The sequence below is a fragment of the Amia ocellicauda genome, chromosome 1 (genome assembly GCF_036373705.1).
Source record: "Amia ocellicauda isolate fAmiCal2 chromosome 1, fAmiCal2.hap1, whole genome shotgun sequence".
Taxonomy (NCBI): Eukaryota; Metazoa; Chordata; class Actinopteri; order Amiiformes; family Amiidae; genus Amia; species Amia ocellicauda.
In genome coordinates this window covers 53588281-53660369 of record NC_089850.1, presented here as the reverse complement: position 1 = coordinate 53660369, position 72089 = coordinate 53588281, and the positions used below count along the sequence as shown (strand labels likewise).

At 38.0% G+C, this 72089-nt stretch overlaps 2 protein-coding genes and 1 long non-coding RNA gene across 5 annotated transcripts; 2 read left to right on the top strand and 1 right to left on the bottom strand.

Moving 5' to 3' along the window:
- Window positions 1-12398: 12398 nt before the first annotated feature.
- Window positions 12399-56112, top strand: LOC136752947 (NF-kappa-B inhibitor delta). 2 transcript variants are annotated; one of them, XM_066708698.1, is made up of 12 exons: window positions 12399-12504; window positions 28694-28815; window positions 32499-32541; window positions 33009-33283; window positions 35420-35685; window positions 38719-38824; window positions 39495-39641; window positions 51366-51417; window positions 51740-51909; window positions 52242-52358; window positions 52964-53128; window positions 53798-56112. In XM_066708698.1, the coding sequence occupies exons 1-12, from the start codon at window positions 12489-12491 to the stop codon at window positions 53870-53872; spliced, it is 1554 nt and encodes a 517-aa protein (XP_066564795.1). In that variant the 5' UTR covers window positions 12399-12488; the 3' UTR covers window positions 53873-56112. The 2 variants fall into 2 exon arrangements, with proteins under 2 accessions (XP_066564795.1, XP_066564788.1); XM_066708691.1 differs by lacking the exon at window positions 12399-12504 and adding an exon at window positions 15349-15570.
- A 3837-nt stretch (window positions 56113-59949) lies between these two features.
- On the bottom strand, window positions 59950-66457 carry linc.pou2af1 (lnc RNA pou2af1). 2 transcript variants are annotated; one of them, XM_066708663.1, is made up of 5 exons: window positions 66267-66457; window positions 63978-64075; window positions 62464-62518; window positions 61295-61545; window positions 59950-60513 (listed from the first exon to the last, which is right to left on the bottom strand). In XM_066708663.1, exons 1-5 carry the CDS (start codon window positions 66271-66273, stop codon window positions 60193-60195), a joined length of 732 nt encoding a protein of 243 aa, XP_066564760.1. In that variant the 5' UTR covers window positions 66274-66457; the 3' UTR covers window positions 59950-60192. The 2 variants fall into 2 exon arrangements, with proteins under 2 accessions (XP_066564760.1, XP_066564769.1); XM_066708672.1 differs by lacking the exons at window positions 63978-64075; window positions 66267-66457 and adding an exon at window positions 62709-62947.
- Window positions 64641-69161, top strand: LOC136752941 (uncharacterized). The gene is made up of 2 exons (XR_010817357.1): window positions 64641-64951; window positions 66201-69161. It is a non-coding gene; the product is annotated as an uncharacterized LOC136752941 (long non-coding RNA).
- The last annotated feature ends 2928 nt before the right edge of the window (window positions 69162-72089 follow it).

The following is a 72089-nucleotide window of genomic DNA, read 5'->3' as shown; positions in this document are numbered from 1 at the left end:
TGCTGTGTACTTCTCGACATTAACTTAACTTAACTTAATATGGAATGTGGAATGAGCCAAGTAGCTGTTTCTGAGGCATTGTTTGGGGTGAAGGAGGGATGCAATGCCACAAATGCTGGGACACTGGATACTTATGCTTGGTCAGGCTGAAGTCAGGCGTGAGATTGGTTTTTGTCGTCTTCCTGAATTTCAGTTTGACACTACATTAAAAGTAGCTGTGGGAGTCAGCACTGTGGAGTAGTGGTTAGGGCTCTGTAACTGGAAGGTTGTGAATTCAAGTCCCAGGTGGGGCAGTGCTGTTGTACCCTTGAGCAAGATACTTCACTTAGATTGTTCCAGTAAAATGCCCAGCTGTATAAATGAGTACAAATGTAAGTCGCCCTGGATAAGAGTGTCTGCTAAATGACAAATAATGTAATGTATTGACTTGTGAAACCTGAACATTGGTGTACTTGCCACACATTCCATTGAAAACTATGCGTCTGAAAAACCAGGAAGACCTCAGAATCTTGAAATGATCGTGTTAATGAAGAAAGAAATCTACCTTTCATTGCCTTATGTATCCTTATGCAATCAATACATCCATCTATTTAAAATGTCAGATGACCACTAATTTCAATGTTATGATTGCCACCCCCCCAACATCTTCTTGAAGTAGAACTGCAGTATAATAAATAGGGAAGCCATCCAAACAATGTGGGGAAGGAATTGAAAAGGCAAACAAAATGTTAGAGTATACTGTCGAAAGTGTAGAATTGAGAACAAGGGCAGTAATGTTCAGACTGTACAATGTACTAGTTAGAGCTCATCTGGATACTGTGGACAGTTCTGGGCTCCACACTTCAAGAAAGATATCGCTGCTTTAGAGGCAGTTCAGAGGAGAGCAACCAGACTTATTCCAGGTCTGAAGGGAATGTCCTACTGAGAGACTGAGGAACTGAACCTTTTCACCCTGGAACAGAGGAGACTACGTGGTGACTTGATTCAAGTCTTCAAAATCATGAAAGGCATCGACCACATCAAACCAGAGGAGCTTTTGGAAATTGGGATTCAAGGCATTCAAGACGGAAAACAGGAGACACTTCTTCACACAGAGAGTTGTCACAATCTGGAACAAACTCCCCAGCGATGTGGTTGTAGCTGAAAATTTGGGAACCTTTAAAAATAGACTGGATAGGATCCTTGGATCACTTAGTTATTAATGGACACCAAACGAGCATGATGGGTTGAATGACCTCATCTCATTTGTAAACTTTCTTATGTTCTTATGATGTAAATCTGCCTTTTAAGAAAATTTGTCGTAAAAGTCCCTAACAGTACATACAGATCGCAAAGCACTTTTATTTTAGTTTTAATTATTTGCTTCAGAAAACATGCATATATCGTCATGCATGCCAGGAAACTGAAAACAGCTGCAACTAGTATTTTCTGATCTTTGTGACAAAAGGAGCTGTTTGCATTTGCTGTTGTTCATACAAGTAGCCCTGCAAGATTGTAGTCAGTTCCAGTGAACTGCACAAAGCCCAAGTCTTTTAAGTTCTATACTTTAATGTCTGCTCAGTGGCAGGTGGTAGAGAAAGCCCCCCCCCATACTCGCCCATTTATACCCCTCCTTTGGAAAACCTGTTTTCTTTTCTTATCATAAGTAATATACTTCATGTCAGGAACGTGACTTTACAGTCCATGCTATTAATGCATAATACTTAAGTACACATTAGATCTTAAATAAGTCAATGGAAAGAGGGCAGTAATAAAATTACAGTAAACCGCTTGTAAAATGGCATATGGGTCCCAGTCTATTTGGCATGGTAAGACAGTATTGAAAAGCACAGCTGTTCAAACTTTTGATTCAGTATTTACTATAGAGGAGGTGTTACTTTCTTCAGAACCTGTCCCTATTTCTTAAAATATAATCCATAGCAATGTCTAATCTAATGATGATGGAGTGTGTAGGTTATAGTTAAGTTATCTCTGAGTTAACTGTGATTAATAGCTAATTAGTACAGCTACATAATAAATTACACATGCATACATTTAGATGACGGGATCTGTGTTTTAACAATCCCCAGAGTTATAAGAGCAAGTCAATCTGGGACTGTGACATAGGAACAGCCACCATCAAACTTCTTGAATTTGACTTGGTTAATCGCATTGATCATATTTCCATGTCGGGGTTACCTCTTTCTTCAGCATGTCCTCTGTGAGTGCTTTTAAACATTGTGTAATACAAGTGGCATGTAGACACAGGCACTGGCGTTGACTGGCACTTGGTCTGATGCCCAGGTGGCAGCAGGAACAGTGGCAAAAGTATAGGACAGGCCCAGGCACAGAACATCTGCCCCCTCCATTCGCCTGTCCGGGACAAGGACATGAATTCATGGTTTAGAAACTACTTCTGTGCTGCACAGGAAAAAAAGAAAAGGAAAAGCTTCTTGTTGTTTTCATTACTTTATTCAGCATTTATTTATGTATCGATCTGTCTGTTTATCCCTCCATCCATCCATCGAGTCGTTCATGAATCCATTCATTCCATTATGTACCGATTCTTTTTTTCCCCCTCTTCGAGACAAATGTTTAATTTTGCATGTATTAAATCATTTACAGTTTTGTATTTATGTATTTGTATATTTATCTGTCTATCTATCCAGCTATCTATCTATCTGTTATACGTATTATAAATGACTGTATCAGTTGGATAGTGAAGGAGGGGCAGTTGTTTTTGCAGCTGGTTTGTATTGTTTTGTTGTTTTTAATAATTCATAATTAATCTATATCTATTTATCTGTCTGTCTCTCTACCTACCTACATACTTACAGATTTCTTTGACTGTACATTTGCATTCTGTAACACGTCTTTTCTGCCAGATGAGGGCGTTGTTTATTTGTGTTGGACGGACATAGTGCACATACAGTTCTGAGATATAAGATGGGATTGTCTTGAAGTTTGCTTTTTTTATATTTGTGTATTCCTTAACTGTGTGAATAAAGGTGAAGGAAATCACTTGTTTTTGGGGAGTAAACTGAAGGCATTGCAAATATTTTATGACATTTTACTAAGGTGAATCTCTACCCTTTCCTTCCACATGCCAGATGATTGAGCTAAAATCCCCCCCCCCCCAAAAAATCTAAAGAGTGCTCTCTGATTCATGGGGAAGTCCGATTCTGTTAATAATTATACAAATTTTCCGTCTTGTTCCATGTAAGTTTCCTGCATTCTGGGAGTTTTACTTTAGCCTTGTGTTCTTTTTAATATATACATATCGTATTATCACTTCTTATGCCCTGCTTGCTCCAACTTGCATACTGAATGGAATTCAAAAGAATGGGGAAAAGAAAAAAAATATCCCAGATCTTTTATGTTTTCCTAGGTCATTATGCCTACATTCAGCATGCATTGACTTGTTATTGCAGTTGAAAGAGCCAACAGCAAGGTGCTTTGACTTTTGCTAGAAAAGCAAATTCCATGGAAAGGTCTTTAGGAAGAAGCTTTACGTTAACTTCAGCCAGAAACCGTTCAACCAGAAAGAACACAAACACCTTTCCTTCAAATGGCATCCAAATCAATGTATACATATTTTTCAATGATGTGCATACTTATGCATATATGTACTTGAAATACATTCATATGGAATCTGTGATGTAGCTGCTCATGTGATGTCATAACTCGATGACAAATGATTAGCACAACAAGCCTGAAGGAATTAATCCATGCTTGGTGTACTCTTGTTTTCTCTGTAGCACACTGTATTATCCTGCACTTGGTGTAATTTGAGTGTACTGTGAATGGAGGGCCAAAGCTTTAGAGTAATTCCAAAAATGTGTTCAGTAGTATTATTTACATTTTCTATACAGTGCCTATAGACAGTCTACACCCCCTTGGACTTTTTTCACATTTAGATGTGTTAATGCCTCAGATTGTAATGCATTTACATGTATATTATATACATTAATATACAAATATATATTAAAAATACAAAACTGAAATATCATCATTGGATAAGTCTCCACCCCACTGAGTTAATACTTGGTGGTAGCAATTCAAGCTCTGTCAAGTTCCTTGGGGATGTTGATGGACAGCAGATCTTCTAGTCTTTCTGTAACAAATTTTCGATTGCATTTAGGTCTGGGATCTGACAGGGCCACTCAAAGACATTTACCTTTTTGTTCCTTAGCCACTCCAGTTTCTTGGGCAGCAGGCAGCAGGTTTTCAGCAGGTTTTCCTAAATTACTTTTCTGTACTTTGCTACATTCATTTTTCCTCCTATCTTGAAAAAAATAGTGTCGCTGCAAATGAGAAACATCCCCATAACATCATGCTTCTGCCACCATGCTTCACAGTAGAGATGGTGTTCTTTGGGCAATGTGCTGTGTTGGGTTTTGCACAAAACATAATGCTTTGCATTTAGGCCAAAAAGTTATATTTTAGTTGTGTCAGATCACAGACCTTTTTGCCTTCAGGAGCTTCTGAGGGTTTGTTTGGGCTTTCTTGAATAATGGCTTTGTTCTTGCCACCCTACCATTCAAGCCACATCTGTGTAGTGCTTGGAGTATTGCACACTGACCAGTCTTGGCCATAAAAGCCTGTAGCTCTTGCAAAATTGTCATTAACCTGTTGGTAGCCTCTCTGGTCAGTCTCCTTCTAGATTGGTCATTGAGTTTGGAGGGATGACCTGATCTAGGTGCTACCATACACCTTCCACTTCTTAATTCCACTAATATAGAATCTACTGAATTGATCCTGAAATCATGTTAATCATTACAATTTAACACAGGTGGTGGTCATTTAACTTGCTGTGTGAGTTTGAAGGTGACTGGTTACACCTGAGCTAATTTAGGATGCGCTGGACACTTATCCAACCAAGCTATTTCTGTTTTTTATTTTATGTTGTGCATTTTCTAGCATTTGTTTTGACTTGGAAGTTGTGGGGTAGGATGTAGGTTGATTACTTTTTCAATTATAAACACACATTTTCATTCCAGGTTATAAGGCAACAAAATACTTTCTATAGGCATTGTGTGTGTGTGTGTGTGTGTGTATATATATATATATATCTGAGAGCTGAGTAAATTAAAATGGGGATGGGGAATAGGGGACCGGGGGGGCATTTTAATCTTTGAAAAGTTTTGCTTGTTTAAAATCGTTATTTCAAAGTATGAACAAATGTGCTCTGAATTTCACAGCTGTGTTCTGAGTCACCCCTTCCTACTGTCTATGTACTGATCAACTGTTAAAACTATGAAAAAAATTTACATTTACATTTACATTAAATCTACATGGGTTAGCCATGCCCCTTACTGTTCTGTGTTCTGCTTATTTAAATATAGTCTTGGGGACTTCAAAGCTGCTGTCTTTGGCCCATTTACAATTGCAACATGAGTCATTTACAGCATGCTAACCACAGCATCTCTATGTATTACCATGCTGTGCTGTAATCTCTTCTGTCTTAACCCCCCTTAACCATTCATTACTGATTACTTCAGGCTTATTCAAATTTGTCATTTAATTGTCCTTGAAGCCATCATTTAATTTTCTAACATCTAATTTAACATTAATTTTTTGTTCGGTGTGGAATAAGTGCAAAAGTTTCTTTGGGAGGCACAGTGCTCAGTGAGAAGTTACAGGCGATATGCAGGCTGGGGAGGTCCCTGGCTTGTTTTGTGCTGTGAATCGAGGTTGGTGAAGGGGGTTTTAGAGAGCACCCTCTACACGAACATCCACAGGGTAACTCATATTCCAGTTGGTTTATCTGAGCTCAGACAGATGTTGCCTGGTCTCTTGTTTGCAGCTCCATATACATCTTGGCTTGTCAATTCAGTCAGCTGGAACATTTACACACACCTCCGTAGAACTTAAATATACATAATAAAATAAAATAAACAAATCAAGGTTCATAATAATACATTAATTAATAGGTATCATTGTTGCTAATGCAGGATGGCAATGCAATTGCGTGAAGAGAGAGAGGGAGATTTTTATTTCTCTCTTTTCTGTCAGTTTCCCACTATTTCCCTAAGATTTGCATTTTTTTTCTCATTAAACGTTTCTGTATTTTGTGTGTGTTCTTCAGACTGTGACATCAGTTTTGCTTTTGTCTTTATAGTATTAAATTGCAATCATGAAACATATATATTGTGCCTTGCAAAAGTATTCAGACCCCTGACCAATTCTCTAATTTTTCTGAACTACAAATAGTACATTTAAATTTTGATCTGTTTGATATTTTATTTTAAAACACTGAAACTCAAAATCAATTATTTTAAGGTGACATTGGTTTTAGTTGGGAAATATTTGTAAGAAACATAAAAAACTGAAATATGTATTTTACCCCTGTGCTATGGAAGCTCCCAGTTTACACAGATTAAATAAATTGCCCTAATGAGGACACAGTTACCTTACCAGTGGCCTCCACCTGTGAACTATTAAAGTTGCTGTCACATTTTCCAGATAAGAACTCCACTGTTAAAGGATCATTGGTCAGGCGGTGAATCTGAAGGAGAAGGAAGACCAAAGAGCATTCTAGACAAGTTAAAGCTAAAGTAATACAAATGCATAGATTAAGAAAAGGGTTCAAAATAATATCCAAGTATTTGTATATCCCGTTTAGCACAGTTGGATCAATAATCAGGAAGTGGAAGCTGCATCATACCATTCAGACACTATCAAGAAAATCCCGTCCCTCAAAACTCAGCACTCAGACAAGATGGAGACTAGTGAGAGAAACCACAGAGAGGCCATCAATCACTTTGAAGGAGCTACAGAGTTCAGTTGCTGGGAGTGGAGTAATGGTGTACCAGTCAACCATATCAAGAGCTCTGCATATTATTATTATTATTATTATTATTATTATTATTATTATTATTATTATTATTATTATTATTATTATTTAATTCTTAGCAGATTAACTTATCCAGGGCGACTTACAAAATATAAGCACAATACAAAGTGCAAAAATACAGTGCATAAAACATTACAAATTCCAATGTACATATTACAGTGCAATTCAAACATAATACATTTTACAAATTCCAACTGGCCTGTATGGGAGGGTGGCAAGAAAGAATCTGTGTCATCTGAAAGCACAACTGGAGTTTGTCTGAAAGCACGTGATGGAAGAATGGATGGAGCAAAATACAGGAAAATACTGAGAACCTGCTTCAGTCCACTAAAAACCTGAATCTGAAATTCACCTTTCAGCAGGACAATGATCCCACACACAAGGCCAAAACTACATTGGAGTGGCTCAAGAACAAAAAGTTATACAGTGACCCAATCTAAGTCCTGATCTCAATCCCATTGAGAATCTGTGGCACTATTTGAAAATTGCGGTCCACATATTAATGTGTGGGTGTTGAAAACTTATGAAAGCAACATATTTCCGTTTTTTAATTTTCTAATAAATATTTCACAAAATAAAACCAATGTAACCTTACAATAATTGATTTCGTGTTTCATTTTTTATAAAATAAAATATCAAATAGATTGAAATTTCAATGCACCATTTGTAATTCCGTAATATGAGAGAAGTGGGAAAGGGTCTGAATACTTTTGCAAGGCACTGTGTGTGTATGTATATATACACACATACACAGACAGAAGATGGACATCTCTCTACTCTGGTGTATGCAATCAATACATTTCAACTGATACAAATGCTCTTCAGGTTTTGGTGACATTCAACCTCTATAACATATTGTATAATTTCTGAAGAAGGCACTCAGGGACTCTAAGACTGTTCTTGAACAAATTCCGTACATTAAATGAACACTACTGTTGGCTGCAGCTCACGTCAAAAAAAAAAAACACCACCACAGTACAGCAATTACAAACACTTGTACGCTTACCAAGATCTTTGGTACTGTGTCTCCCTCCTGTCAGACACGACATATTTATTACCTCTGCCCTGAACCTGACCCTGTCTCCCCCGGTACCTGCCAACTGCAAAAATACATTGCAGAAAGAATCTGTTCGCTACAGTATAAGTGTTAAGTTTGATCATTAAAGTTTTTAATGAAAAGTTAATTAAAAAAACGTATTTAAATTATTTGTAATTCATCTAAATGTTAAATTTGTGGCAGGGGGTAAATACTCTTGCAAGGCAATATATATATATATATATATATATATATATATATATATATATATATATATATATATACACACACACTGTATATGCAGATAAATAAATGAAAGGGGTTTCTGAATCTCTTGTTGCCAACATATTTTATATTTCCATCAGTGTATGTGCAGTCCATGATTAAAGTTTTAAAGTTACAGTGTGTTTATTTTAATTTAAAAAAACAGAAGTGGAAGCGATAGGCCTTGATAATAAAACTTTACAGATGTAATATTTTTATCGGACTTCCTTGGGGACCTGATGCTCTGCTCTGGCATCTAAAAACTACAAACTGAAACTAAGAATAGATGTGTTTGAACTTGATTAGATATACAGTGAAAAAATATATTGAGATGAACATTGCTTTATATAGCCTAGCATTTCCTTTTGCATAGTCAACTTTTGGCACTAGTACAGAGTTGTACAGGAGTTCATCAGTTGGAAGGTTTCTATGTTTTTAGGAAAGGTCTTAAACTTATAGAACATAAGAAGAACATAAGAAAGTTTACAAACGAGAGGAGGCCATTCGACCCATCGTGCTCATTTGGTGTCCATTATTAACTGAGTGATCCAAGGATCCTATCCAGTCTATTTTTAAATGTTCCCAAATTTTCAACATCTACCACATTGTTGGAGAGTTTGTTCCAGATTGTGACGCCTCTCTGTGTGAATAAGTGTCTCCTGTTTTCTGTCTTGAATGCCTTGAATCCCAATTTCCATTTGTGTCCCCGGGTGCGTGTGTCCCTGCTGATCTGGAAAAGCTCCTCTGGTTTGATGCGGTTGATGCCCTTCTTGATTTTGAAGACTTGGATCAAGTCCCCACATAGTCTCCTCTGTTCCAGGGTGAAAAGGTTCAGTTCCTCAGTCTCTCAGTAGGACATTCCCTTCAGACCTGGAATAAGTCTGGTTGCTCTTCTCTGAACTGCCTCTAGAGCAGCGATATCTTTCTTGAAGTGTGGAGCCCAGAACTGTCCACAGTATCCAGATGAGCTCTAACTAGTGCATTGTACAGTCTGAACATTACTGCCCTTGTTCTCAATTCTACACTTTTGACAATATACCCTATATATAAACATCCTGTTTGCCTTTTTTATTGCTTCCCCACATTGCTTGGATGGAGAAAGTGAGGAGTCCACATAGACTCCTAGGTCTTTCTCATGCGTTACTTCATCTAGTTCTATTCCTCCCATAGTGTAATTATAGTGGACATTTTTCTTACCTGCATGTAATACCTTGCACTTGTTCACATTGAATTTCATCTGCCAGGTGTCGGCCCACAACTGAATATTATCCAAGTCCCTTTGCTGCCAAGACTGTATCTGCTGAGCCACCTATTTTAGTGTCATCTGCAAATTTGACAAGTTTGCTAACTATCCCAGAGTCCAGATCATTAATATAGATTAGAAAAAGCAAAGGCCCTAGTACTGATCCCTGTGGAACTCCACTAACAACCTCACTCCAGTTAGAAGCAACTCCTCTAATCAACACCCTCTGTTTCCTATACATCAACCATTTCATAATCCATCTAATTACATTACCCTGAATGCCTACAGCTTCCAATTTGAGGATCAGTCTTTGATGTGGAACCTTAACAAAAGCTTATTGAAAATCTAAGTATATCATATCATATGCTTTCACATGATCTACAGCTGCAGCTGCATGTTCAAAACATTCTAATAAATTTGTAAGACATGATCTGCCTCGTCTAAACCCATGTTGACTATCTCCAAGAATATGGTTTTCATTAAGATGCTCCTTGATTTTCTGTGTAATAATTATTTCCCTTTTATTTTTGCCCAGCTGTTAACAAGCCCAAGTTGGTGGGTGCTTTTACTACATACTCCCTTTCTATCCATAGAGACAACAAGCAGACAGGTAATCAATATATTTCTTGAAGCTTTTTAATGCCATGTGTCATTTCCCAGTGCAGACACCTGACCAGATAGTGTACTTTTCTGCAGCGATTATGTAGGGCAGTAGTGCACAGTCGTGGAACGAGCCCTAGACTTCTGTTCTTGTACCCCTGAGCAAGGTACTATGCCCCAGTTAAAACCCACCTGTATGAATGGGTAATTGTATCTAAAGATAATGTGATATATTGTAACAATTGTTGGCCTGAATAAGGGCATTTGGTAAGAAATTATAATAATTATTTACTTGCTTTACTCCACAAAACTTGGGGGGTTTACTGAAAATCTATGAGCAAAAGTGGTCCCACCCTGACTAATTTACAGTACACTGATATTAATAATGAACTAAGGCAATATGTTGTACTATTGCAGGGCTACTTCACAGCTGAGGCTATTGTAAAGTGCTAGATTGCTATTTTCAATTATATGTATTTCTATGTAAGTCATTATCTTCATAGTTAATTCTCTCAGTGTGCAAATGGCAGGCCTTTATCAAAGTACAGTGTAAGAGAGGCAGAGAGGTGAGGAGGGAATTTTTGTTTCTAATCCCCTGGTATAGAGCTTCTTTGCATCTGCCTACTAATAGCAACGATGGTTTGCATTATTTGCAGTGGATGTAAAGGACCTCCGGGCAGCACCAAGCGAGACTCAGTGGAAGTGGTACGGCCTGGAGCCCCCGGCGTCTCTGCACAGGTACAGTAAATGTACGACTGGGGTCTGATTTAGTTATTGGTTACTAGAGAGAGTGTCGCTGCAGAATAAACTTACCTGGAGAGCTGGGTCTGATGAACTGAAGGGAAATTGGTCGTCGTGCAAATTATGTCAGCAGTTGTTGTTTGTTTGTTTTTAAATGTTATATTTGTATGTGTTTCTTAGAATAAGGGAAACAATCAAGAAAATGTTTGTTTTTGGTTTAAGAAAAAACATAACCAAAGAGGCACACTAAATGCAGAGCTATAGTTGTACAATTTTCCTTTATGCACAAAATGCAATAGAAACAAAAAATAATTTCAGTTTTGTCAATTCAGTGTCAGTTCAAGTTCAGTGTTGATAATGCTACTGCTTTTACTTCAAATTTTACCAACTACTACCACTAACATCCCTATTACCATTGCACCTACCACTAGTATGTCTACTGGGGATCCTATCACAACTAGAACCACAATCACAAATATAAAAGAGAAAAGAAATAGGTTACAAAGATTTTGATTAAAAAATATGTGCTTAAAAAGATATGCTTTTTAAAATTGATTGAACACTGAGTTTGACCACCAGTGCAGTACTCTCTGATAACCTCATCGGTATGACTTACAAGAGCAGAACTTAGTTGCCAAGAGAAACTAATGTGTGTCGCCTTATGCGCGGTGCAGGCAGCATGCGGTTACAAACCAGACACTTAAATAAAACAAATATGCTTGTTATGAAGTTTAGAAAAGGAACAAGGAGACTTTAAAAAAGGACCTTGCTAGTCAATGAACCTTTAAGCACTTACAGGTGCTTCCTCTCCGACACTGATAACTTGACTGTGAAGTTTCGGCTGGCAATTTGAAATAATTTCACGCACTACACACTGGGTTTACTGAGATGAAGGACATATATATATATATATGTATATGTATATCAGGCTTTTTTAATTGTGTCTTGAAGATCAGTTGGATTTTTCGGGTGATGCTTTGTCAACAGCGCACAGGGTTCTATTTCACCTGAAAAGGGAAAATGAGGATCAGTTTTAAAACATCATAACGCAGCCAGATTAACATCAAAAATAAAAAAAATGAAGGCCAGAGGGCTCATCAGTGTGGGACTGAGTGGAGAACATTGATCATCAGACTGTGTGTGTGTGTGTGTTTCTGTGTTTGTGATCATTTGAAGAGGAGAGTTTAAAATTAAGGATGGCTTCAGACAAGGTTCTCCTCCTGTTATATGTTTATTTAGTGCTTTGTGAGACTGTAGTTTCACCAATCCTCCTGCATAAAATACATTTTAGTCAGTTTTTCAGACTCTGATCGTCAATATCATTCAATGAAACAATAAATAAATACATAAATAAATAAACATGGCGCAAATATTAGTTGCTCAACAATTTAGCTTTAGTTTCCTTGTCTTTGAATATCATGAAATGTATATCTCTGTTTCATATTTTCTGAGCTAAAGGTATGCATTTAGGTTAGCCTACATATAGGCTGATTCTAGACAAATTTGAAGGCCATGTTTCAGTCAGTCTAAGGTGAGGTATGCCTAATACATTCCAGATCTGAGCCACTAGTATGACTCTCTGTTGGGGAAACTGTGGTTGGAAGTGTAGTGACATCACTTTGAGGTTTTGAAGCGGGCTTTTAAAAAGCCGCCACGAGAGCTGTTACTTGCTGAAATTTCAGGGTTCGCTCACAACCTATTTCTGAGTTAAAAAACAAAACAAACAACACGAAAAACAGACAACTGTTAGCAGCTCCCGGCAGTAGAACATGCACTGGGAAAAATGTAAGTACAATACTCATTGTCATTGATATTAATTGTCATTGTCACTTTCATAGAAATGTTAAGATTTCAGAATTAAATTACATTAAAAATTATTCTTATATAGATAGGCTTGGATGGATAGATAGATTGACAGGTAAAAGCTGATCTCCAGAGACAGCAGACACGCACACATAGATCATTATAATCATAGATGCATATTTGTTAACATATCTGGCAAGCAGTCTTTACATATATTGTACGCCTGATAAGCTGCTAATTTAGTACAATATTTAAGAGACTGGTTGTGACTTTGTGTCATGTATGATTGTGGCTTGAACACTTTCAGGAGCTGGATAGAAGTCACCGAAGGTGATATCTGGCCAATAATAAGAATCAAGTATTAACTAAGAATGGTAAAATAAAAGTTATTATGTAACTAAAATAACCTTTCAATGTCTGTAGGCTGAATATTACAGTCTGATAACCCCCCCCCCCACTCTCTCAGTCACCAAAGTGTGGGAAGTGTTTTTTCCTTTTCTGTTTTGGAACTTTTATCAAGTAGGAGTAAGGAAACGGGCTATCAGATCTATACGGGTTAGCGTTGTTCATGTAGACTTACATTGACCTTGAGAAAACTGATTTTACACTTCACAATTAAAGTATAAGAGGGGGGTGGACACTTTTAAGTTTGTTTTTTTGTTATATATAAAATTCACTTTGTCATCTGGATCTGTTGTCAACAAAATAAAATAACTACAGAGGTGTTTTACACCAGATTTTTCATCGCCAACCTGTCATGACTCACTGTCCTTCTTTTGTTGTGGTAGCACGTTGTGCCTTTTTTGGGACTATTTTTAGATTTAATTTAAAAAAAAGAAATGATTTTTCCCTAGTTTTTCCATCCACATACATATAATGACTCATAATTACATATATATATATATATATATATATATATATATATATATATATATATATACTAATAAGTATTTTAAAAAATATTCTGCAATATATTTCTGCCTTTCAAAACATGACTATTTTAAGAAATATATATTTTCAATTTTTGGGATGAATGAATAAGTTAACAACTTTAACATTTATAGCATTTTTACCATTGAGTATCTAATTCACGTGCTCCTCTAAAATAATATTTGACCTGGCACAGCTCTCAGATTGAAAAATTCAGTTGTGAGCTAGGCTTGCTGACAGGAGGGGAGTTATGTTAGTGGACTAGAGTTTCATATTAACTCACATTAGACATCTCAGTTACTGTGTAAATAACTGATTTCCATATAATGCATGTAGTGTGCTTATTCTGCCTTACACTTTTTCAATTAAGCAAATAGGCTTAATTGTATAAATAATTTGTATAAAAGTATAAAATCACTCATTTGCAGTGTGTGTACATATGCAGGTAGGTACATTATGTACTCAAGTGCTCAAAGTTCAATTCTTGCACCTACCAGATTTTGTTAAAATATAAAATTAATTGTAAACATACTTTTACTGCAGTAGCTACTAATGTAGATTATTTTACACCAATGAAATCAGTCCTTTCTATTATTCTTTTAGTTAAAGGTACAATAAATCAATATTGATAATGATAATGAGCTTTCTTATGTTCTTGTGAACTCAAGTTTACCGTGACAAGATTGTTTTTTTTATTTAGACAATATATAGAGAGTATATATATATATATATATATATATATATATATATATATATATATATATATATATATATATATATATATATTATTTTTAAAAATATTGAATTACTCCAAAGATCATAACAACTGACATTTTTTTATTTAATTCTCAATATTCAAGGATAGTAATGATGAAATTAAACTTTCTTTCACCTTATTTTGGTAAATTATTAACTACAATGGAATGTACAGAGAATAGCTTCTTATAAAGGATATCAGTACTGAATACATTGTATAATTTTTTTTATAAGCTACAAATTCTTGTGCAAAGTTCACACAAAAAAGAAAAAGAAAAGAAAAGGAAACATGTTTATTTGAATCTATGTGAAACACTAAACAAGCAAAAAAACATAAATCAGTAACTAATTGTCTGATTTTTGTATTCAGTTGTATAATAAGCATTTGATAAAACAAATACAATGGCCTGAAAACACATTACAGATATATCTTTATATTCTACTATTTGGTAACATCAATTATAGTCTCTAGTTTTTTATGATGAATGGTTTCATGTTCATCATGTCCAAAGTCTCACAAAAAGACTGCCTACAGACACACATACTGACTTCTCAGGTGGAAATGCACACCTCTCCAATGTGGCACTTTTAAATATTAACCAGAGAAGGTTCAAAGTCAGAAGTCTTGTTAATTTGTGAGGGTCATCGTTATATATTAATTGTAAGAATGTGTAGCATTCAAGACTCAGCGAGGAGTAAAATTGCAGAAGTAATTCAAATAACTACAGTTGGAGCCACCTGTGGACCTTACTGCTCCCCTGTGCTTCTGAAATGACATCATCACTGAAATAAGCTGGGAAATCCATCTCCACATAATGTATATCGAAGTAACTATCGCATTTCGTTATCCTACTTGCTGTATAAACCCTCTATTCTGATTGTGAAATGCTATACCATACAATCCATCTACAGAGTAATTTGATTTATTCATACCATGTAAGCATAACAAAAGTTACCATCCTGCCATCTGAGATAAAGCGTATTTTAGGAAGAGAAAAGCATGGCATGATTTGTAAGTGTGCCATATCATCAAGGGTGTACATTTACCTACTGTATGTTATCTTCATTGCTACACTGCAAATAGCATTAAGACCAGACTTTGGACTGCAAATCAAAACAACTGTGAACTAAACACAGAAAGGTAGAAAGAAAGGAAACAAACGTTTGCCATTAGGCATTTGCATTGTAGATGGGTGGAACTGCTTTTATAATTTGAAATTTACAGTTTGGCACTGACAAAGTTATTTGCAGACGAATTACAAATGGTCTCCTTCGATTGTATTGATTGACTATGATACAGCTAAGGACTGACTTTACCTTCTGAGAAATGTTGTTTGCTCATGAGGACCATTACACTTTACCGTGAGTACTAACGGGGAAGAAGCTTATATATACATTTCTAAGGTGTCCTATTTTGGCAAGATACAGAATGATGCATACACAAACTTGAATGCTAAACTTTATTAAATAAGTTACAGTAAATGTCAGCAAAATTATGAAATATGTTGATTGAATAAATATTCAGATCCCTCAAGTCAATATTTGGCGGAAGCAAGTCTTTTTGGGTAATTCACTACCAACTTTGCACACAATTCTTGCCCATTGTTCTTTGCAGATTTGCTCAAGCTCTATCAAGTTTCATGTGGATCGTTTATAGAAAGCATTTTTAAAGTCTTTCCACAGATTCTCTGTAGGATTCAAGTCAAGACATTGACTGACCACTCAAAGACATTCACTTTCTTATTCTTAAGCCACTCCAGTCTAGCTTTGGCCTTGTTCTTTTAATCATTGTCCTACTGTAAGTTGAATTTAAGCCTGAGTTTTTAGTCTTTAGCCGACTGAGACAGTTTTATCTCTGTACTTTTCTCCACATTTTCTCCCAATTCAGACATTGAACTCTGTAACTCTTTCAAAGTTGTTGTTGGCTTCACAGTGGAGCCCCTCACCAATTTCCTACCTGCCCAGCTGCTCAGTTTTGGGGGACAGCATAATCTAGGCAGTGTCTGTGTGGTACAATGCATCTTCCATTTCTTAATGATGGATGGAAGGTAATGAAGGCCTCCCCAAGGTGTTGATCTATATAGCTTACCTTTTCCCTCCATGTCTTGCCTGCTAAGTTTATTTAATCTTCCAACCTTTGTTGTGGTTGTTTACTCACTGGTATATCTGTGCTCATCTTACCTGTACTGTTGAATTAAGTTTTCTCACAAGGTGACAATATTATTTAAATGTTACATTTCACTACCATCAGATAAAGCCTTAACTTGACACTTATTTGTTAGGTTTCATTCTGTTCCCAGTCACACTATTGCACTGTAAAATGAAATCCTTTGAGACAATGTAACCCGTTGTGTCCAGCACAAAGCTGATGAACCTGAAAGCAGATGTGAGATTCTTGAGTGCAGGCCTGAGAATAGGTTTTGGGATTTTTTAGAAGAGAAAAATTGAAGATGAAACCATAAGATGTTACTTCAATTAGCAACAAGATGAAGTAAAGAAATAAATCAGGGGAGATGAAGAAACATCACATCACCATCACAAAAATATATTTATACAGACAAGAGAATTAATCAATGAATTTTTAACAGTTGTGTGCATACTTCTTTTATTTAAGTGATTCCATTTGAATTTCAGTTTCAGTATTAGAAACGACTAACAATGTGGGAAGAAATCTATGTTTCCATAAAGAAATACAGGGGTAGATGATAAATCTGTTCTGAGTAACATGATTTAAATCTATTCCTTGCTCAGCCAGATAAGCTCACATTTGTAATAATTTGTTTTAAAATTATAAAGTGCTTGTTGTATGGTATGTCATCTAAACTACATGCAAATAATTTGACCATTTTCATTTGAAAGCGGACTGTCTTCCATTGAGGTATATGTTTCTTAATGATTTTCTGACCAAAAATTCAAATTTTGTCATTTGGAGAATATTTGTGAATATCCTGTCTGCTTGCTTAGTTGCTTAGAACATGATTTTGTGCTGCATGATTAAATGCAATATATATATTTTCCTTTAAAGCTGCACAAAATGTAAATATTATTAATATTTTGTATTACTTAGATTTGGGTCTTATGTTACTTTTTCCCTTAAATTAGTAATTATTTTAATCAAGGGCAACTTGCAGATGACATGCTGGGGGAGCTAATCAAACACAGAGTCTCTCACACCCAGCCCTCAGGTTTACTTCTCATTAGGAAGATGTGGTATAGGACGGCCCCGTTTCTTGCTCAGGGCGATGCGCAGTCTATGGGAGAGCTGAGGCAACCAGGCCTGCTACTACCTCACTGGACAAATTTGCTTCCTTTTGTTGCTTGCCATTTAATATTGCCCCTATCCATGCTTTTTTTGTTTTATTTTGTTATAGTGTATTTATTATGTCTATTTTGAAGATGCCAGATGGTTATTTTTTAACGTGGATTACATGCACATCAATTCAGTTTGAAAAGAAAAACATATATTCAGTATTTGCACAACATTCCCTAATTCTTAAAATATAATATGAAAGGTTTTTCTTTCAGTGGCATTTGATGGAAAGTATCCCCATTACAATTTGATGAGATTTCTTATTTTTTTCCCAGAGATCGCAATATGCAATTTACTAATTACTTGTTTTACATACTTATTAACAGACTACTTCCCCAGACTTCAGATATATGGTGCAATTGCCTGTTGAATCATCTGGAGCTGTGTAGAGTTAAGCCAGAGCCAGGCACTACTTGAGTTAGTACTTATCATTTCAAATGAGTTAAAAATGAAGATTTATATAGTCAGCCTTCACAAAGCATCAATAATCTTGATATGCAAAACTGCATAACGGCAACATTGGACTGAAACCTATCACAGCTGCATGGCAGTCATTTTTTGTTTACACAGTTGTTTGACATTGACCTTCCTCTTTTTCAGTAGATCTGTTTCATTGTAGGGGGAGGGCTACAAGGGAAAAGGAGGAAAGATTGAACATACAAAATAAATGATTATTTATGATTATTATTATGTGTGTTTTGCTTTTTATATTTGTTATTAAAGAATGGCAGCAGGGAGTATTGCAGAGACATGATGTAATAAAACTTAATTATAGTTGAGAATTGAGAATACTAGCAGCGGTAAATCCTGTGTCCAGATAATGACAAACTCATGAAATTGAGCTCATGCAGCATGCCTTTGTCCTAAATAACACAGTAACAGTGGATGTTCCCAGTGCTTTGATGTTTCCTGCCCTTATCCTGTTTCCTGTTTTTAGATATCACTTTTTTTTTAAATCCAAATCTCTCTCAGCTTGGCCAGTGATAATTCTTTTTACTAGAATGCTTTCACGGAAAATGAAAGTTCACCCATTTGCGAGTCACTTATCATATCCTCTTTTTTTCTGTTAGTGGGGGATATTTAGTCAGCAGGTGTGTCTGAAGTATTTATATATTTTATTTTTCTGTTTCCACTGAACTCTAGGGAAAAAACAACAAAAGAATTATCACATTTATCAAAATCATATCATATGCATGTTTACTACCATTTGACCTGCGCTGCAGTGTAATAGATTGATTGTTCTTTTCCATCAGTGGCGTAATCAGGCAATATCGATCTGTGCACCTCAGCGGAGAATTCCGCCGCAGTCTGAGCCACCGCTGGAACACCTCGATGCGGTTCCTCCAGGGCCGTTCTTCCATGAGTTCACAGGCAGCTTGTCGCGTCCTCCAGTAGCACAGTGTAGCAGCATCAGCCACTGCCCGCCCTTCCTGTGTCGTCGAACATCTGACTCAGATGTGGTTTCTGCTTCTCAGAATGTTCTGTGTACAACCGAACAGTTTCCTTCGGCTCTTGGTTAGCTGCCGTTGCTGTATCTGCAGCACACACAAAAAAACAACAACAAGCAATGTGCTGTAGGGTGAATCAAGAGGATACAATTCCCACACCTCTTTGTGGTGTTCATCGCCACATTCTGCCTCAATGAACCCTTCCAGTTTCCACAACCAGACACCGTTTCCTTGCATCAGTTTCTTGATTTTTATGCCTGTTTGTTGTTGTTATTGTTGTTGTTGTTATAACAAGGTTGTTCCACTACTTAGGGGTTAGGGTTGAAAAAGAGCGGGCTCTGGAGAAAAGGGAGCAGACAGGGGGAAAAGTGAGTATTCTGGTGCGCGAGGACCGGGGAGGTCTGACGGGAGTGTGCAGAGAGTTGAGGGTATGAAGGTTGTTGTTTTGGTGCAGTTCTTCATTGGGCTGAATACAATTAGATTTGACTGGTGCATCTTTACAGATTAATACCATCAGCAGCCCTGCACAATGATGCTAACCTGGCAAATAAGCTGAGGCCTAGGATTGAATGTAGAGAAGTCTCAAGCGTCAGAATATTAAAGATCGTCACAGAAGGTAACTACTACACTAACCGAGAATGCTGGGATTGCAGAGAATGCTGGTCAGGAAAGAAGAAAACCTTAGAAAACCGAGTTCTGATTCTGTAGTTACACTCAAACACTCATTTGTTTTAACAAGAAGGCAAAACCAAAGAAAAATCATCTGCGATTCCTTGTCCGGTGTATGAAGTGTACGAAAGAGGCTTTGAATCTGGTCAGATTTGAGACATTTGCCAAAATGAGCTGTTTAGTTGCAGTATGAAGTGATTTCCTGTGCTGTTTCTGAAAGGAAAAGAGGCCTTCTGCCAAAGGTGTCAATCCACTAAAGCACTTAATCTCATACTGATATTTATTCAGCATGAATCACCTACACAGACACGTCTGTTACATTTCAGCAGCATAGAACAGCATTCACATAGTTTTATTGAAACATCATGAAAAAAAAATCATAAAAAGTGTTTTAGCACAGTGAGGTTCTTAAATATTCCAGACATCCCCAAATGGTTGGATCTTCTTATATTGTTCTGTAAAATTGGGGTTCAACCTCTCCCCACTACATTTAATTGTGTCTCCAAAACAGTGTGAATGCAGAGCTGTGCTTGTAACTGATTTGTATGAACTCATTCTATTTAGAGCAGGGGTTCACAATGTCTGGTGATGGAGGGCCAATGTCTGCAGGTGGGGGATGGGGGGGCCGCAGAATTTTTTTTCACACAGATAAAAACGAAATATGTCCCAAATCATACCTTTTTATTTCCTATACATTTCTCTTAGGCAACATTTATAAACTTTCATTGTTTTATTATTTTCCCTCAAATTCCATGTAAAATATATAAAAAGAGTAAAAATATAGTAAAGGTACAGAAAAGGTGGGGTTAACGGTTGGCTTTGGAGGGCTACATCAAACATCCTCGAGGGCCGCATTTGGATCCCGGGCCACACTTTGGGATTCCCTGATTTATAGCATAAAGTCAGGTTTAATGTAGTTGTCAGTTCAGGGTAAAACTTGCATTAAATCATAATAGCCATATTATACAACATGTAAATATGCATTAATTTGCTGTAGGTTGATTTTTATTATTATGCTGATTGTGAAAGTGTTTACTCAAAGGCTGAACAACTGCCTAGCTCACCAACCGACCTAACAGGTGCTTTATGATAACAATTATATCAAAGAAAATTAATTCCACACCCTATATTCTCCGAACTCTTTATTAGAATAGATGATGGATGTAGAATGGTGGGAATATGTGCAAAATACATTGTGCATGATTTCTAGTCTCCTTAGTCAATAAAGTTTTAAAAGGGGGATATCCTTTTCTTGTTTTGGCAAAATGTGTAGGCATTGTGTGTCATGAGTAAATGAAAAAAAGCAGTGCAGATAAGAAGTCTGTGGTATTAAGTTTTAAATGCCCCCAAGAGCAACCTGTTGATGGCAGCTGGAAATTGCAGGACATGTTGTGTTGACTCAGGAAGGGACAAATTAGTGTCAATTGCTTTAAATTTTTTTTGTATTATTTAACAAAAGAGAAAACAATGCCAAACTTAAATTAATTTTTATTTTTATTATTTTAAGATAATATGTTTTAAATGGTTCCCTAGTTACACTTAAGAAGATATATTAATTACTCACATGATATCAAGATACAGAATCCTATTTGAATCTTTAGGAAGGTATAGAAAAAAGTAAGAATATGGTCTTCATTATCTGTATTTAATTTACATCCAACACATATAGAAAGTAAATAAACAAGAATACATCAATATGTTTTGTATGTCATTTATATATTTAATTTGAATTTTACAATTTTATGGATGTTTATTGAACATGAAGGTAAACAACTGATGGTACAAAATTAAATATATGAAGTCTGCTTGTCAAACATGAATTAGTAAAAATGAATAATCTTGAGAAGGGAAAAACAAAAAATAGCACTGAGAACTGCAGTAGTTGCCCTAAAGAATCAAAAATGAGACATTGTTGTGGGCTCTCCGATGAAAGTGAAAAAATGAAAAGCAGCTTGTTCAAAAAGCGCTCTTGGCTCTTGAGTTTCAGTTCCTGAGAAATGCAACATGGACAGAAGCTTCTTTCCAGCCTGGCCTGATTCTGAAGCCTGAAACGTATGAAGGGTAACTACCAGGATGACTAATGCAGTGACAGTTCAGAAGGTCACACTTTCCACACCCCTGTACACTGAGCAACCTTTTATGCCATACAATAACATACAACTGACACACACAGTTTGCAGGTCATGTGATTGTGGCTGTGATTTTAGATTTCCGTATGCTTTTTCAAAGCACGCTGGAACTACAAGTGCTTATAAGGTTCTTTAAATATGTCATGCATTTTGCATCGTACTGATGTGTATTGAATTGTGTAATTTGGACACTCCTATTATATGTATTTACCTTTGTGACTAGGATTAAATGATAGTTAAGAGTGAAGAGTGATCCCTTGTTGTAAGTCAGGTTAATACCCATGCATATATATTTTAAATCCTTCTGGTAATATTTTATTTTTCAGTGTATCTTTTATTGAAAATTCATTATTTCAGGATGAAAGTTAAATAAAAACATGAGAAGTTACAGGAGCCTTTTTCTTTCTAGGAAAGAAAGAAAGCGTTAGGTTGCGAATACAGTCCTGGTTTTCTGAGGAAGAAATAACCAGGGGTGTTATTTGTGTAGTGTGCCCTCTAGCGGGAGGCTTTGCAGAAGTGCTGGCCTGAGAGGACGGCACAGAGTGGCTTCAGGAGAGACGAAGGCCCGAAGCCTGATTGAACGTGCAGAGTTGCTGCGGGAGCCGGTCAGTCCTGTGACCCTTGGCACATGTCAGAGGCGCGAGAGCTGATCTGTTGGAAGCAGGCGCAGAATGTAGGGTATCGCAGGGCTCCTCGGCCATGATCCGGGCCCTGGTAGATCATGCAGGAAGCCTGTCTGTCCTCGGGGGGGAGGTTCCACTGGCCACAGGTGGTGCAGAGTTGGAAGGGCCCATTGTAAGGAGGGGAAGGCACTAGGAGAGCGCTGAGAGGTGTGTGAGTGTGCCATTACCTAAAGTGTGCTGGAGACGTTGGTGCAGGGGGGAACGGCTGTGGTGCAGAATACCGTTCAGGTCGTGTCATAAGCAGTGAGGGGGCGTTGGCAGGTGTGAGCACCAGGGGTATGTGTGGCACTTCACCCATCGAGACACTTCACTTTTTAGTCAGGTGTGGCTAGTGGGAGTTGATGTACACAGCTGTACACTTTGCACCAACTTGCACCACAAGTGTCCGACGTCCTGCACCGTGAAGGATCCTTGCATGGTACCAGGGCACCGCACCACAGTTGCACTGTTTAGCAGAGGTGGAAGGTCGTGGGCTATTGCAAGTGTCACGCTGCTACAGGAAGTCCCATGGTAACAACATAGGCCCCTCATCCATTGGGTAGCATCCTTTGACTTGAAAGATATCTGTTATTTTTATTCTGTCCTAAAAGTATTAATACCTCATTAACCTCTTTTCTAGTTTTTGATCTTGTTGTTAATATAAATAAATACAAATACAGTTAGGTCCATAAATATTTGGACAAGGACACAATAGTCATGATTTTGGCTCTGTACGCCACCACAATGGATTTGAAAGGAAACAAGATGTGCTTTAAGTGTAGACTTTCATCTTTAATTTGAGGGTAGTTACAGTGGAGGGAAAAAGTATTTGATCCCCTGCTGATTTTGTATGTTTGCCCACTGACAAAGAAATGATCAGTCTATAATTTTAATGGTAGGTGTATTTTAACAGTGAGAGACAGAATAACAACAAAAAAATCCAGAAAAACGCATTTCAAAAAAGTTATACATTGATTTGCATGTTAATGAGTGAAATAAGTATTTGACCCCTTCGACTTAGTACTTGGTGGCAAAACCCTTGTTGGCAATCACAGAGGTCAGACGTTTCTTGTAGTTGGCCACCAGGTTTGCACACATCTCAGGAGGCATTTTGTCCCACTCCTCTTTGCAGATCCTCTCCAAGTAATTAAGGTTTCGAGGCTGACGTTTGGCAACTCGAACCTTCAGCTCCCTCCACAGATTTTCTATGGGATTAAGGTCTGGAGACTGGCTAGGCCACTCCAGGACCCTAATGTGCTTCTTCTTGAGCCACTCCTTTGTTGCCTTGGCTGTGTGTTTTGGGTCAATGTCATGCTGGAATACCCATCCATGACCCATTTTCAATGCCCTGGCTGAGGGAAGGGGGTTCTCACCCAAGATTTGACGGTACATGGGCCCCGTCCATCGTCCCTTTGATGCGCTGCAGTTGTCCTGTCCCCTTAGCAGAAAAACACCCCCAAAGCATAATGTTTCCACCTCCATGTTTGACGGTGGGGATGGTGTTCTTGGGGTCATTCCTCCTCCTCCAAACACGGCGAGTTGAGTTGATGCCAAAGAGCTCGATTTTGGTCTCATCTGACCACAAGACTTTCACCCAGTTCTCCTCTGAATCATTCAGATGTTCATTGGCAAACTTCAGACGGGCCTGTACATGTGCTTTCTTGAGCAGGGGGACCTTGCGGGCGCTGCAGGGTTTCAGTCCTTCACGGCGTAGTGTGTTACCAATTGTTTTCTTGGTGACTATGGTCCCAGCTGCCTTGAGATCATTAACAAGATCCTCCCGTGTAGTTCTGGGCTGATTCCTCACCGTTCTCATGATCATTGAAACTCCACGAGGTGAGATCTTGCATGGAGCCCCAGACCGAGGGAGACTGACAGTTATTGTGTGTTTTTTCCATTTGCGAATAATCGCACAAACTGTTGTCACCTTCTCACCAAGCTGCTTGGCGATGGTCTTGTAGCCCATTCCAGCCTTGTGTAGGTCTACAATCTTGTCCCTGACATCCTTGGACAGCTCTTTGGTCTTGGCCATGGTGGAGAGTTTGGAATCTGATTGATTGATTGCTTCTGTGGACAGGTGTCTTTTATACAGGTAATGAGCTGAGATTAGGAGCAGTCCCTTTAAGAGAGTGCTCCTAATCTCAGCTCGTTACCTGTATAAAAGACACCTGGGAGCCAGAAATCTTGCTGATTGATAGGGGATCAAATACTTATTTCCCTAATTAACATGCAAATAAATTTATAACTTTTTTGAAATGCGTTTTTCTGGATGTTTTTGCTGTTATTCTGTCTCTCACTGTTAAAATACACCTACCATTAAAATTATAGACTGATCATTTCTTTGTCAGTGGGCAAACGTACAAAATCAGCAGGGGATCAAATACTTTTTTCCCTCAATGTACATCCAAATTGGGTGAATGGTGTATGAATTACACCCATTTTTATATATGGTTCCCCCAATTTTAGGGGCTAAGAATTATTTGGACAAACTAACATAATCATTAATGAAATTGTGAGTTTCAATGCTTGGTTGTAAATCCCTTGCAGTCAATGACTGCTTGAAGTCTGGAACCCATAGACACCAGATGCTGGGTTTGTTTCATTTCAAATCCATTGTGGTGGTGTACAGAGACAAAATGATGACAATTGTGTCACTGTCCAAATATTTATGGACCTAACTGTATATGTGAAATGGTGTGTATTGTCAAAAGCAAACAGCGTTTACTTTACAAAGGAAATTACATTTGGCAGGTACTGTTATATAGTCCCTTGTTTTCTACATTTAATTTGAACAGAGGCTTAATCTCCTAATTTTAGTCTTTTGAGTTCTGCTTGATTCAGATCATTTCAGTTATACTCTTAAAGGATTACTGTTACCTGATAAAGAAAAGAAGTAAAAGGTGCTGAGTAGCTACATCAATAAGGTTTTCAATGGGGACTAACTTTGACAGTTATGTCATGTTATTCTCAGAAATACCTGCCAAACAAGGCACCCAATTGTTATTGCCCCTGAGGGAAACTGCTGTAATTAGTTGACATTTTAGTTTGACATGAAGACTTTCTTTTTTCCCCTTCTTTTTGAAATACAGTGAGGGAAAAAAGTATTTGATCCTCTGCTGATTTTGTACGTTTGCCCACTGACAAAGAAATGATCAGTCTATAATTTTAATGGTAGGTGTATTTTAACAGTGAGAGACAGAATAACAACAAAAAAATCCAGAAAAACGCATTTCAAAAAAGTTATTAATTGATTTGCATGTTAATGAGGGAAATAAGTATTTGACCCCTTCGACTTAGTACTTGGTGGCAAAACCCTTGTTGGCAATCACAGAGGTCAGACGTTTCTTGTAGTTGGCCACCAGGTTTGCACACATCTCAGGAGGGATTTTGTCCCACTCCTCTTTGCAGATCCTCTCCAAGTCATTAAGGTTTCGAGGCTGACGTTTGGCAACTCGAACCTTCAGCTCCCTCCACAGATTTTCTATGGGATTAAGGTCTGGAGACTGGCTAGGCCACTCCAGGACCTTAATGTGCTTCTTCTTGAGCCACTCCTTTGTTGCCTTGGCTGTGTGTTTTGGGTCATTGTCATGCTGGAATACCCATCCACGACCCATTTTCAATGCCCTGGCTGAGGGAAGGAGGTTCTCACCCAAGATTTGACGGTACATGGGCCCCGTCCATCGTCCCTTTGATGTGCTCCAGTTGTCCTGTCCCCTTAGCAGAAAAACACCCCCAAAGCATAATGTTTCCACCTCCATGTTTGACGGTGGGGATGGTGTTCTTGGGGTCATTCCTCCTCCTCCAAACACGGCGAGTTGAGTTGATGCCAAAGAGCTCGATTTTGGTCTCATCTGACCACAAGACTTTCACCCAGTTCTCCTCTCAATCATTCAGATGTTCATTGGCAAACTTAAGATGGGCCTGTACATGTGCTTTCTTGAGCAGGGGGACCTTGCGGGCGCTGCAGGATTTCAGTCCTTCACGGCGTAGTGTGTTACCAATTGTTTTCTTGGTGACTATGGTCCCAGCTGCCTTGAGATCATTAACAAGATCCTCCCGTGTATTTCTGGGCTGATTCCTCACCGTTCTCATGATCATTGAAATTCCACGAGGTGAGATCTTGCATGGAGCCCCAGACCGAGGGAGACTGACAGTTATTGTGTGTTTCTTCCATTTGCGAATAATCGCACCAACTGTTGTCACCTTCTCACCAAGCTGCTTGGCGATGGTCTTGTAGCCCATTCCAGCCTTGTGTAGGTGTACAATCTTGTCCCTGACATCCTTGGACAGCTCTTTGGTCTTGGCCATGGTGGAGAGTTTGGAATCTGATTGATTGATTGCTTCTGTGGACAGGTGTCTTTTATACAGGTAACGAGCTGAGATTAGGAGCAGTCCCTTTAAGAGAGTGCTCCTAATCTCAGCTCGTTACCTGTATAAAAGAGACCTGGGAGACAGAAATCTTGCTGATTGATAGGGGATCAAATACTTATTTCCCTCATTAATATGCAAATCAATGTATAATTTTTTTTAATGCGTTTTTCTGGATTTTTTTGTTGTTATTCTGTCTCTCACACCTACCATTACAATTATAGACTGATCATTTCTTTGTCAGTGGGCAAACGTACAAAATCAGCAGGGGATCAAATACTTTTTTCCCTCACTGTATATAAACTTGACCTTTGGCAGAGAAGACCATTGCAGTTTGCAAATCATCCTCACAATTCTGTTAAAATATGTGCAGTAGTTAGATATACCTTTCAGATTTTTAACAATTTCTATCAATGGTTTCCCACCCTAGGCCTGGGAATCCAAAGTCTTTTTCTTCCAACTGAGATCTCAAATTGCGTAATTTGACCATTGGGTTTTATTAATAAGTTGAAAGTTAACTATAAAATCATCCAAGGCACTTCAAAATTGTAAGTTAAAACATTTTAACTGTAAAATTAAGCAAATTATGAGTTTAATTAAGATCTTGGTTGGAACAAATACCAGCAGGACATTCCTCCCGAGGACTAGGATTGTGAACCACTATGTTAGAATAAAGATACAGTTTCAATTTGCTTAAACAGACACACTAGCTGGGTGTGATGTGGGGGTGGGGGTGAGGGGATACTGGTGGTGAATCTGTAAATCTACAGTAATAAATCTTCAGCCTATCCCATTTGTGCTGCCACGCTACTAATGCAAGACTAATGCAACTCCGGACTTGCCCAACTCCCCCCCAAATACTTTGGCTGCCATCAGGAATTTTAATGGTACTTCTAACATTACAACAAATGTGCTTCCGGAAATATGAGAGAGAAGCAACAAAGAGAAAACAATATATGTATCTGTCAGCAATATCGTGGTATTCATGAATTACTGCATTGAAATGTAACGATTTATATGGCTTGCAGCAGTGAGTTTAACAGATCGGTGGGCTCGACTGCTGTACTATACTTAAGGATTGAGAGGGAGTTAATGGAGTTAATATGCTGTTGTCCCTGGGATTGGGATAATGATGGTTCTTTTAATTTGAGGACAACAAGGGGGCGGGGGAGTGAAGTGGAAAGTGAGAGTGAAGGGTGGTTGGGCGGTTGCTCAGTTTTTTTTGTTATTGTTTTTTTGTGTGTTTGTCCAGAAGCATATTGATTGGGAGGGGGGGGGGGCAGGCATGTTTGGGCACACTATGAAATGCTCTAATTCAATTCATGTTCTTTGTGGGAAAAACCAACAACAAAAACACCACTACCACCACCAACAGTAACATTACACATATATATCTCCCATGATGCAAGTATTTCACAATAGTGCAACTCTGTATGGCTGCATAAAGGGAGGAGTATACAGATAACCAGAGAGAGAGAGAATTCGAGGCAGACAGAAAAATGGAGATACAGAGTGCGAGAGAGAGAAAACTCAGTTCATGCACTTTTCAGAGAGGAACGAACTACTTCACACTGCTCTGCATCGCTAATACCCTCATTAAATTGACTTTTTGGATTCATTTTTCATTTTACAGTTCACAATATATATATATATACAACATATTTTTGATCAGGAGAATGGTGGGGTGATGAAAAGCACCCTGATTCAAAACCAAGTACATGTCTCAGCAATTAAGCAGTATGTAGCCAGCTCAGACACTTTAATTAAGGGCCCCTTTACAGAGGACTGAGCACTGCAACTGAATTGAAAGCCTCCCCTGGGTGCTGTAACTGAAACAGTGCAGTATTTGTGCAGATCACCTACTGTCCAATGACAAGGTGTATGTTTTCTCCTCTGCAGCCCCGCCCTCAGAGCATCCCCCCCGGCCGTACCAGGGGGTACGTGTGAAAGAGCCAGTTAAGGACCTGCTGAAGAGGAAGAGAGGAAATCGGAGCAACATTAAGTCACCATCTGCCGCCACAGTAAGGAAAACCGTTGGATGCAAACTTTTTTGTTATTTTCTTTCCTTCGTTATTTAATTTTTAGAAAAAGAAATATGCAGAGAGAAAAGAGAGATCAAGAGATGAACATGGGTGGATATTAAATCAACTTTAACAAATCCAAAAAACAATGTCCAAAAATTAAAATAAAAAATCTAGCAAACCACAAAACCCCTACCCCCCCAATACTACAGATCATTCACCAAGGGACGCTAACAATGAAACATTTAAAAACCCTCCCATCCCCCTTCCCCCCACATACTGCCGACTGTTTACAAGCAAAGAAAGACAAAGATAGATGCATAGATAGATTAACAGGACAGACACAAAAGAATGAACCGATAGGTAGCCAGAGAGATAAATAGGTGGCAGAGATACAGAGTCCTCATTGTTGTTGTGCTAAACATATAAAATACAAGATTTATTTGTACTGTTAAATAGCATGTGAAGCCCTGACCTGAAATGGAGTGAACCTACTCTTTATATACCTGTGGCTGGGCTTGGTGGGGAGCCCCTGGTAATGAGAGAGGTGGGACAGACTCTGCGAGCATGGAAGTCATTGCCTCCTGCACAGAACATGCCTGGGGAAGGATAGAGATTTAAAGGGGTTTTCTGCATGTTGTCCTCAAATAATCCAGGTGTTTTTAGCTGACAGTTTAAACCTGCCCCTTGAAATGCTGCAGGGCTGGGCTCGCAGCCCATGCAAATCACAACACAGCCTTGCCAAGGAGTCCACTGCCAATAGAGCTCCTCCTTGTAACCTTAAACCTGCCAACAAAACTTATTCTTTAAATAAATGTGTATGGCTTTGTGTATGTGTGTGTGTATGTGCATGTGTATATATACACACATTTTTGGGAGAAAAACATTATTAGAACATATAGACACACATTTTAAACAAATAGAAAATGACAGAGTAAGACCACAATGAGAAACCTATACAATATCACTGTTGCAATTGTTCATTTTACAATTAACAACGAAACGTTCAGAAAAAAAAAGAATATATTTATGCTTTTAGTTATACACAATGCAGGAATCTGTTTCATGAATGTCCAGCTAATAAAACTTGAAACTAATGTAATACTTTCTCTAGAAAAATCACTCAACTGATTTTGGAGGGAGTCTAATTGAGTAGAATGGGTATTTACAGATGGTTACACTTTATTATTCTTTGCTATGGTGCAACTTCGGGGGGCATTTTGATATTATATCTCAGTTCAATCACTGCACTTACTTATTTCATTTAACATTGAATTATTTATAGTGAAGCCTGAAGTGAAGTTTAATGTGTTGTTGTTAAAGTTGTTGAACAGGGGAGTAGTACGCTTTTACAACAATCATTTTGTTTGATAATCCGTTGATTTTTCAATAAATTATTGACTTATTGGCTCAGTTCAAACATGCACAGTGTCTTCACACTCTTTGGGGATATCATGTCCAGAGAATCAGTGTAGATATGACCCAGAGAACACAAAAAAACAATACCAAGGCCCATTAAACCCCAAGCAGAGTCTGAATTGATTGCAATAAAATACATTTTGTGATATCTGAATGAGGTGTGTCAAGTGTACATACAGTGGCTCTACTAATTATTTACACTCCTGGGGCCTAAATGGTTCTGTAAGGTACAGCAAATAAGATATTTATTATGTGGAAATATGCCTAGAAGCATGTTTATCCCTTACATGCAGTTGTAGCCTTTTTAACAGTACATTCCTCGAAACAGTTATTATTGTTAGCTATTGTATTGCATTGTAAGGATAAATGAATGGGCTATAAACTGATGAGTATACACTTGATTAGACCATGGTGCAGCTGGAACAGGTGCTGCACAAAACCCGCAAGCAGAGCTCTGACTCTCGTTCCTTTAGCTGCAGCATTACAACAACAAGCCAGGGAGAATTATCTCATTTAATTATGTAAGTAGGAAGAAAGCTGATAGGATTGTCTGCGGCAGGTAAATAATCCCCGAGACAACAGATATAATACTATGAAGTACTATATCTGAGTGACAAAGGATTTCTTTGTTCTTCAAGGTTTGTTCTATAATCTTCACTTAAAGCTGCAGTGCACGTCAGTCTTGAGTTTTCACTTTTCGCAAGCCATTGGTCAGTAAAATAGGTTTAAATAAGTTCCCCCCCCCAAGAAAAAATACTATAATTGTAGTAGTAACATTAATCATACATACAGCATCCACCAAGTAAGATGTGTGTGCCTAGCACTTTAAATAAAATAAGGCTGTTAACGGACAAGTGGTTTGGCATGAAGCGCCGCTGTGAGTAATGGATACAGTGCTGGATACTGTAGTCACAATGCTGTCTGTAAGAGTGTCGATGTTCCATTGAACACTAATCAGCAATCTTATAAAGCAACCTTAACTCCCATTACTCTCATTAGTTCCCCATTTTGTGTCCTGAACTTCCTCAAATTTCAAGCTGTGCAGTCATCCTTAAAATTGATTTTCTTATTCATCTTCCAAGAGATTAAGTTTTACTTGTAAAAAGGGTAGGGATGGGCTGTGAACAGGAGCTATTTGGCATTTCTTCTTTAGTTTTAATTATGTTTTTTTTTGTTATTTTCCTTGACCTTCACATATCAGATTGTATTTGAAAAGTTTAATTCTAGAGGTATGCCAAATTTTGACATACTTTCTCTTTCACTGTATTTTAGCAAGATGTAATGGATTTCTCACTGGACATTGAGTTATCCTTGTTGTTGTTTTTTTATTATGAAGGTTGTCAACTCTAAAAGAGTTAGTCTTCCACAGCTGAGCTGGGAGATACTGTGCATACTGCAACAATAGCCCGGGTGCTTCACAAACGTGGCTTTTATGGGAGAAGAAAAAACTCATATCAAATCTCGGCTAGAGTTTGCCAGAAGGCATGTGGGAGACCAAGTAGAGGAAGATTATATGGTCTGATGTGACCAAAATAGAGCTTTTTGGCCTCAGCACCGCATATCATCCTGAGAACACCATCCCTACCATGACGCATGGTGGTGGCAGCATCATGCTATGGGGATGCTTCTCTGCATCAGGGCCTGGAAACTTAGAGGGCAAAATGGATGCAGCAAAGTACAAAGAAATCCTCAAAGTAAACCTGCTGATGTCTGCAAGATACCTGGGACTTGGGAGAAGATTCAACTTCCAGCAGGACAATGACCCCAAACATACAGCCAAAGCCACACTGGTGTGGCTTAAAAACAAAAAGGTCAATGTCCTGGAGTGGCCCAGTCAAAGCCCAGAATTCCAATTGAGAACATTTTGCAAAGAAGAATGGGCATAAATTGCTGTGTCCAGATGTGCAAAGCTAGTATAGACCTATCAACATAGACGCATGGCTGTAATTGCTGCCAAAGGTGCCTCTACCAAATATTGACTGAAGGGTGTGATTACTTATGCATTCAAGTATTTTCTGTTTTGTATTTGTAATTAATTTAGAACAATTGGCAGATTAATTTTTTCACTTTGACATTATGGACATTTTCTGTGTTGATCAGTGGCAAAAACTCCATCTGATTCTGATTTCATGTTGTAACACAATGAAATGTGGAAAAGTCCAAGGGGGTGAATATTGTTCAGAGCCACTGTATCTGTTTTGGTTTAGTTTGCATAATAAACACATTGCCTTATTAAAGGAAATCTACATAATTATCCCTTCTAGGTTGTGGTGCCACATACTGCCCTCTCAGCATATCCTCAATTTGGTAAGTTCTCTGCACAAGTTTTCTGTTCCAGAAAATGTCTCTGAGAGGAAGGAAACTAAGGACCAAAGGAAATTAAACTTACTTTTTGGAATTGGAAATTTAATGGAATAATATTACTTTAGCATCTCTAAATCTTACTGCTTTATTATTGCCCAACTTTGAAAGTATGCTCTTAAAATACTTATACTAAAATACTATTGACCCTCATGGTCTTTTTACTAATTGCTTACTATTTAAAGAAATATGTACTAAGCTAAACTGTACTCAGGTCTCAATAATTAAATTATCAAATATTAGTTCAACAAAAAAGATGTTCCCCTTTTCTGTAGTTTTTGGCATTTACATGTGTCTTGTAGGTCTGTTGAAATATTGATTCAGGGCCATACTTTTCTGTTTGAAAACCATATAAAAACACAGCATCTCCAGGGAAGCTAACACCTGTCTCTCCACCTGCTGTCCGTGTTCAGGCCATGCCAGTTTTATGGAAGTTGGTGGCACCGGCTCGGAGCTGTCTCAGGCTGAGGACGGTGCAATCTGCACTGGCTGGCTCACCCAGCCCACAGCCACCACACTGCAGCCCATGACCCACTGGACGTCGTGCCCCGAGTACCTGCCCCATGACCAGCCGTTACCCTCGTATTCTACAGATATGTATGTGCAGCCTGTGTGTCCCAGCTACACAGTTGTGGGGCCCTCCTCTGTGCTCACCTACACACATACTCCTCTCTTCACTAACTTTGGGGTGAGTTGCATTGTTTTTCTCTTTTCTTTAAGGTTCTCCATGTACAGTACAAATAAATAATCCAGAATGCATTGCAAGAGATCATTTTGTAATAGCTTAGAAGGGCGTCAACTCATTGTTTTGCTTTTTGCTGTTCACAGTTCACATCCTAACTAGTTTTTAATCTCTGACTCTAAGCGCCCCCTGCAATCACTTTCGAGATATCGGCTCACAATCGTCCAGGGAATGAGAAAAGGAACCAGATGTCTGTCTTACTTCTGAACTCAAGTAGATTAATGCCAAAATGACTGTACCAGTGTTTGACTTTCCTGTGCCAGTTGCCAAAGACATCAGACAGGCGGCAGCGTCCAGGACACAACCTATGTGTGTAGGCTGACACATAAATGTAGTAGGCACAATATTTATACTACTGAAGCAACACAACATACAATGTTATATTTTGTAGCACCCTAGTATTGGCTACTTAATATTTAAAATGTAACATTGGGTTGTGTGTCTTGTGTTGGAGGACATAATATGATAAACAACAACAACAAAAACATGATTATGTCTAAAATGATTATGTTTAAAATCAAATGTCTGTATCTGTGGGAGTAATTCAGACCTTGGTGTTTTCTGAGCCTCTGAAGTACTGCCTGTAGGAAAATGTGTGTGTGTATGTGTGTGTGTGTATATATATATATACAGTGAGGGAAAAAAGTATTTGATCCCCTGCTGATTTTGTACGTTTGCCCACTGACAAAGAAATGATCTATAATTTTAATGGTAGGTGTATTTTAACAGTGAGAGACAGAATAACAACAAAAAAATCCAGAAAAATGCATTTCAAAAAAGTTATAAATTGATTTGCATGTTAATGAGGGAAATACGTATTTGACCCCTTCGACTTAGTACTTGGTGGCAAAACCCTTGTTGGCAATCACAGAGGTCAGACGTTTCTTGTAGTTGGCCACCAGGTTTGCACACATCTCAGGAGGGATTTTGTCCCACTCCTCTTTGCAGATCCTCTCCAAGTCATTAAGGTTTCGAGGCTGACGTTTGGCAACTCGAACCTTCAGCTCCCTCCACAGATTTTCTATGGGATTAAGGTCTGGAGACTGGCTAGGCCACTCCAGGACCTTAATGTGCTTCTTCTTGAGCCACTCCTTTGTTGCCTTGGCTGTGTGTTTTGGGTCATTGTCATGCTGGAATACCCATCCATAACCCATTTTCAATGCCCTGGTTGAGGGAAGGAGGTTCTCACCCAAGATTTGACGGTACATGGCCCCGTCCATCGTCCCTTTGATGTGCTCCAGTTGTCCTGTCCCCTTAGCAGAAAAACACCCCCAAAGCATAATGTTTGCACCTCCATGTTTGATGGTGGGGATGGTGTTCTTGGGGTCATTCCTCCTCCTCCAAACACAGCGAGTTGAGCTGATGCCAAAGAGCTTGATCTGACCACAAGACTTTCACCCAGTTCTCCTCTGAATCATTCAGATGTTCATTGGCAAACTTCAGACGGGCCTGTACATGTGCTTTCTTGAGCAGGGGGACCTTGCGGCCGCTGCAGGATTTCAGTCCTTCACGGCATAGTGTTTTACCAATTGTTTTCTTGGTGACTATGGTCCCAGCTGCCTTGAGATCATTAACAAGATCCTCCCATGTATTTCTGGGCTGATTCCTCACCATTCTCATGATCATTGAAACTCCACGAGGTGAGATCTTGCATGGAGCCCCAGACCGAGGAAGACTGACAGTTATTGTGTGTTTCTTCCATTTGCGAATAATCGCACCAACTGTTGTCACCTTCTCACCAAGCTGCTTGGCGATGGTCTTGTAGCCCATTTCAGCCTTGTGTAGGTCTACAATCTTGTCCCTGACATCCTTGGACAGCTATATGGTCTTGGCCATGGTGGAGAGTTTGTAATCTGATTGATTGATTGCTTCTGTGGACAGGTGTCTTTTATACAGGTAACAAGCTGAGATTAGGTGCTCCTAATCTCAGCTCGTTACCTGTATAAAAGACACCTGGGAGCCAGAAATCTTGCTGATTGATAGAGGATCAAATACTTTTTTCCCTCACTGTATATATATATATATATATATATATATATATCATGTGTTACATTTTTTGTCATGTGTTTAATGTTTGAACAGACCAGAAACCCGCCTTCCACAACCCTGCCCCAAGCAGACCTCCCAGACTCCTCTCTGGCCTACTTCCCCTGGGCCCAACCCCTGGCTGCTTTGCCTGCTCCGGCCATGCAGTGTCCCCCCGGTGTCACGCCCTTCACGGGCACGCAGCTCCTGCCCCTGCCCATCACCGTGCCCGAGCCAGACCCTGAACGGCTGGAACAGGCCAGGAGCACTGTGGCCAGCCTCCCCATTGAGAAGCTGCTGGAGGAGGATGATGACAAGGACACGTATGTTGCCAACCACACTCTGTTTATTGAAGGGATCTGAGGTACTGTGCTCTCAGAAAGGACTGGCAGCAGGCATGAGTTGCGTCATTCACTTTTGGTACTTTTTGTGTTCGTAAGGGATTGGCTTTATATGGAGAGAGAGATTGATTTCATGGGATGAGATTTAAGAAATGGACAGAGAAAACAATGTGTAGATATGCATTAACATGAGGCAAAATGTGTGTCATTTTTACCTTGTGCAATTTCCATGCAGTTTCCAACTTTCACATATTATTACTAAATATGGCTTTAGACAGTGATACATATTGGACCCAAAAAACAACAAGTAAACAAAAATGAACATAGGGACCGCTTGTCCTCTAGCACACAACTTGCCGATACATCCTAAAAGAGAGATTATCACATTTGTTTAAAAAACGCAAATTCCCTGTAAAAATGAGACTAAGAAAGAACATCTATTTCTTCTCCCAGGGGGTTAACACACAATCACGTTGCCAGGGCTCGCGGCAGCCCCACTATGGAGCTGATTTGAAATTTCACCAAATACCAGAGAGCCTTTTGCAGAATCAAACTACACATCATTACAAGACACTTACTCCTCTGCCCCACCCATGCATTGTAATTCATCTTTTATGAGACGGGAACTTTAATCAGTCAGAAATATCCTTCCAGAACTATACTTTATCTTTCTCGATCCTCTCCCCGTTTTATATGTCTCAGTCCTTACAGATCCCCCTTGGGGTTGGTGCAGTCCCTTATTTAACTTTACCCTTAAGGGCAAACTGCCACAGTGCCTGGTAACTTTCAGTCAATTGCAAGGGAGCCAAAACAAATTCCCTGCTCCCTGTTTCAATGAAGGGCTCTACCACTCAAAGGACTCCCACATTTCGGATGCAAGTGTATCACCTAGTACTTCTTAGCCTCAAGTGTAGGCGATATGCATATCGAGATCATTCAGGCTCAATTCGAGTAAAGGTAAATGGGGTTAAAGTAAAATAACATAATCTTGGCAAATGTTAAGTGATTTGGCTGAGTGAAAATTAAAAAATGAATTTAAAAAAATAAAAAGGAGTTCTAAAAATGATATAATAGAAAAGGTCAATATCACGACATAGATTCCTGTTTGTTTGTTGGACCTTTAAATGTCATTGCTTTCTGATTGCCTTTACTCAGACAAATTTAAAGAGACTTCTTCTTGAAAACCAGTTTGGAAGATGCAAAAGCTAAGGTTTTTCTTATTTATATACACTTAAAATGTTACACTTATGGTTGCTACTCTGTGTTCAGTTCACTCAGGCTGCAATTCTGTCACTGCACAACATTTCTTTGTGCTTGGTAATCATTTTGATATGGCCTAGGTCTCTGTAATACCTATTTAACAAATTTCTAGATAAAGTTGGGATTAAAATTGCATTAACTGAACAAAACTATCTCAGATTACTTTGAAGTATTGATCCAACTGCCGAGTGCAATTTACAATCTCACTTCTTGATGGTAGAAGTCACAAGACTTGTGTTTAGCAAACAATTTGTGATTGGTGGGTGGGTCAAAGTATTGGTGTCAAGCCAAGTCTGTGTTTGATTTACGTTGACACTTTTGATGTGATTTTAGGCTTATATGTGTTGGTCATCTGATTTGTTCTGATATGACTATTGATATGAATGTCTGGGTTTTTCTGCTACAAAGCCCAGAGTGTTACCCACAATGCATCAGCATGATAGGTGATAACTCCTCACATAAACTTGCAAAACATTTAAATCATGATGGCTGTAGTTTTTTTTGTATCATAAATTCAATTACACCAATAAAATGAATCTCTCAGTACCAGCTCCCCGATATCTCGGTCTGTCGGGAGATACCCTTTGTATATATTGGAGTAATGTATTATGGGAACAAAACAGGGTGATTTTGCAGAAAAACCCAGTAAAGCTTTTTGTTTTGTTTTGCTCTATTTATTTCACTTTAATGTCTTTTTGTAATGCATGTTTTATTATTTTAGTTTAAATTTATGTTAATTGTTTTTGCTTCATTCCAGTCTAAAATGTATTATAAAAAGTGTAAAAATGTATTTGCTGATCTGGTTGTAATATAGCTAAATATTGCATTTTTAAAACAAAAAACAAAAGACAAGCAAAAGCTATTTGGGTTGTTCTGCAAAATTGATGCTTGGTTTTAAAAATAAAGAAAAGAATGACCATCCAAATAAGTGTCCAATTATTATCAATGTATTACTTTAATGTTTTCTGCATACATTATATGATATTGGATAATATCTTATATGATCTATCCTTTCTTAACTGATAATATTACACATGGCTATACTTCACAGACATTTTGTTTTTGTACTATTTACTAAGTTACTAAGCAGCAATGCTATCTTAAGACCTCATTGGGTGTGCCCATCAACTTGAAGGAATCTGATGTTAAAAGATCAAATCGAATAATGATGTGCAAGTTTTGATTTATTCCAGATCCCAGAAAGCCTCTCTCTGAAGTATAATTTTTACTGACTGCTGGAAAGGGGAGGGGTAGCAAACGTGCTGAAATGCATTCTTATGATACACATAAAACATATTTGCATTTTGTCTTTTTATCACACAGAGTAGTCCTGATTTCACACTGTTTGTCAGCTAAAACATATTTTACTCATAACTCATATGTAAAAATGCATAACAAAATGATAACATGCAGTGATCTACACATATCCTAGAGTTTCAACTGAATAAAGGGGGGAGTTGTGAGTCTCAGAACTGGATTTATGTTGTTTGAGTGTTTGCACAATTTTAACTTGCACTGCAACACATGCACTGTGCATGAATGGATCCTCACCTCTGTGCAGGAGAACCTGATGTTTTATCCCTCAATCTGCCTCTAATTATAATAACTGGAAAGAGCTAGTTAGCACCACCTGCACGGTCACACGGCTTTTCAGAGAATGCCTTCATATTCGAGTCTTGTTTGGGCAACTCGTTTTTTTAGAGTGACAACAATCAGCCAATACTGATCATCCGAGCGTGTCTTTTCTTGTCTTAGGATTCTCCACATTTATGTAGCCAAAGAAATGAGAGAATATGCCTTTGCAGCTGCCGAGAAAATGAGAGACTTGCACAGAATCGACGCCAAGGAACACCACGGAAAGGTAATTTGGAAGTGTGCCTTCCCTGTGGGTTTCTTTAGTTTTTTAATGGATATGTGAACATTCACAGTCAAACCCCCATTTGATTTCATTGGCAGACAGGATCCAATAATATCATGTTACTTCTTCACTTGATCCTGTCATTGTCAGTGGGTGCATCCCTGTGTAATTGTGAAGGGCTACGATTAATTGAGAATCTTTCCTGTTGCTGTAAGTCTATAATGGTATCAATGTGATCTCCCTTAGTGCACCTCTGCAGCACCTTTTGTTGCATTTTGCATGCATTTTGTGCTGCATATTTAGCATTTTGCCTATTTTTCCCTTTAATTTCTCCGTAGCTAGTAAGAGGTCTGTAATGTATTAAGTGTATCAAGTGTATTACAAATTGGTCAAAAAAGTTAAATTATTTGCAATTACAGTAAGACGTTATTGGGTTCTTGGAAATATGATACATGAACTCCTCAGAGTGATCACATTTTCATATTTGGGTGTGTTGTAATAAAATTTAATCAAACTATTACACACTAACATAACATAACATAAAATAAACATACAAAGGCAGCATAGGCTGATAAATACAGATTGAAATATGACCTTTGGGGTTGTTTAGCTTTATTCTCTGTGACAGTAGGGCAGTGTCGTGTGTTCATCTGTATGATTTCTGTTCTTTCAGACTCCCCTGCTGGTTGCTGTGGCTGCCAATCAGCCTTATATCCTGCATGATCTCATTGGTCTTGGAGCTGATGTGAATGTGGTTGATGATAAAGGCCAGACAGCTCTCCACCTCGCTTCCATATATGGTTACTTGGAAGTCATTCAGGTACTTTTAATTTAGTTTTTTTGGCTCCCCACCCCATCCTGCTCAGTAATGTATTAAATGTTACATGCCACTCAATACCCCATTACTCGTGTACATTTTTCTCTGCTTTTCTATCTTCCAAATCTATAATTCCACAATTGTTTTATATTTAATATTATTTATGATTTGCAAGAATGAAATCCTCTTTCTCTCTTCTGATATAAATACCTATTCTTGGGGATGGATTTTTTTCCACTTTAAACAATATCTTTAATATCTTTAGAAAGACACAGTGAGAATTTCATCAGGAAAGGATACACAATGTTCAGTCAAGTCTCTGACAAAAAACAAAACACGAGTAATACCCACAAACTTTTCACAATCTGCCTAACCACCGTTTCTGTATTTTCAAACATGTTTTTGTTGTTGTTACTTTATTTTGTCTGTAAGCACAAGTGCCTGAGTTTATAAGCCCTGGTTACACACTGTACAGCCAGTATTCAGCAAGTTGTCATAACACCACCTTGCAGCTCATAGTGGTGAGAAAAAAAACAACAACAAAAAAACTTTCACTGTCAACCAATAAAATGTAATCTTTTTCCTTGTTTTTCTGCATACATGCAAATCTCCAGTTTAGCAAGAAAAATAAGCTCTTTTCTAGTGTACACGGGGAACACTATGACGGTGTTCTGATGAAATGTGGCGCCACTCTGTCTACCACGTAAAACCAAAAGGTTAAGATACATCAAAATTCGGTATCACTTCATAATTAGCAGAGCTGACAGATGCTGCAATCAAAACCACAAAAGCATGATTATATACGTTTACAGTGTGTATCATATTACAAAAACTACTGGTACTGGTGTTTACCATGTACTAAGTATAGGTTCCCATGTGTAAAGGATCTCCAGTGGTCCTTTGCTTCCCACTGTCCCTAGGAACAGTTTACTTGGCTTTACTTCTATTGTCCAGTTTGCCCCACATATAAATGTTTCCTGAAAACAACTAAAGACTATTCACTCTCCCTTGAGGTTCAGTACAGTCTGGGCCATTACGCCAATTGTGCCAACACAATCTCAATGATGTGACCGTCTCCAAAGAGTTCGGGGGTTATTGTCAGAAATGTAAAGATTCCAGATCGATTCACATTTAGGTAACTACAAGCAGTGAACATGATTGTCATTATTGTCATGATTGATTTGATTGATTGATTTTCCACTTTAAAGTATATCATACTCATGGTTTAGCCGTGAGTGTATTTTATTTACTCAGCTGAAGCATAGTGTGATTCTTCTTTTGTACTGGAGTGTGACATTAGTAAGTCCTGTGTGTTGCAGGAAGAGGCCCTATGCAAATTGTACTTAGGAGTGAAGGTCTGGGTGTTTCCCCAAACAAAACTTTCGTCCATTTAAAGCTATTGTGCATTAGGAAATAAGCCTTTTACGCAGAGTACATGCCAGTAATTTGAATATGGCACATTATATTTTATTAAACTTTTGGCTGTTGAAAGGAAAAAAAAATTGACCTGTAATCGTATGTACACTCACCTAAAGGATTATTAGGAACACCTGTTCAATTTCTCATTAATGCAATTATCTAACCAACCAATCACATGGCAGTTGCTTCAATGCATTTAGGGGTGTGGTCCTGGTCAAGACAATCTCCTGAACTCCAAACTGAATGTCTGAATGGGAAAGAAAGGTGATTTAAGCAATTTTGAGCGTGGCATGGTTGTTGGTGCCAGACGGACCGGTCTGAGTATTTCACAATCTGCTCAGTTACTGGGATTTTCACGCACAACCATTTCTAGGGTTTACAAAGAATGGTGTGAAAAGGGAAAAACATCCAGTATGCGGCAGTCCTGTGGGCGAAAATGCCTTGTTGATGCTAGAGGTCAGAGGAGAATGGGCCGACTGATTCAAGCTGATAGAAGAGCAACTTTGACTGAAATAAGCACTCGTTACAACCGAGGTATGCAGCAAAGCATTTGTGAAGCCACAACACGTACAACCTTGAGGCGGATGGGCTACAACAGCAGAAGACCCCACCGGGTACCACTCATCTCCACTACAAATAGGAAAAATAGGCTACAATTTGCACAAGCTCACCAAAATTGGACAGTTGAAGACTGGAAAAATGTTGCCTGGTCTGATGAGTCTCGATTTCTGTTGAGACATTCAGATGGTAGAGTCAGAATTTGGCGTAAACAGAATGAGAACATGGATCCATCATGCCTTGTTACCACTGTGCAGGCTGGTGGTGGTGGTGTAATGGTGTGGGAGATGTTTTCTTGGCACACTTTAGGCCCCTTAGTGCCAATTGGGCATCGTTTAAATGCCACGGCCTACCTGAGCATTGTTTCTGACCATGTCCATCCCTTTATGACCACCATGTACCCATCCTCTGATGGCTACTTCCAGCAGGATAATGCACCATGTCACAAAGGTCGAATCATTTCAAATTGGTTTCTTGAACATGACAATGAGTTCACTGTACTAAACTGGCCCCCACAGTCACCAGATCTCAACCCAGTAGAGCATCTTTGGGATGTGGTGGAACGGGAGCTTCGTGCCCTGGATGTGCATCCCACAAATCTCCATCAACTGCAAGATGCTATCCTATCAATATGGGCCAACATTTCTAAAGAATGCTTTCAGCACCTTGTTGAATCAATGCCACGTAGAATTAAGGCAGTTCTGAAGGCGAAAGGGGGTCAAACACAGTATTAGTATGGTGTTCCTAATAATCCTTTAGGTGAGTGTATATACACTGTATATACTGTATATACTTTTTTTCTTGACTCAACACTAGAAGTGCCGACATTTTGAATTACCTTCAAGCGCCATAGCCGGTCACTGTAACCGATAGCTGTTTAACAGCTGTGATATGACAATCAAAGGCAAACCATCGTATACAACTCAGAGGTTTTATTCATGAACATCAAATCCAAGATTTACATAGCACAAATGCAGTATTTCAATTGAAATATGATCATAAGACATTAATATTATTGCTATAAATAACAATGCACTTTTTCCTAAACCCGCACACTGCAGTCATTGTAGCTTTGTATTTCAATAAACTATGTACTATATATTTAGTCTGCATACCTGACAGCTCGTACAGTCCACACAGACACAGACAGCCCTACCAGGTCAACTCTTTTTCTCCACGAATATACAGCATCGCAATAAAAGCTCCTCGGCTGATAGTGTCCAAGAATCATTATTTTGGTGGATGTGCTGCGCTATTGCACTCTGTACTGTGCAGTATCATCGCGTATTGATCAGTAGAGTAAAAGCACTCAGTGCCATTTGGACCTGCGTTTCACTCGCAGTGTTTTCACAGCACTGGCACAAACCCACGAGTGATCTGTCATTGCCAGTATCACTGATGCCCCTGAATCAGTCATGTTCACATACATGGCATGTCCAAAACGAGCTCTCTTCAATCTCTTTCAAATCCATGTTTATTTGCGGGTAATCACTGTATCAGCTCAATCTGAATACAGTTGTAAGACAACACCTGTAATGCTGTAAAATGCGTGTGTTTTTCAAGCACATGAAAGTCTGTAGACAGGTAGAGATCACCACTGTAGTGCCAGACTGAATCCATTGTAAAGCGAAGGCGGGTTTATGCGTTATGTTTGATTTATTATGTATTTAAATGACCGGTCAAAATAACCCGATTTTGGCTATTCTAGGTAAATGTGTTTATAACTTATTTATTTTCTCGTTTATCCAGCTGAAACGCTGTAGGCATGTTTAATACATATATTTAGGAAAAGTCACGAACGGGTATGCGCAGTGTATTTAGGAAAACAGAGTAATTAAAATTTTAATAACCAAATCGGTCAAATTGACCGGCTCGGCGCTTCTAGTGTTAAGTAAAAAAGAAAAAAAGGTGGGGCACACTGCAATGCTGCCATCAGATAATATATAATAAATATTGACCCTGGTTAAAAATGATTAGCTGAGCCTTAGAGAATGGTGTAAAGAAGCGAACAGGTTGGGACTGATCCGCACACGATTAAGAATGTGAATAATGTAATCTAACCTTTTCCTACAGAATGTAATATTTATGAAAACATGTCCAGGCTGGCTTCTTTTGATGTATATCTGATAAATGTGATCAAGTCTCTCAAATCTGACATCCTTTATTTTTATTATTATTATTATTATTATTAATAATAATAATAATAATAATAATAATAATAATATCAACAACAACAATTAATATATTATTATTTTTATTTGGTATCTTCATGTAAACAGTTATTGCAATTGACATGTTGTTGTTTTAAATGGCTGTGGATTGCGTAAGCTATTTGAACAGGTTGACTCCCTGACATTGTAATAGTTGAATGTTGCACGTTTCTGTCCGTAGTATAAGGATATGCTTTATTATCATGCCACACTGCTGTTTCTCAATAGCTGCAGTCTCTCACATTCATGGAAATGTTTGGAAGTTGCATAACAATGTGTGCTCGGTACAGGCTAGCACCAGAAATATATGCTGTACATTTCCTTGCCATTGTCAACATCAAATCCAATTCCAACATGCAATTTCATCTGCAGCTGCCTGTATTGAAGATGCTTTTATGGGCTTTTAGAGGTAAAAATGTTGAGACCTCATGGCAAAGTGATACAGCCAGCAATACCTTTTTTGAGCCAAACACATGTATTTTTGTTTCACTTGGGTGCTTACAAAACAGCTTGTGCAATGAACATAATTGATCCATGTCATTTTTTATATCCGTTTATGTGTTGTGGCCTTTCACAGCCTTGATATTAATGCTTCTGGCATATAGTACTGTGCAAAAGTTTTAGGCAGGTGTGAGAAAATGCTGTAAAGTAAGAATGCTTTCAAAAATAGACGTTAATAGATTATATTTATCAATTAAGAAAATGCAAAGTGAGTGAACAGAAGAAAAATCAACATCAAATCAATATTTCGTGTGACCACCCTTTGCCTTCAAAACGGCATCAATTCTTCTAGGTACACTTGCACACAGTCATGGAAAACAAAAACACAGAAGTGCAGTCGCAGACCACAGTAATAAGATGAGGAGTAGGCATCTCCTACTGGGTTTACATTAACGTACCCGAGCCGTACTGGGGTGGGCTCGCATTTACACTATACAAAGGCGAGTCAAGTGATTGATGTCACGAATAATGAACGTGTGGAGTAGTCGATGATGCATTATGTATGTAAAGGAAAAGTGATAGTGAAAATGTTGATTCCTATGGCGGATCATGATGTTCTGGTTTGGTTATAGTCATAGGTAAGCATAATACACAGATGGGTTAAAAACATGTATATATTCTTTTTTTATTGTGAGACTTTTGTATATTAGAATATTTGTGTAGGTAGGGATTATATTTAGAATGAGTTAGTGATTAATAAACAAGGCAAATATTACTCCTTTTTTTGTGTGTTTTCAGGATTTAAAATAATTGTCGTAATCCCATTCATGGCCCCCTTCAGCCCTGAGAAAGATTCATATATGTTACGAGGTCCGAGTTTCAAAGTTTGGTTGGGCAAGGCTGGGGGATTTGTTAGTGGAAACACAGCCTGCAGTCCTCACGGTACGGGATAAGCTAGTGTAAACAACATCTTAATTGGCACAATACATTTATTGAGAAAAAAACTTATTTAAAATATTCTACTCCATGCAGCTTTTCTGGAAAACACACTCAACTTTTGCATATTGGAAATAATTCTGGGAACAGTGTGGGAAGCAGCTAAACAATTATTTTGAATGAATTACTGCACACAGTGAGGCACTGCATGATTTTATTATCCTGTCAAACTGAAAGTCCCCATTCAGCAGATGTTAAAAAAGGAAGATAGACAAACTATTTCCAGATGTGGCTTGGTGAATGCAGAAAACAAACACAGCCTAAAACAAAGAAATGACAAGATGCAACTGTGGGCTCCACTAGAGGCCACATCAGCTCTGATTCAGTCTATAGAACGCCAGTCAGGCCTCTGTACCTCCCATTCTCTGTGCCAACCACGGGTAGTGAATTGTCTCCCTGGAAGTGGGGAAGCTGATTGGAGTTTATGTTCCAACTCCTGATAGAGATTGTTTCACAGCCCTTCACCAAAGGCCTATTCTTTTAGAGCATTCTGCTATTATCTGGATTTTTAAACAGTTCCTTTCAATACATCCCATCAACGAAAGATCCCCACCCACACACAAAGCCTGTCATACCCTGACCTCAGTGATCTAATAAGGCCCTCTGTTTAGCCTCGAACTATATCACTCATGCTGGAGTCCGTCAACAGCATGAGTGGGGGACCTGTGTGTTCTCCTCTTCAGGGAGATATGTGATACAGTGACCCCAAAGTTAAATTATGCATGTATCCCCAAAGCAGTTCATGTCTTTCCACATGTATTTCAATGCTGAGCTTGAGATTTTAAGATGACTTTCAGTGGTTTTGAAGGTTTTGTGCAAATGGCTATAATTGGCTGAATCACACACTGTTGTAAAGATCACCACCACCTTTCCCACTTCTGGGTATTTTCTTGCCTGCATTCCCCTCAAATTGTGTCACTCTGCTTTTCCTTGATTTTAGTCAGCTCTTGCTTTGATTTATGTTCTTGCTATGTTTTCATTTACAATTTTGACTTAACCATGTTTTCCTATAGGAAGTCATCATGTACAAGTGAACCTACTTCAAATAGATCAAAGAAATTGATGACTGGGAAGTGGTGTGAGTGCCTCAGCTGATGGCCAAATTTTTTATATGAATATTGAACATTCCACTGTACGGTCTGTTAAAAGCAAAGAAAAATATACCAGTTTGTTGACGTAATCTCGAGTATATCTGGTGCTCAGTTAAAGTTACAAATACAGCTCCTTCTGGTGTATTTTTCTCATGTATATATACATTTTTGTTTTTATTCAGATTGTATATGGTTTTCACTGTTTTCCCTAGTTCTTTTTAGCCTAAGAACTCTAATTCAAGGTTTAGTGTAAAGCATAAGGCAATATGAAGGTTGCATATTAAGAGGGGGCAGTATAATCAGATCAAAATGCTTATTCGTGAATTTTTACTTCCACAAGGGTTTTAAGAACATATCCCTCACAAATGTTGAGGTGCTGATGTATACATACAATGTTTAGCATTCCCCATCTAAAACAAATTGATGGGGAATCATATCTGATTATTTTCTATTAGATTTGCTAATCTGAGTGACAACTCATCATTTCACTTTCTGTGTTCTGTGAGTGGAGTTCTGGGACGCTGGCAGAAATGCTGACGATAGGTCATCAAAAAAAAATTGAGACAAAGACAAAGACAGTTAGCCATAGTGAAATACATTTATTTTATGTCTTAATGGCATTGTTGTAGTAAACCCATTGTCTCTGACTACTGCTTTCCCATTGATATCCTCCATCCTCCATTCTTTGCACTGGACATGTTTTGGCAGCCAGTCGGTACATGACCACAGCGTGTAAAATGATTAGTGAAACATATTGCATTGTGTAAAATCCATGGGCTCTCCCTTTATCCCCAAAGAGCCTGACAATGTTACAGAAGCTTCTTTATGGCCTTACAAACTTCTGTCTTTTTTTATTATTAGGATGATTGGTAACACTTTACAATAAGGTACTATGATTCCTCATGAATTAATATATGAATACCATAGGATTTAAAAATCAATACATCATGAACATCATCTGAGTTCTGATGCTGCGCACATGAACTCGCACTTACCCTAACGCTAACCCTAAAACCTCACCCTAACCCTGTTATGCATATGATTAACATAAGAACTCAGGTGAAGTGCATGACATATTTATGTGTTTATCCTGTGGTATTCATATACACTGCTCAAAAAAATTAAGGGAACACTTAAATCACACATCAGATCTCAATGATCGAGATCGAGATCGAGATTTCAATTGGATTCAGGTCTGGGGAACGTGAGGGCCAGTCAATGGAATCAATGCCTTCGTCATCCAGGAACTACCTGCACACACTGGCCACATGAGGCCGGGCATTGTCCTGCACCAGGAGGATCCCAGGGCCCACTGCACCAGTGTTAGGTCTGACGATGGGTCTGAGGATTTCATCCCGGTACCTAACAGTCAGGGTACAGTTGGCTAGCACGTGGAGGTCTGTGCGACCCTCCAAGGATATGCCTCCCCAGACCATCACTGACCTACCGCCAAACCGGTCATGCTGGATGATGTTGCAGGCAGCATAACATTCACCACGGCGTCTCCAGACTCTTTCACTCTGTCACATATGCTCAGTGTGAACCTGCTCTCATCTGTGACGAGAACTGGGCGCCAATGGCGGACCTGCCAATTCTGGTGTTCACTGGTGAATGCCAATCGAGCTGCACGGTGCTGGGCTGTGAGCCCAGGTCCCACTAGAGGACATCGGGCCCTCATGCCACCCTCATGGAGTCTGTTTCTGACAGTTTGGTCAGAAACATGCACACCAGTAGCCTGCTGGAGGTCATTTTGTAGGGCTCTGGCAGTGCTCCTCCTGTTCCTCCTCACACAAAAGAGCAGATACCGGTCCTGCTCCTGGGTTGATGCCCTTCATCGTCCCTGTCCAGCTCTCCTCGTGTAACGGCCTGTGTCTTGGTATCTCCTCCATGCTCTTGAGACTGTACTGGGAGACACAGCAAACCTTCTTGCGACGGCACATATGGATGTGCCATCCTGGAGGAGCTGGACTACCTGTGAAACCTGAATGGACTGCAGGTACTGCCTCATGCTACCAGTAGTGACAAGGACACTAGCAAAATGCAAAACTAGAGAAGAATCAATCAGGAAGGATAAGGAGAGAGCAATTGTCTGTGGCCACCACCTGCAAAACCATTCCCTTTTAGGGGGTTGTCTTGCTTTTGCCTCTACAGTGCACCTGTTGTCACTTTCATTTGCACCAAAACACGTGACATTGATTCACAATCGCTTAGGCTTCCTAACTGGACAGATTGATATCTCTGAAGTTTAATTGACTTGGTGTTATGCTGTGATGATTACATGTTCCCTTAATTTTTTGGATCAGTGTATTAATTCATGAGGAATCACGTTACCTTATTGTAAAGTGTGACTGGATTATTTTTTATAAAAAAGTGAGGTGGAATACTACTATTATTATTTTAAATTAGATTACTGTATTGATTCCTTTGCATAAATTCTGCTTCTCGATTTAAATCAGTTTATTTGGTGCTGTTCGCCATATCAATTAAAATGACTTCTATTACATTTATTTATGAAGTAATGTTCCTCACAGATCTCCTGGCAGTGGAAAACTATTGACAGGCCTCTTAAAGCTCAGAATAGCTACCCGCCTCTTAAAGCTCAGAGTAGCTACCAGGCACACTGCAGTTCCAACCTCAAAGCACTTAGGAAGGTTAATGCGGGCTGATTGCAAATTTGGGATCAGAACATTTGTCTTGGAATGCTAGGAACTCCAGTAGTTAAGTGGGCCCTGACCCGCCTCAGCTTTGAAGTTCTTCCTTGAACAGTTCCTGAATCTGTTGCTCAGGATTGGTGGAAAACATCAGAGAGAAGATTTTGGAACTGATGAGGAGCTGATCGTGTTGTTGACCTAGGCAGTGTGAATTTAAAAATATCATAACAATGATAATCAAATATTGGACATTATCATCACAGAAGCAACACAATGAGCCAAAATGCTAAGTAGTGAGATTAGTAATTAAAGCCACAGGTTCTCTCTAACCAATTAAGGCTAAAACCAGGACATTAGACAAGTAGGGACATGTTGTTGAGCAAATAGATTCTACTACCCTAAAAAAGGGGATCATGTCATTAAAATTGAAAAGTAAAAAAGCAAATTAAAGACGTGTGAATGTACATATGGGTTTCACCTTTTCTAGTTATGTAAAATTATGTAAGATGGAAACAAACATGAGGATACCAGATTCAAAAACATCAGTGCAACTGAAGCCAATCTAAATCATGTGGGAAAAACAGGAAAGGGAATTAAATGAGCCCAGTTGCTGAAATCTACCTCTTTGCTTTCAGCGCAACAGATATCTTGAAAGCAGGTTCTTTTATTTTCAAGGGTGAGGTTTCTTTACCCAACCAGGTTTACTCCAGTGTGACATTGGTAAACGTTACAGCACTGCACAAATAATCAAGGCAAGGCAAAATTATCTGCTGGCGGGAAAATGTAAGCTTACCTTGCCTGGGTTAAGATAATTGTGACACCATAGCATCAGTTCTGGAGAAGGGTGCAGGTCCTTCAGAAAAGTAATCTTGCTTCAGTGTGGGCACTCCTCAAACATTGATATTGACCATTATCCCTTTGTTTGGTCGAGACTGATAGCTTGTTCATGCACTTTAGCTTAGTTTTAGAGGGAAAATATACATCATTACTGCACATCTATTTCCAGTCTGAGAAGGAAAGCCTCTGACCTTCCTATTTAAATTGCACGGGCTTATGTGGGAGGTGGGGGTTATAGGTATGAATATATTACTTAAAGTGATATGATGGTATTTTTTAAGTAGTCCACTCTACCCAAACCCATGGGTATGACTGATATCCTGCTTAAGGGCTGCTATAGTTATGATAGCAACCCTTTCATTTCACTTTGTGAAGGCTAGTTAACAGTGAGTTGAAGTAAATTAAGGGCTTATCACTGTGTTTCTCTATGAGTGCTTCTACATTTATCTCACACTCCTGAGGAGGTCATAGGAAATGTTTGAAGAAGATACAAACTCCCAAATACTAATCTTGCTGAAATCTTTTCACTGCGCTGTGTTTAAAAAAGTCTGGATGTTGCCTCCAGGGTAGTAAGATGCATGTTAGAGCAAAACTGCCTCCAGGGATTCTCAGTGCCAGTTTGTGAGCAGGAGGTTACAAAACAGTGGCAGTCGTCTGTGCAAACAGAGAAAGCTGAAGGGGGGTGTGGTGTGGATTCCAACTGGAGTTAAGTGCCTTTGCTTTGAGGCAGTCTGGTCGTAGGGAGGTTTCAGGCTGATGCTCGTTCATCAAACTAAACTGGGGATGGGCAGCTACAGTGCTGGAGGGCAGGTTTCCAGCTGGGTTTCGAGGTACCTATCAATTAGCAGCTGGCTGATACCTGAAAATGACAGGTGATTTGACTTCATATCCAAAGACTTAGTTCAAATAAGAAACGAAGATGTGGTGTTGGAACGACAACCTGAAGACAGTGTAGCCCTCGAGGCCTGCATTTTTGCACATACCTGTACTGGACCATTAAATATACCATTAAAGAGGTCTGCCTGTAAATCAGCTTTCTCAGTGCGAAGTTGTGCTTTTTCTGCACACCTTCTGATGCTTTCCAAGAACTGTCCGGTTAACATTTACCGTCTCTGTGCCTTACAACCTATAAATCATTATATCCAGAACTTTACGATGTAATGCCATTTACTACAGACAACCAGATCACAAGCAGCAATTGGTCTAAACCTTCTGGTTTACTGAATGCTTACATTTCTTACTTTTGTATTGATCAACCAAATTATAATCCAAAGGCTTATGCTGTATCCAGACCTCTCTAAGTAGTGTTGGTTTTATTTATTATGGTAATGCCACCATTACTTGTATACGTATTGTGTCAAAATACATACATACCTACATGAATAAACAATTAATAAATAATTGACAGTGACAACTACAGCACAACTAGTGTTTTTGCATCATTATGTCCATATTATATGTCCGTTATGTTAGAATTAAGATTGAATGATTCTTATAAGTTGTATTTTTTTGTATGTCTTTAAGGTGATACTGTCTACTGCCACAGTTGTGAACTTAGAAGTGCTGGACTTTGAAGGTAAATATATTATCTTTCTTTACTTGATCTTCCACCACATGTTTGTCATCTTAATAAAGTGAATCCACAGCTGCTTAGACTGGCTTGCGAATAATGTGTTGCAAATTGTAATATATAAGTACACATCTCTGTCTTGTCACACAGTTGGCCGGCACCTGACCGTACTGTCGTTAGAGCTTTCTGCATATAAGAGTGCAGTGCAGTCTGCCAACATTTAATCAGTACTTTTAACCAACATCCCATGACATAATTATAATAATGATAAGAATAGGAATACATATAGGTGTCTGAGGTTAACAATAGACTGCTTTATATCACCCAGGACATACCCCTCTGCACTGTGCTGTTTTGACACACAATGCAATGCACAGGGAAGTGCAGCATGACCTCACCATCTCTGTGGCGATGCTCAAAGACCTGGAAAGCCGCCTTGTAAAAGTGATGGACTGCATTAAGCTATTGGTCCAGGGAGGAGCATGTGTTACCAGTCAGGTGGGGGCAATGATATAATTAAAACACACTTCTGTTGTTTCCCCCTTTCGTCGCCGCGTACCACTTTCTATGCATCTCTTTCAGAGGTTTAATTTACTTACTTACTTACTTACTTACTAAACTAGAGGTACTTACTAGAGGTACTAGACTTACTTACTGGAGGTAACTTTACTTACCTTAAGTAAAGTTATTAGCTCCTTAAGGTTTCTGCACAACATCAACCAATTAAAATGATGCACTATATTTCTATATATTAAAAAAACAAAACACAAAAGAGACTATTAAATAAACGTGTCTGAAGGAATTCTAATAAAAACATTCTCTGTTTTCAGGACATAAAGAGCAATAAATCTGTTCTACATCTAGCTGTTCAGGAAGGAAACTATTGTCTGCTGAAGTTTTTCCTGGAGCTGAATGCTGGCAAGTCACATGACTTCATCAACTTGAAGGTAATAGTATTTGATTTATTTTATAATAGTGAATGCTTGTTTTTTATTTCATTTGAGCATTGAGTTGCTCCTGTATATTTTAAAGATTTATAAACGAGTCTCTGCTTTGGCAAAAGTCATCACAAATACTTGGATCTTTTTTCCTTTTTAATGGCAGAAATTTACTCTCTTGGTAAATCCCTCCCTTATCTAGCTAGGTGGACAAGGAACCCTCAGGGCCCGATTTAATTAGAATAATATCAGAATAGTTTATTCAGCTAAAACGAAGCTCTCTGAAGGCGATCAGTCAGGAAGATGTATCTGAAGTTTTTCTAAAGAACATACTATCATACTATCACAGCCTTGCTGCCTAAATGGTCTGGACAGAAGTTTAAATTACCATATAGATTCATATAGTTTCCATATAGCATAAGACCTGAGGGACCTAGACCTCTGACATTGCTATCTGTCTGTGCATTGTTTACTTTGAAATGGTTTTATCATTGTAGATAAACACGAAGATAAAAACACCTAACCTTCAGTCTAACTTTACATTGAAACATAACCCATCTGAGCACAAGAGAAATGGCAGCCTTGTGATTCAATGCGTGTCTTTGTGTCACCAGGCCCACGGTAACACTGCTCTGCACATGGCGGCCGGTCTGAGGAACGAGGTGTACCAGGAGGAAATTGTCAAGATGCTGCTGTCTCATGGGGCAGAGCCCAGCATCCGTAACCTTGATAACGACCAGCCCGTTCACCTGGTGCAGCCCGGAGAGGAGGGCGACAGGGTAGGCACATCCGATTTGCTCAGTTTCCGGCACCAATGGTTATAAACGTCTTGCTCGTGTTCTCTGTAAACTGCTTGCCAGCTGATCAACACTCGTTGTACTCTTTGTTGGTTCATCAGCCAAAAAGCATTTGAGCTGTCCTAAACAACTTTCAGACTGGTAACTTTCTTATCAAAGTCAATGAACATTACTATCATTGTCTTCTGTCAATGTACATATATTGTCTTTCTTTGCTCCTGCCATAGAAAACACCCAGACTGCATTAATATATACAGCACTGGAAAACATTAAGAGACCACTCCAAGTTTAGAAATCAAGTCTCTTAATTTTTTCCAGAGCTGTACATATATATTAGGAGGGGGACAATGCTGTTATACCCTTAAGCAAGAAATGTTACCTAGATTGCTCCAGTAGAAAACACAGCTGTATAAATGGGTAATTGTATGTAAACTTAATGTGATATACTGATACAGTTGTAAGTTGCCCTGGACAAGGGCATCTACTAAGAAATATAATTATTATTATTATTATAATATTGAGGGTGTTAATTCCTTTTTTTTTTTTTAAATGTGATTCTTGGCAGACTATGTTACTGAAGCTCTGCTGTTGCTGACCTACAATCTGTGTGTCTGCCAAATTGCAAACATGGTAATTCATGATTCTTTACAGATAAGACAGTTGCTGAGAAGGGGTAAAGGGATCTTTTCATCAAGTCAGCGGAGTTCAACATTCCAGGAAACCTGAAATGAAAACAACATATTTCACAATTCAGCGTTAGAAACTACTGAACTGTTAATTGGCAAGGAGATTGATGTCACTTAATGGTTTATTTGTAATATATATGATTAATACACCGATCAGCCATAACATTATGACCACCTGCCTAATATTGTGTAGGTCCCCGTTTTGCAGACAAAACAGCCCTGACCCGTCGAGGCATGGACTCCACTAGACCTATGAAGGTGTGCTGTGGTATCTGGCACTAAGACGTTAGCAGCAGATCCTTTAAGTCCTGTAAGTTGCGAGGTGGGGCCTCCATGGATCGGACTTGTTTGTCCAGCACATCCCACAGATGCTCGATTGGATTGGGATCTGGGGAATGTGAATGCCAAGTCAACACCTTGAACTCGTGATTCATCAGACCAGGCCATCTGCTCCGTGGTCCAGTTCTGATGCTCACGTGCCCATTGTAGGCGCTTTCGGCAGTGGACAGGGGTCAGCATCTGCACCCTGACTGGTCTGCGGCCACGCAGCCCCATACGCAACAAACTGCGATGCACTGTGTGTTCTGACACCTTTCTATCAGAACCAGCATTAACTTTTTCAACAATTTGAGCTACAGTAGCTCATCTGTTGGATCGGACCATACGGGCCAGCCTTCACTCCCCACGTGCATCAATGAGCCTTGGCCGCCCATGACCCTGTCGCCGGTTCACCGCTTTTCTTTCCTTGGACCACTTTTGATAGGTACTGACCACTGCAGACCGGGAACACCCCACAAGAGCTGCAGTTTTGGAGATGCTCTGACCCAGTTGTCTAGCCATCACAATTTGGCCCTTGTCAAAGTCGCTCAGATCCTTACTCTTGCCCATTTTTCCTGCTTCTAACACATCAACTTTGAGGACAAAATGTTCACTTGCTGCCTAATATATCCCACCCACTGACAGGTGCCATGATAATGAGATTATCAGTGTTATTCACTTCACCTGTCAGTGGTCATAATGTTATGGCTGATCGGTGTATATATATAAGTATTTTCAATTTTCTACATTGTAATGAAAAAAGACTTAACCCTTACATGAATCACTATACCAATCTAAAGTGTGGTGTGTCTGTGTCACAGCATATAACAGTATGAGAATGTTGTAACTGGAATCAAACCTGATGTGTCAGACGAGGCTAGAAAAAGCATTTATTGTTTTGTAGAACAGTAATATTACTAATACATGTTTTTACATATATTTGAATTTCTATCCAAAGCAGGGTCTGGCATTGGGACAACAGATGTATTGCATTGAAAATACCTAGTGGGTTTAAACCATGTGCAGATGTAGGATTGCTGGGCTTGATTTGTAATGCTGACATTCCAATGCACACATTGTATCATGTTACAACACTGTCTATTGTTATTTGCTGAACAATATAAAGACCACAGCCCAGAAGGCAAATTTAAAAGCTTGGTATTTTTCAGCTGTGGCTTGTTAAACTGAAATTACTGTTTATACTTAAATGGGTAATGCAGCTGTTTTGCTAATGATTTTTTAGTTGTAGTTTTCTCCATGGAAATCTGCCAATACATCCAGGCACTGTCCAATAGCAGGTCCTATGTTTGCCGAAGCCTTGGTATTAAAGACACAAAAAGGTCAGAGCAAAAGTTACAGTTGCCAAGATTGAAATGGGCCATCATGTTGTTTACTCTGACAACGGCAATACAAATGTCTGAAATAAGCAAAAAGATAGAAAGGATGGTTAAAGTGGCAGTTTCCAATAGGAAAGGGAAACCGGAGCTGCTTTTGGCTTTTAGTAAACGCTTTACAGCAGGACTCTGTTTTTGTACCAATGCGAGTTACTGCATTATGAAAAGTACTGTGCAATAAAAACTATTCTCAATAGCATGACCTGCCATTAAATGCAACTTGGTGTGTGATTTGGGATTGGGGCTTGTACATACACTTTAAACCAGGCAAACGTTCAATGAACAGTGTGAGGTATTGTCCTCCAAAACCGAAGAACAAAAATTGTTTTAGTTTTTAGTCAAATCTGATTTCTGTGAAACTATTTGTTGACTGCTATGCAGTCTTTTTTGTGTGATGTTGGCAGATACTAAGTATGTTCAGACACTGAAAAAAAGTTTCTGGAAAAAGTTAATAATTGTTGTATTGATGTTTGTAATATATGTGAACTTTTAAATATTGCCCTGTAACAATTGTAAAGCACTTTTTCTTACTGTGTATCCAGGAAGGATAAAGTTTGCTGTAAGAATACTTGGCTTGTATATTCTTCTTATCAAAGTTCTCATTTTGTAAACTGTACTGCCCTTTACCAACCCTTTCCTTTTCAGATTAATCCAGTGACCATTAAATTGTTAATTATAGTGTATTAGGGACATTTTAACTACAACGTTTATCTGTTGTAATTGATGTTTGTATAGTTTAATACAGTTTTCATCAATTAAACTGGTTTCTTGAGTTTAATTGTGTGTTTGTGAGGGCTGGGTATTGAGAGGAATGTTTTTGTTTTGAATCTAATCGAATCACAATGTATTTCCACGTGGTTCAGTTATGTCCATATTGTCAACTGAAACACATTATGCATTTCTTACACACCGTACTAAATAACTGAATAATTTTGCACACATACACACACACACAAGCACTGGAACTTGAAGTACTTACACCTCTAAACATATTTTTGTAATTTATGCACATCTAGATGATGTTTATAACAGCCTCTCCCTTTCCCTCCTCCCCTGCATCAGCAGAAGTCAGCATTAGGAATTTTTCATTCTTTTTCATTTCATACTTGATGGGGGCCAGTGGTCAGACACAAAATGCCCCTGAAAAACGGAAAGTCACCAGTGTACTGTGATTGGCATTTCGTTTTTTGGGGGTTTATTTCCCTGTCAAAATACCAGTTTTTGAAAGATAGGAAAAGGTAAACATGTTATTAAAACACAATGGAACACAATAATATATATTGTTTTTCTTATTTAAACAGGGATATTTTCCCAAAATAAAACCATTTTTTTAACACAAGTATTTTGGGAAGTCAGTTCTTGGCATGTGTGCAGGAATTAACATTTGTGCAATTGCCAAATCAATTATAATACATCACATTTTCTCTATCAGAATAAGTATTATTTTTGCAAAACGTAACAATATTATCACACTTACCTTTGAACACATTTGAACCAATCTACTATACATGACAACCAATAAAACAATTCTCACTTGTATTATGCCTCAGGGCCTCCAAGCCTCTGTGACTCACCCGAGTTACACCCCAAATAAAAAAGGTCTTGTGACCGAATGGCAGCCTGCCATTGTTTATTGGAGCAACAGCCTGCAGAACTACAGAACTGAGGCCTTGTGTATTATGTATTGTTACCCTCATGTTACAATATGCAATAGGGTTGTTAAGGGGTAAAACATTTGATGTCATTAGTTTTAGTGTGCTGGCCTTGTCCTCTTCAGCAGGAGAACTAGTGTTGATTCACTCTCAAAGATTGCCCAAACTTTTTGCAAGGACATGACAGCTTGAGACTGTGAAGAAAACAATGGAATTAAAGGAAATTTAAAATCCATTGTGTATTCTATGTGGCTACAGTGGGAGTTATCTACTTACAGTTATAGCACACAGAGAATATCATTAGCATCTTCAATTTTCTTTGTATTGTATAAGATGTATTCTCTTGATGTTCTATATTCTCTTTCTTATTTGTGAATGTATCCTCGCTTGTTTGTGTGCCTGTGCTACTGTCTTAATTATGATTCTGTATTTAACTGGTTCTTTCATGTTCTGATCTGTCTGAAACTATTTGAGAATTATACTAGGGGCAAAATTCCTCTGAACAGGGCAAGCATTCATTGGACTGCTTGATAACTCATTAAACTCTCTAGATCCTTTAACAGAGAATATAGGAAACATGCAGTATGTTTTTCATAATCCATAAAAGTTGATCCTGTTCCTGTTCCTGTTGTAACTATCACTTGTACATTAAAAAAGTATCCTCTAATTATTTTTATTTTTTTCCACCTGCTGGAAACTGTAAAATAACTTAGTTCACATTAACACTCTTCTCTCCCGCCACAATTGTTCTGTTACGGTATCCAGTATCATGTTTTTAATGTATCTACTGCAATTATCTCTTGCTATCATGCAAATGATATATTACCTCTGGTGGTGCTTGAAACCTCTGGTGTGCCCCCCCCCCGTCCCACGCCCTGTCTGTCCCCACACACAAACACAAAATTAATTAATAAATAAATACATTAAAAATAAAATGTGTTCTGTGAATATTCTGTATATATACTGAATACTGGCCATCTTCTGCACCCTACTCATATATTTTTTCTTATCCTGTACACACACATATATATCTATATATATTGATCTATACATCGAATTGTGTTTAAGAAAATCTGAAGAATCTATTTTGTCTCAACAAATTTGAAAACTGTTCGATAAGCTTCTTTGTGAGTTTGCATGTCTTTGTTTTTAGACAGTGGGTATCGCTCTACGTGCTTTGAATAAATACAGAATACTTTGAATAGACAATCTGACACACTGTCTTTACCACAATGCATTTTATTCCATTAATTGTTATACTCAATTATCATTAATATATTATTAACAGAAGTTAAAATGAGCAATTGTCATACAATATAACTGAACATTTACAAAAACAAAACAATACAAAAACATTTCCACTATTTTGCAACTAATGGTCAACAGTTTGGGCAAGTAGAGACGTGCTGTTAAGAAAGTGCACTCCACTCCCTATAAATTAGATTTTCTTAAGGCTAACCCAATCTACTGCAAATACCTTACAGGCACAGCAAAGAAATATGTGTCACTGTGTACAAACATGTGAAATCTGTTGTAGGTTTATTTAAGCAAGCTCGTGTGAAAGTCTCAGGTGCCTGTTTCTCAGTGACCTAGAATGAATCACATCTGAAAAAATAAATAAATAAATGAAAAAATTATATATATATATATATATATATATATATATATATATATAGAGAGAGAGAGAGGGGGGGGGGGTGCAGGAGGACATAGGTACATAAATGCATACATAGGTAACAGATTGATTTAGTATTGATGTATGATTAAGATTATATATGTATGTATATATATATATATATATATATATATATATATATATATATATATATATATATATATATATATCATGCATCAATACTAAATCAATCTGTTACCTATGTATGCATTTATGTATCTCATTATCTATCTATCTATCTCTCTATTTCTCTCTCTCTCTCTCTCTATATATATATATATATATATATATATATAGAGAGAGAGAGAGAGAGAGAGACAGAGAGAGAAATCAGAAATCTGTGAAAATAACTCAGTTGGAACTTTCCCATTACTGAACCCGAAATTACAGACCATCGGGGTCTCTTCACACATTATTTATTTTACAGCACGTTTTACAATTAAATGCATGCAGTTTGGCTGCAGTTAGATCAGTTATTTTTGCTTGCAAGAGGTATTGTATAACACTTTCTCCTGCTTTACATTAGCTCGTTAATATTTTTATAACAACAAATCCGGATGATATTAAGAGAAATAAGTGTGTGTGTGTGTGTGTGTGTGCGCGTGTGTGTTTCATATTAAACTGTATGAAGCATGAATTATGGTGATGCATATTTGAGAAGGATTTCCTTTCATATAAATGATTAAAACTATATAACTTTGCCTCGTATATGCCGCAGTACGTACAAAAAAAAAAAAAAAAAAAAAACAACGCTGTATTTAAAACAGGTATATACATGTTCTTTATTTCTCTTTAGCCTTCCTTCTGCAGGGGTCCAAAGAGCAGTGAGTGTTCCAATAAGACATCCATAAAACACAATGAGATGCCAATAAAGAAGTATTTATAATTGTTATAATGCTAATACCTTCTATTTTGCATTTCAACAGCAGTTAGCAGTTCAATGAGATGGAAAGTGAAAGTAGTTATCTGCTTCTTTAAGGAAGCGCATTTCCAAAGCCCCACACTGCAGGCTACAGTTTATTCAATGGAAATATAAGTCTGAGATCTATTGGGAGAACAAATAATTACGCAAGCCCACTTTAAGAAATATAGGTTTATTCGTTAAAAAAGTATAAAACATTTGTTCGCAATGGAATATATATATAAAAAGAGATTCACGAGAAAAAAAATCAACAAAAGTACATCCATATCTCCTTGCATACCACATTCTTTCCCCCCCAGTGGTGGATTTCAAACTAGGAGGACGCACACGGTACAAACATACACATTTGATCACTTGCTGGCAGTGTCAAACTATAAGTTACATGTACATGGGAATCCTTTAGAGGTAGCACATATCCAAAGTGGCAAACTCTGTTCTGAAGTAGCCCTGTTCCCCTACAGCTGAGGGGTACAGACAGTCTGTCGTGGCGCACTGGGTATACTGGGGATATCCCAGGTGGTCTGGCACCTCAGAGCAATAGCAGTACTGGAGGCTGCAGTGCTGGTGATGGTAATCTTCGGTCATGGCGCTATATCTGGAATCCATGCGCGTTGGAGAGCCATAGCATGAAGAAGACGATGAATAACATTCAGGAGGAGAATAACTATTGTAGTCAGCCGGGCTGGGGAGGTTGGAGGAGTCGGAGGGAGAACTGGGTGCCTAGCAAAAAAAAAACAAAAAAAAAACTCAGAGAGGAGTTTTGGGGATGATTTGACAGCTGGTGTCATGATCAAACACTTCTCATTGATAAAAAAATAAGTACAAAAGCAATAATAATAATAATAATAATAATAATAATAATAATAATAATAATAATCCAAGAAGCAGTAGCATAATTTTTTTGCAGTTGCACGAACATAAATTATGTTTAAGCCATTGAAAGTATAGGTTTTAATTACTGACACATTGTATTCGTTTTATAATTAAAGGCGACTAACGATGTATATTAATTATACTGATAATAACAATACAAATAATAATAGCGTATTATTATTATTATTATTATTATTATTATTATTATTATTAATAATAATAATAATAATAATAATAATAATAATAAACATTGTAAAGTTCATCCTGCATATCGTATTTTTTCCTACACTTTCCAGTTGTCTTAAATGATAAACACGATGTAATGTTAATTTAACTGCATGTTTAGAATTTAACCAACGTCTGTCCACAAAGGCACTGCATTTGAAATATGTAAAATGTCGGATTACATTCAATACGTAAGCCTTCTTGTGCGAGTCCTTCTGATACCCTCTTATTTTAGGAGTTTAAAATGTTGAAATCCTTGCCTAAATGCGAAAATAGCAAATCTGCTTCTGTGAGCCTATTTGATTGGCATTCACTGCAGTTATCCAAAAATATAGCCTAACCAATGAGTCTTCCTCTGACCCCAAAACATCGACAAAACTGTCATTTTAGGATGAATTCTTACCATTCCTGGACTGTAGTAGTCAAAGCCTTGGTGGAAGGGTTCAAGAGAGCCCTGCTGGGCACAGAAGGCTGGGGGCAGAGGGGTGTTGGTGAAGTTTTCGTTTTGAAGAATCATGTCAATAAACTGCTGGTTGTCGAAGGCATTGGGCGGCATTTGGATCTGGTCGTAGCAAACGTTGTCCTGGTAGTGTCTCTGCTGGAAATGGTTGTTGTCGGCCAGGGCGGTTGTAGGACCACAGTCATAATAAGGGACTAAATAATGAAGAGGAGAAGAAGACGAAGACGAAGAAGAAGAAGGAGAAGTTGGCATTTAAATGAGTGAAGACTCCAGGGGTGATGTCATGGTAGCATCACTCACCAGTTCAACCACATTTACATGCAAGTTTATAAAAGGGGCAGATTGCAGGGGAAAGTAGGCTGTTTTCAATTTGGGTCTTTTCATCCAATTTAGTCCAAACACTCTGCCTGACGGTCGTTGGCACGTCATGTAAGTTCAAGTCTGGACATAATATGTGTAGTGGGCTAATTTATGCTAATGTAACTTTTGTAGCTGATATACTGGGTTTATTTTGATGTTTTCTATGTAAAGAAATTGTCAGTCCAATTTGACTGGGATTTGCAGTTCATTTGAGCATGTGGTCTTTTAGTTTAACTATTGAAAATTAATATTGCGTTGCAGGAGAGCTACTATGATCTGGTGTCTAAAATCTGCCTGCTGTATATTTTCCACAAATGTTCCGCTAATGTTTAAAACTTAGTTAAAAATGCAACTTGGTACAAGATTACAATGTAGCCTATTTAATAAATTAATTCAGTATTTATTAAAAAAACATATACAAGTTGTCCATGCAATGACAGGATTGTGGGTGTTTGCAATATGATTCCACATAACAAAGTGCTTCTTCTCTGAACTGAAAGCCACACAATAAAACCTCTATCAAATCAGCTGGACTGATTAATTAAATGTAATGTGGCATTGCACGTTAAATGCAAAGCACAGAGAATAGCAGTGCACCGTATTCTTCAATCGGATGGAAAGAGACCATTATTATTATTATTATTATTATTATTATTATTATTATTATTATTAATAATAATAATAATAATAATAATAATAATAATAATAATAATAATAATAATATATTCGTTGTTTATTTTAATGTAACCTACCAGGGAGGGTTGTAGAACACGCCTCTTGAATCTGTGAACTGTGGTTTTGGGATATCTGTAGGAAAAAATACAAAAGCAAAATAAATAAATACGATTATGCATTAGAGACTAACCTCATTGCTGTTGAAGAATGTTTGTTTCTTTCATTTCCAGTTGTTTGTGTGTGTGTGTGTGTGTGTGTGTGTGTGTGTGTGTGTGTGTGTGTGTTTGGTATGTCTCTGTCAAGCAAGCAGTCTCAGTACTACCCGAATAGGCGTTTCCACAATGTTAAAGAAAGGCAGACTGCATTGCACTCGCATAGCTCATTGCTGCTCTCAGTCTTTAGTATTAACTGATCAAAAGGTAACTAATTATTATGAACGCCAGATGATAATGTCCCGACTGGAGGGATCTGGTTCCTTTACAAGCAGCTGAACTGGGAACTATGCAATGTAAGGTGTAAGGTTTTAGCAGATCTCCCTGGATCCATGCCAATGCCTCACATCTAGGCTCTGCATACGTTTTTGTTCAATTAAGTACAAACTGTATGCAATGTATGTCGGCGCCTTGCGGTCTATATTATTTATCACACCCTCATGCTATCCTAATGCAAAAGTGAAATGAATGCATGACAGTAACTGAAGACGGTGTCACTTCAGTAGGTTACTACTCTCCCCCCCGCCCCACCACCTCTCTTTCTCTCTTTCTCTCTCTACCTTCTAATATAACACACACACAATGAGGGGGAAACATTTTTTTCGATGCATCGATAGATACAATTAATTAAAACATTAAATGTTGGGATTGCGTTGTCTTACTTTGGTGACACTCATCATTGTTTACCTTGAAACAAGTGTCTTTTGTTGGTGTTTGAATGATTTATCAGATTTGGACTGTGTACTTTACCAAATCCAGTATAGTTAAAGAGGACCAGGTTTCCAAAGTGGTGCGTTTATTTGGTCTTAATAAATATATTGACCACTCGAAAACAAACAATCAATCGAGAAAAAAAAAAACATGGAGAAGGTAAGAAGATGCTTAGAAATCCACGAAACAAAAATTCGTCATCAAATATCCAACATATGAATAATACATCCTGGGACTGGGACTGCAGTGATTTCTCAAGTAGTCCAGGGGCGACGAAATATCATAGGAATACTTGCGCTGAACTGCCAGTGTGAGATCAGCCAGTTTGTGTGGGGGTGGGGGTGGGGGTGGGGATGGTGGTGGAGTAGGGGGGATATGTTAATGTATTTGGGTGTTACTGCAAGAAGCATCAACACAGCAGCCCCACCCACCCCAACCCATATTCGGTCTGCTTCTCCATTTAATTTTCACTTTTTTAAAACATATTTTAAGTTCTTGATTTTGCCATGAATATTTCAATTATAATTTTGAGGCAGATTACCCCCCCCACACACACACACACACAAACACACTGCTGATAACATAGTTTGTTCAAGCTGGGACTACATGAATTAACCATCGTGTCACACTAAAGAAGTTTGCCCTGCTTTATTTATCTTATGTCTTACCGTGGTAGGTTTTGCCACTGCCTGAAGCGCCCTCATCTGTTGCAGTAGCTCTTTCACTGTAGTCTTCACTCGAACACCTTGGTATACCTTGGGTTTATCTGTTTCAATAAGACATATACATATATGTTGAGCATAAAATGTGATTCACAAATATTATTAATATTATTATTATTATTATTATTATTATTATTATTATTATTATTATTATTATTATTATTATCATTAGCCTACTGGACACCCTTACCCAGGGTAACAAACATTTGTTACAAAATGTCCCTGATGAAATTTAAATTGGTACGAAACATAATAATAATAATAATAATAATAATAATAATAATAATAATAATAATAATAATAATACATTGTTTTTGTTGTTCCCGAATACTTCAGACATGCTTCATGATCAATGTCATAATTAATAGCTAAAGTTTAGCAATAAATTGATGCCCTTAATTCCGACTGTGTATGTCTTATTGAGGGGAAGTATATGGTTCTGCTAACATAATCAGAATGAACACCAAACAAGCAAATACACTTCATTGATCATTTATATACACATATCATGCTGGTATCTGAGATTGCATGCATTTCAAATCTGCGCGTTTATGCGGCTCTAGTTTAGCGGCAACGAAAGGGTCGGAGTTTCGGATTACAGCAGTAAAAGTCCAGAGAGCAGAGGCGCCGTTTCCTCCGGAGCGGCCACGGCAAGATCTCGTGTGAAGCAGTTTTATTTCACTTTATTAGTAAAATAAAAATAAAAAACTTAAATGAAAGTCGGAGAGGTCCCTCGCTGAACACATCTAGCCTATATGAAGGCGATCTAAAGCAGGTAAAAGTGCTGGTATTGTTTTCAATGGTAGACAATGAAAAGGAGAAAAATACGCGGACGGATTTTCGCACAAAGAAAGTGTACCTGGAAGGTGAAGCCACAGATATAGAGACTCCTTCCCGTGAAAATCTACCATTGCATGAATGTAAGTAACTTAAGCATGAAGGGGAAATATACCACTGAAATGCAATTACCTTCTATGACTGTAATCACATAATATGGTTGAGTATAGCTGGGTGATGTTTCCTTCCCAACTAAACGCGATTACGCATATCATCTATTCTCAAATAGCGGGGAAGGTTTTTGTTTTTAATATATGTTGTATGTACTATTTATTTGACGTCTTGCACGAGTGTTTGGCTAATGCTGAATGCAGAATTTATGTCGTGTTAAAAGCTAGGGTTATGCACAAAATAATTCTAGCTATAACGTGGAAAAGAACCAAAAATGATTTAGAAAGTTAGATCAAAGCATCTCAATGCTTTATAATGCGAATATACAGATATCGTGATGTGATCTCGTAATGCAATGCATATGGCGAAGTTGGTGTTAAAACATAAATAAATAAGTTAAAAACAACGCCACATATTGGTTAAATGGCCAAAAAGCACCCGGAGCGCACTCCATACAGTTTCAGAAATCAGCATTTCATCTGTAAAAATGAACTGCATGATAACAGCAGTACAGGGTCTGAACCTATACTGCCAAAGCCAGAGGGAAAAAAAAAAAAGCCAGACCCATCCTGATAAATATTCATATATTAAGATCCTCAGCTCATTTTTGTATTAAATGTGGCAAATAGTGACCCTACACCAGAAAGATACGCCCTATTGTAACCGCCACGATTGTTTAATGCTCTTTTTCATCAGCGTATTCACACTTTCTTTATGGTAAAGTACTAAATGTTTTAGCCAAATGTGAATTAATGAACATGCAAAATGGAAATGAACCCAAATAGTTCAATGTCGAATCATCACTATCCTTTGCAATCGGGCACCGTATTTTCATTTGCGTGTTTGTTTAAAATGAACGTCTATTAAAATGGACTATAAAACTTCTTAATTATGTATTTGTTTGCAAAGCCTCAAGGTTATACTTTTCTCCAGGTCTTGGCATTTCAGATCTAAAGTCACAGTAAATGCATGACGCAGGGTAGCAGCTCTGCACTCTCAATTCAAATGCGTTAAATCACAAGACTGGACACTGTACATGTTTATTTATTAGGTAAAACATGATACATTACTTAAAAAAGGAAAAAAGAAAAACAAATGTAAGTCAAATTTCTTCCCATTCGTCTCTCTAGTAAAATAATACAACCCTATTCTTAAGCCCATTTCTGTAAACTTCTAACTTCTAATTTGTGTTTTTTTATTTTTTTATTTTTTTTTCTCCAGGTAAAAGCATAATCAAAAAGAAGCACTCATGGGAGAAGAAACACGTGAAAATGAAAATAAACTCACCAGACATTTTGGAAGAAGAAAGAAGTCCCAAAACTCTTTGAAGAATTGCTGCTGAGAAAAGCTTTCAACCTGATGTTTCTTGGCTCAGTTGTATGGGCAAGAACGAAATATTCACAAAAGTGACAAAAAGTCTGCACACAAAAGTCTCAAATCAGGCTGAGGACACCCAATAATATTGTAATATAGCTGTGGATATATTAGTTTGAGTTTTTCTCTTCCCATGCCTACTATTTAAAACCTCTAGAACCCAATGATTTGACAATCGATGATTGCGCGATACTTTCAATTTGAATATTCAAAGGCTTCACTAAAAGCCATCTTTTTTGGTCTTTCACATTCGATAAATCCCTTATTTAGGGTCTTTTTTAATAGAAATTAATGCAAATTCGCCCCCAGACCCAAGACAATTATGTATTTTAATCATTTTTTCCACCTTTTGATATTGGTGCTTTAAGGCACTCAAGAAGCACCACTATTTCAAGGTTAAAGGCAAGTGCGACATCAGGGTGTCTCCAAAGTTTGCGCACGACACCCCTGGATGGTTTTCTAATCTAATATGATATTTAGGGGCTCCTATTTGACACTTTTGGCATTTTTTTACACATTATTTCATGAAACATGGAAGATGTGGGCGTGGCATGAGGTATCAGCCATGCTCGTCACCATTGACTGCAGCAGCATCCTTTGCTTGCCTGCTTCGGTTCAACTAAACCATCAGTTGGAGCTTTTCGAGATTATTAAACAAAATTAAACTTTAATATAAATTGATTAACACATGCATAGCTTTAAAAGGATGCCGAGTTTTTAAAAAAAATCCAGATTTTGTGTTTTGCTCATGTCATGCTTGCAAGCTCATGCAGTCTCCACACCTGTTACCTGCAGATGCTACATGGCTGTGCATATTGTGTATACAGTATTTAGTGTATTTATATTATTAATATTAATATTGAATTAGTGCAATTCATTGTCTTTTCTTTACAAATACTTTTACATTTTCTTAAACATAATTATAATAATAATAACAATAATAATATAATAATAATAATAATAATTATTATTATTATTATTATTATTATTTGGTTTATTTTGATATTAAGACCCCGGACTGAAGCACAAAACCACTTATATATTCAAATGTACCAGTCTATATTATGGTGATTGTTTGCCATCTCTTTTGTCTGCTTTTTATTCTTCCTTTGTTAGAGTTGTCTGGTGTGTTGTTTTGTGTGCTTTAGAAAGACTTGTCTTTTCTTCAACCAAAGGGCGTCCATGTGCACAAAGTCTTTGCACTATAGTCCACGTTTTACCTGTAAGCGTGTCAGTTGCTCCCAGGTGTGTTGAAAGAGGTACCTCTTGTCACTCCAACATAGGTGCATGGTGCCATCAACCTCAAATAATACCCCACCCCAATTTATATAAGTCCATAATGCATTCAGTCTGACTGTATGCAATCATAATATGATATTCTTTTGTTTTCCATTCAGTGCTTAAGTACACTGGGTACATTATTTAGTTGGTAACATAAACCTAAAGAATTGAATGGACCATAAACTGCACTGTCAATCTCGAATGTGCCATTGGGGATGTTGTAGGCGATGCTTCAGTCATACAGGACTGTGGGAGGGAAATGCATTACATCACATTACATTACATTACATTACATTATTTGTCCTTTAGCAGACGCCTTACGCCGTAAGAAATACCTTAACAGTATGTATGTATGTAAGTATGTATTTATTTATTAAATGAGTGAATAAAAGGCTGACTGGTGAATTCTGGCAAATGCCAGAAGGTCCGGTTCATTTTTTAGTTCGTGTAGACAACCAGAACCACACACTGGAACCCCCTCACCGACCGCAATTCATCGGCACCCAGAACCACACTTTGACACTCCCGACCCCCAATGCCCGCCCCCGCCCCCGGACCGCACTTCATTGAGACCCAGTCCGGCCCTGGAGGGAATCAAAGCTCATATGAATAGGGCCCCGTGTTGTTACTAATCGGACACCCCAGAACACAATGTAAATTGCACTACAGCCTAGACGAAACTGTACACACTCCTGTATTTATTTTTATTTGTATTTTTATCTACATATCCCAATTAAGACTACCTGTAGAGCAGCATACAATTATCTGAAACTCACCTCTTGTTAAAGTATTGAGCTTAAATGTTCAATCCAGAACCACATGGTATTTCAGTTAGGATATCGCTCTGCCTGTATGAAGTCTTCGCAATATTCATATGATTGATATTTTTCTTAGAACCTATTTTATATGTGTATGACTAGACGGGTATCTCCACTCGAAAACAGACATTTACACTAAATAAAACAATGTAGGCTTTAATAGGATTTGGAAGGACACTGGTGTTTATTAAAACGAACTAAATGTTTTTGCCTTTGGCCTAAAGGAACATTTCCAAATTGTATCGTTAATAATCGTGCCGCTGACTCATATGCCCCTGTGATAGAGTTCTCATGAAGAATCATTAGATTAAATTATTTCATATATATATATATATATATATGTGTGTGTGTGTGTGTATCCTAAATGTGTACAGCAGACCTGCGATACTTTCAAGAAAATATTGTCTGTTACAATTATACATTTTCAGTTTCCCACTCAGTAAATGTTACAACAAAATACTGCTTTTCAGCGCAATGTATAATGTATTTGGAAAAACAAAACGACTGATTATAAAAGAGAACGTGTACCTGTTAACAAAACATGTTTTCAATTAATGCACAAATGATACCATGGACATGTATTTGACTCGAGAAACCCCTGGCAATGACCGGAAAAGCAAGTTTCTTGTATTTCTTACACATGCCCTCCAAAAGCATGTAAAGATACAAAGTACTGCAATGCAGTCAATAAAATAAATAAATACATAAATGCGTGGATAGGTGTTAGACATCATTATCACCATCACCGTCAGTCGGTTCACTACTGGATGAAGCTTCCACTTGCTCCGATTTACATCTTCTCGCCTGTAAATTGTATTATTTAATCTTCTCATTTTATGTGTAGCCTATATATTATAGGTTGACATCGCCCTCTAGTGCATCTCTTGCAGGTAAGACCTTGTATAGACCAGAGTGAGACTTAATGTGTCTTTGTTAACATAAGCAAAGCTACTGTATCCACGGCCACAAGATACATTTATGTACTTATGTATTAATTTCTTTATTCATATTTTATATGTATAATATGACCATATGCAGTAAAACGCATTTTACGTAGGATATCCATCAATAAAGGACAAATTGAAATAGATGGTGTCCTTATATACTTCATGAGGTTTCTTTTTCACATAATTGCAAATTATATTACATAGCTAGAGAAAGGAGTGGGGACAACAATGTTGTTAATTGTTGGATTAATAGATCATGAGCACAATTATATAATTGAATGTATTCCCGTGTTAAGTACCTAGATGAGACGGGCCGTTGTTTCCCTCTTCCTTCTTTCACACTTATCAATGTTAACCCCAACATAGGGCTCCAACTAATCCGGGGATACTTTGGGATACTTTGAGCCAGAACGGGATTTTAAACCTGTTGCTAAATTGAAATAAATAAACATGTTAATTAGCCCTACACATTTGCTAAATGAATCCTATTGCTGAATTACTGTGCGCAACAAACAAGTCACTCTGTAAGAATGTAATTGATTTGGAGAGTATTTGTACGTTTTGGCAATTTAATATTTATAATATTTATTACGTATTAATGTCTGCAAATTAACACATTATGATTAATAATAAAACATATTAAAAGTAATGTATTCCTTATTATTAGAATTATACAATTTGGCGTGCCGTGCATTGTAATTAAGCAACATTATCAATTATTAACAGGTTATTTTCACTTAGTTAATGAGTCTTTTTAAAATCCTGTTCTGTCTCAAAGTGTCCCGGGATTGTGAGGCCAGGTAGCAACCCTAACTCCAACACAAATCATATTGATCGTAAAACAATCCAAATTAAGTGTGAGTGAGAAGTTCAGGAGTTCAGTAGAATTGTAATCTATTAAAAAAAAGGTCAGGCAACATAAATTCATAAATGCAGATAACCCTTTTAAATAGTTTCGGACTGTGATCAGTTAAGCGATTCATTAATTCATTATTTGTTCATTATTCTTCCATTGGCCAGCAGATTTCACCTGTGCAACATGACACTGTCACATCCTGGGCTGAATTAAGGCACAATTAAGAAATTTGGAGTATAAGGGTATCGGTTTTGTATGTCAGGTACTTTGACACTCAGCCAGTGCAGTATTCTATGTGTTAATAATTAAGTTCATGTAGTTATTTAAATTAAACAAGTGCATCTTTTAATGCATGTATTCTAAAATACTATTAATTATGATGATGATTATAATAATAATGTGCACACATTTTATTTAGAGGATGCATTTTAAAGCATGCTCAGAAATCGGGTTCATTCGGCTAAGTAGTTTATCCCCAAATTGTTTTATATGCTGCAATTTAAACTACACTAATAAATAGGACAATAGTTATTATGTCTGCAATTGGCTTATAATAGCTGCCTATCAGCGATATGCAAACAAATGTATAAATAAGCTAATAAGAGTTCCAGAAAATGCCCAACTGAACTGATGGAGAATTTGCATGACTTTATTTGTCTCCTCTGACACGATTCGCACATTTGGTTGAACGCTTTAAAGACTATATGTTAATATATACTATAGATATTACCGTTTTCCACATTGCGACTTTAGACCTTTAAAAGGTATTGACAGAATACATAGTAACGAGGCGGTAATCACATTAGACCTACATGTGAACATTAAACTGAATCAGAAACTATTCTTTAAAGGTAATTGATGTTTTAGGCATTTATATTTATATACAGTCATTTGAGGAGAATAAATCTCACCGCACCGCACAAACTCTTACAATTTCATTCCCGCTGCTGCGTGTTGCAATGCGACGGCTCTGGCTCTTGCGCAGGCGCAGTACCTGGACAGGCGCACATGAGGGCCGAGACCCCGAGGCGAGGCCGGGCGGAGTGCGAAGCTGTGCGGCTGCGCTGACGCGTTTAGCGTGTGGGTGGACGGCCAAGTACTCAAATCGTGCGCACGGATTGCGGAATGCGCTTTTCAGTTTTCTTTGGCTCACTGCTGTACCCACGTGTTGTTTCATTTGTATAAGAGAGTATGATTATTGTATTTTGTATTGATTGTATTTACTGCACTTGTTATACACATCTACCCCGATATAACACCGAATTAGGATGTGGGAGGTAAAGCAAAAATTGTTTCGAAAGTTGAAACGCAAAGCCGAGCACATTTACAGATTTTATAAAATTTCAGTCTGATCTTCATTACATAAAAAGTGTGAAAGTCTTAAATAAAGTTATATCGTTCACAGTGTAAATTCGTTGATTATTTGTAACCCTTTAAGTAAAAACAGTCAGTTCAAACTGTTGATGAAATCTAACGCACACCGTATCTTTTAAGTAAGCTTATAAACCATGTTATTTCTAACAAAAATTATTTGCAGACTATTAATAATAGAGGGTTATTCCTAGAAATGCTTGCAAAGAGCTAAATATAAAGGAGTGAGGCATTTTATTCATAACATCCTTAATGTAAGATTTGGAATCAAGAACTTTAAGGTGGACCACACTATGTTTGGGCTGCTCATATACTTCAGTTTTGTTTACACTGGCAACTCAAAGCCTTAGTGATTGCAAGATAAATAAACTGCTAAAGACATTTTGAAAGTAATGCCCCAGATGCAATAAATGCTTCCTGTGGGTATGAGCAGCACCAAACAGCAGTGAATTGGGACTGTCGT

Bases quoted from the DNA above. Each gene is read 5' to 3' on its own strand.
- linc.pou2af1 (XM_066708663.1), bottom strand. The intron at 62,519-63,977 runs GTAAGACATAAG...TTTTTCCTACAG, and splicing joins CAGTGGCAAAACCTACCACG to ATATCCCAAAACCACAGTTC. The intron at 60,514-61,294 runs GTAAGAATTCAT...TTTTTTTGCTAG, and splicing joins ACTACTACAGTCCAGGAATG to GCACCCAGTTCTCCCTCCGA.
- LOC136752947 (XM_066708691.1), top strand. From the start codon at position 15,549: ATGAGGACCATTACACTTTACC. The intron at 15,571-28,693 runs GTGAGTACTAAC...TCTCCTCTGCAG, and splicing joins GAGGACCATTACACTTTACC to CCCCGCCCTCAGAGCATCCC. The intron at 28,816-32,498 runs GTAAGGAAAACC...TATCCCTTCTAG, and splicing joins AGTCACCATCTGCCGCCACA to GTTGTGGTGCCACATACTGC.